The sequence below is a fragment of the Callorhinchus milii genome, unplaced genomic scaffold (genome assembly GCF_018977255.1).
Source record: "Callorhinchus milii isolate IMCB2004 unplaced genomic scaffold, IMCB_Cmil_1.0 Scaffold14, whole genome shotgun sequence".
NCBI lineage: Eukaryota > Metazoa > Chordata > Chondrichthyes > Chimaeriformes > Callorhinchidae > Callorhinchus > Callorhinchus milii.
In genome coordinates, this window is record NW_024704755.1 from 16,077,744 (window position 1) to 16,149,832 (window position 72,089).

Here is a 72,089-nt window from a genome sequence, read left to right on the forward strand (position 1 = left end):
TCTTTTGCCAATTATTTTGAATCTATGTCCCTGGTTACCATGTTGGGCAGCACCAGACAGGACCGGGTAAATGCTTTCAGTTACATGTTGAATGCAAAAGTTATCTTGTGTGGAACTGAGGAGCCGACAGCAGGATAAATAACTGCGTCTTGTCTGTGTCTATGTCTATGGCCTGGTCAGTTGTGAAACAAATCCTGCATTAATTACTTAACCAGAGTTAGGACAAGTAAGAGATGAAATATACACTTTCCGGAGTAGAAACAGCACTCCAGAGCCTCAGCAGCTAAAATTGTAAATGGGAACCAGCCAACTTCTGCTTCTTCATCTGAGTGACTTCACTGAGCGAGTAGTAAACATGGAATAGGCTCCCTATGGAGACAGACAATGGAAGCAGAAAATGTTTGTTTCAAGAACAAATTAGATAATTTCTGCTAGAAAATAATATCTTGGGATACAGTATATAGTTTGGGACACAACATTGTCTGCCAGGATGGTGGAAGGTAAACTAGATGGACCTTGATCTTCTTTCGTCTAGCAAATTCTTATGTTATGTACTAAAGGAGCCCGGGCAGTCGGTGTCAGTAGTTATACCAATTCTGTTATCCCAACATCAACACACGTATTCCATCAGTGACGTTTCTCAGCAGTGCTCAGAGTGGGAATCAGAGTTGATTTTCCCCCTCACAGTTGGTACTGAAGCCAATGAACCCACTGAAATAGAAACTTTGACATTTCTTTGACATAGAAACTGTTTGGTGTGAGTTACTACTCATACCCACTGGTGTGACTTCATCCACAGGACCATCAGAGGAACTTTGTGGCCGTTTCCACAACTATTACCAATATGATTGTCTAGATGTGACGCTGAAGGTGACTGTGATCTGTGTTTCAGGCTCCAGGCAGGGCTCTATACCTCCTATGGGTGAATATCTTGGGCCCTTGGTTTACAGCTGAGGCTCCCAACAATCAGGAAATGTCTGAAAAGAAACCGAGACGGCAAGAACGACGACAGATGAAGAGGCAGTAGCTGGAGCCGCGCTGGAATCCCCCCACCCCAAATACACACAATCAGCTGCCGCCCATTCAGATTCCCAGGCCCCCCCCACCTGCCACCATCGTTACTCCCATTTGTGCCGGGGAAAACATGTCCCTCAGTGCGTGCTTGTTTTTCCCAATAATCATTTCCTATCAGTTGAGCTTTGCCTTGAGTCAGAGCTGGTTGTGATAAGTGATTGTCATGTCTGCATGCAATGCTCCTGTCACTCTGCTCATGCCAAATGGAAGGAAACAGCTGGGTATTTTGATGTCAAGAGATCAGATGTTTGAGAAAATGATGTGGATTCAACTGTATCTGCATAATCCCTTCCCCAGTACGACCTATTTTAGTTTTTGTACTTGTGCTGTAGCTGAACTGGGAGTGCCAGATGCAAAGCTGTAGAGGGAGCTTTTTTTTTGTTCTGTGTTGTAAGTTTGGTTCTGTGTTTTGCCGGCACACCCTCTTTTTTTATCAGTGACTGAACGATAGACATGTTCCGAGCGCTGTCAGTGCTGTGCCATGGTTGTCTTTCTGTTAAGATGGCCCAGTTGTCTAACAGCACAGTGCAGCTCCAGTCTACACAGTCAGGTTCCATTCCTGGCCAGTGATAATCTCAGCCACGCAGCCTTATGTGCTGGAATTCACCTCAGTGTCATAGGTTCGGCAGGATAAAAGGAGTTCCCACTCCCCTGATCAAAATCCAGGAATTTGCACCTCCTCTTCCTCCACCCCCCCCCACCCCTCCCTTCCAACAACAATGGACCTATAACGTGTGGATGTTGGATGAGGACAGGATTGGGACTCAATCAACCACACAGTCCAAAACTGTGTTGACACTCACTGCCAAGGGTTATGGCACTAGTGGCCACTTGGGCAACACCGACGATGACCAGTTCCCATGAAACAATACCCAGGAGAAGAACAGAGGAGGTGACGGTAAATCCTCTCTAAATCATTTCCCCTTATGTCATTAAAGCCCCCCCAAAAAAATCTGTATCTCTTCCTAGTTTTAAGAGGTTAGGGCTCTTGTTGGTCTGTTCAATAGCTTCTGTGAGATTTACAAAGCAGCCCAGAGTGACTTGCCATCATTCTCTGTGCTTTGGCATCCTTGCTCCCAGCATGAGACTTGTTTTGACCCAGGTCCCGTTCCCCTTCCCCACCCCCTTTCTTGCCTCCAAAAATAATAAACCAGGGCTGGATTGGTACCTGTTAAATTAGCATCAGGACAAAAACCGGAGTAATGGAAAAGCCACAAGTCTCGTTGCTGTGCGTCATCTGCATGCTTCATATGCGAGAACAGAACCAGGTGGAGGACAGGCAAAGTGCATTGAACCCAAGGACTCAGTTTCTGACACAGTCTTAATCCGTCGCCTGCGAAGATGTAAACGGCTCACACGGGTCAGGGGTCGCTGGGTGGGTCAGAGATCATGCCCCAAGCACCTGCAGTCTGTTCCGTTGACTTTATCACATCATCGATGCATTGATTGTATTTAAGATTGTTTTATTAAATAAAAAGAAATCAAACTTTTTTTAAATTTGCACAAAATGTAATGGATATTGAATGAATTCTTCACTTTTTTCCTCTCCTGGAGGAAGTGACTTACATGGGGTGCAACAGCCAGGCAGAAATTCTTCTCACAGAGAGTAATAATAATCCATGTATGTGCTTCAGCACCTTATGTCAGGAGGACATCTCAAAGCGCAACACAAGGATTTACTGTGAAATGGAGTGATTGTATTTGTAAGCACATGTGGTAGCATAATTATGCACGGCAGTGTCCCACAACAGCCATGAAACGCGTGACCAATTTTATTTGGGGAATTGTTGGCCAGGACACTGGAAGAGAGAAACTCTCTCCTTTTTGAATAGTACCGTGGGATCTTTGACATCCACCTGAATATGCAGACGGGAGATGGAATGTACAACCCTGGAAAGTTATAGGTGATTAAGAGAGAGATACTTGGGGATTGAAAGAATTAAGTGATAGAGCAGGGAGGTAGGATTGGAGGAATACATGAGTCATGGAATGGTGTGTGGCAGAACAGGCTCAATGGATCAAATGGCCTCCAAATTATTACGTTCCAAATATCACACCCAAGTGCACTTATATGTGAGCATGGATAATGAATGTTAACAGGCTTTGTGACTATCCTGGACAGGGTGATGAGAGAGATCCCACAGCTTGTCCTCATCCAATGTTTACATATCCATCTTCCAGTAAGTCACTAGAAAGGAATTGGGAGTGGAAACCTTGGCTGATTTTTAACCCTCTGGCTGAGGTTAGCTAACTCATCAAAAACTGGGGATTCAACCTGGGATTGTTCTGGTCTGTGTACCAAATCACACTTTATTTACTCACTGTTGGTGGGGTTGAATAGAACTTTATTCTCATGATTTGGGATTCATAATCTGCATTAATTTAGACATAATCAGAGCCTTGGGACATCCTCCCGGCGTGAAAGAGGCTATACAAATGTAATCTTCTTGTTAATAACCTTACATTTGGAAAAGCATCCTTTAAGAGAATATCCGTGCTTCACAGGATTACACTGTAAAGAGTAATGATTAAATGGATGACAACACTAGTGTTCTTAATGCAGTCGTAGCATCGAAGACAGCCCTTTGGAGAATACATGTCTCAATTGCCCAAATACTATCACCTCTGAATCAGAAAAACATTGATTCAAATCCTGTATTTGGGAAATATAAGCTTGTGGTCCAGGCTGACATTCCAGTCCATGGTTGGGAGCGCTGCATTATTGGAGGTGCTGTCCTTCAGCTGAGACTTTAAACCAAGATTCTGTTTTTTCATGGTAGACATTGTCATAGAATCATAGAATTATACAGCACAGAAGGAGGCCATTCAGCCAATCATGTCTGTGCCGGCTCTTTGAAAAAACTATCCAAATTAATCCCACTCCTCCGCTCTCTCCCCATAGCCCTGCAAACTTGTTCTCTCCAAATAATTATCTACGCTCTTAAACGTTGTTTTCGAATCGGCTTCCCCCACCTTTCAGGCAATGCATTCCAGATCCCAACAACTCTCTGTGAGAAAAACATTTCTCCTCCCCTCCCCTCTTTCTTTTAACAACTATTCTAAATCGGTGTCCTCGGGTTACCGACCCACCCGCCAGTGGGAATAGTTTCTCCTTGTTCACCTTATTGAATCCCCTCATAATTTTGAAAACTTCTATTAAATCTCCTCTTAACCTTCTCTGCTCCAAGGAAAATAATCCCGGCTTCTATAGCCTCTCCTGATAACTGATAAATTAAATAAACAATTACACTATTCAAAGCAAGAAGTGAGTTTCTCCCAGTGTCCTGACAAACAATCCTCCAATTAAATTAGTTATTCACCTCATTAATGTTTGTGGGACATTGCTGTGCACAAATTGACTGCTGTATTTTATTACAGATACACAGTCACTACACTTCACAGTAACTACTGTGAAGCACTTTGAGACTTTCAATGTGATAAGGTGCTATATCAAAACCAAAGATTATTCCTATAAACAGGAGTATGCACTGGAACCCCCTAGAGATGCAGGTGGGTGGCTATCGCTATTTGTAAAGACATAGGCAAGGGTCAGGTCAGGGGTTAGGACCCTGCATTGTTAACATCTGGTTTCCAGCTGGAAGTGGAGGAACTTCCTGTTGCACTCTCCGAAGTGGGAGTAAACATACAAAATGGTGGCCAGAGTGACATCTAAAACATTTCCTTTGAGACAGTTTTTTTCATCCCGATTCCAAGATGCATTCGAACTTTATCAACTCTTCCTCCCTATCTTTCTAAGGTATCACATAACAGCTGGAGCATGACCCGTAGGCTGCGACTGTTCTGGGGTCAGCCCACAATGTGATACGAGTATAAAGCTTTGCTTGCCAGTATAATATTGTGGTGTGATCAGATATCATTGGGTAGATTTGTTAACAAGTCTTTGCCACGTCAACCCAGCGTTGGAACTCCCTGATGTAGCAACAAGCTATGTGAAAGAGGCTTTTTGAATGTAATTTATTGTTGTTATTGATGAAGAACAGGAGGATCCATGTTAAATTGCCTAATCTCAATAATGAATGATCAATAGCATTACTCCTCTCAATTTTGAATAACAACTGGTTCCTACTTACTGCTGGGAAAACAGAGGCGTGTGGAGTTAGGAAACATTTCTAAGGTTTCGCCCTGCCTCGGAATCGAACCCGGGTCCTCTCGCTTGCGAGGCGAGTGCTCTAACCAATACTCTACAAGACTCTGAATAATGGTTGTGGGAGATTGCAATTGATCTCAGTGAACCAAGAGAAGTATGTTGATTTCATCCTGATTTCAGTGCCACAAGACAAAATTGTTCAGAAACATATTCTCGACAACTGGTTTCTAAACTTTAATCAAAAATCAATACATACACAACACATACGCTTCAATATGTACGCACCTACATACACATTTTCAGTCATTCACCTAAAGGTGCTTTTGCCAATGTTGCCTGTTTTCCAAAGTCCCATTTATTTTTTATTAGTCCCACTTTCCTGCTCTTCCCAATTCACATGGTTCAGCTGCGTGTTGGGTGAACTCACTGAACCATCAGGGAAAGCTTCTCTTCTGCGCTTTGATCTGATGCCAAGGGGTTGCAAATACTCCAGAACAAGTTAAAAATAGATGCTGAAGAGATGAGTTTTATTCTCTGATCAAACCAGCTTGGTATGCAACATCTAACATTTTATATATATGACCCTTGTCTGGTTTCGAAATAATTGCCTGTTGCAGTCTTTTCTTGTTAAATTTCCAAAGTCAAATAATAGTTGTAACAAATTGCTGTGGATGAATGTTGGATTTTTCTGACCACAAGCTTCCTGAGTGTTTCAGTCAGACCTTCTGTTCCTGGGATGTGTACCAGACTGAGTGTCCCTGTTGTATTAAGTGATTTGTAATTAAAGTCTCACCACCCCCGTTCTTGAATAAATCACTTCCAAAGAAGAGGTTTTGCAACCCTTCCTCTAGCATTACTAATCCCACTCAATAATATTTATACTTCTCAATTGGAAGTGAAAGAGACACGCCAGTGTTACTCAGGTATGGTACAACAAAAGTGCAAGTTTACTGCTATCTTTTGAATTGGCTGACAATGTGCCTCTGCCACCTCCCTGGGCAGCTCATTTCATACAATCACCATTATCTGCGGAAACCAATTAAATCAAAACCATCTGTCAACCAACCTCTTTCTGAGCTTTTGTCTTTTTTATTTCTACCGACTGGATTTCCGAGCATGGGGTGGGGGGGCAGGAGAGGGCAACATCTTTGGGGAGGAATTTTAATAATGGTAATAATAATCCTTGCATTTGATACAGCGCCCTATCACATTGTTGATGCATCTCAAAATGCTTCAGAATATATTGTAAAGTGAATTGACTGTATTTTGTGGGTGAAATGAGGCAGCTGATTGCCCACCAAGGTGTCCTACAAACAGTTGCGGATTGAGTGACCACATTTTTTTGGGAGAGATTATTAACCCCAAAAAGCAACTTGCCAATCGACTAACAATCAGGTTCCTACTTACTACTAAGTAGGCAAATGGAATAAGGAAAGATTCTCCCAGTATCCTGGCCAACAATTGCCCAGATAAAATTAGTTATTCACTTCATGGCTGTTCGTAGGATATTGCTGTGAGCAAATTGACTGAGGTATTCACCTACAAAATACACATTCACTTCACAATACATCATGTGAGGCACTTAGAGACACAATACAAAATTACATTTGTATCGTGCCTGTCACATCAGGAGGACACCCCAAGGCACTCCTCCCAACTTGGAATAATAATAATATAATAATCCTTGCATTTGATATAGCGCTTTTCACCTCTTCTCAACATCTCAAAGCGCTTCACTGTAAAGTGAATTGACCATATATTTGTGGGCGAAATGCAGCAGCCAATTGCGCACAGCAATGTCCCAAAAACAGTCGTGGATTGAAAATGACCAATTTATTATTGTTTTGGAGGGATTATTCTTAGGTGTGTGGAGTAAGGAAACTTGCTCAAGGTTTCGCCCTCTCTGCCTGGAATTGAACTCAGTTGCCTCGCTTGCAAAGCGAGTGCTCTAACCACTGAGCTACAGGACTCCACTTTAAGGCACTTTATCAAATGCAAGGATTATTATTTACATAGAGGGTGTGCTGGACATATTTGGAATTGCAGCAATAGGAAGGGTTTCCATTCTGAATAGATGAAATCCAATGTGTTAAAGGGCCTTCATCTTTGGACGTGCGTGGGTGTGCATAGTTTGCCAAGAGCCAAGGCCTGGGGACCCCAGAGTGTGCGTTGGGGGAAACTGCTGGAGTCTAACCAGCTAAAATTGCATAGCTTGCCATTGAGAGCGCTGCCTGACAAGATTTCCCACTGCTGTCCAGCTTGGACCACCCCACCCGTTCGGGTTAACAGGAGCTTTGTGTTCGCCAACAAAATACACCATCAATTCACTTTATAGTAAATCCTGTGAGAAGCGCTTTGAGGTGTCTCGGCATTGTGATAGAGTGCTATATTAAATGCAAGGAGTATTATTATTATTATTATTTGATGAGGGCGCTTGCTGTACCAATGCTCGGGGACTGATATTATTTTTGTTGCTGCTGTATTATGGCCATTGCTCCCTCTGGTGTACGGGCAAAACAGTATGAATGAAAGTGTAAACGAATGGAATGAATGAAGCCCTTCGCTCGGGAGATGAATGAGAGGCCACGCCCTCCGTCGGCTACCTGACGCACGGTGACGCGTGAGCGTGCGCACGCACGCACGCGCGTGCGTACATAGTCGGCGGCCGGGGACCGGGGAAAGCGGCGCGAGGAGGCGGAGGGTAGAGAGCGCATGCGCGCTGAGCTGGACACACAGACACAGAGGGAGAGCGAGCGAGCGCGCGCGCGAGGGGCCTGCACCCCGCCCAACCGTCAACCGCCCGCCCGCCCGCCCGCGCCTGAGGCGCCAACCGACAACCGCCCGCCCGCCCGAAACTGAGCAACGAGCCGCCGCCTCACAGACCCAACCTCAGTCACCGCCTCACCCACCCACCCACCCACCGCCGCTCCCCCGCCAGCCCCGGGGGAATATGAGCCCCCCTCGGCCCGTCCATGTGGATTTCCCGGTCGCTGCCCAGGGGAGCGTTACTCGCCGAGGAAGCTAATCAGCGGCTGCCCAGGCCCGAGCTGGCCCAGGGGCGCCTCTACCCCCGCTGTTACCAGCGCCCTCACCCCGCCATGGCCGCCGCTTTCTGCGGCCAGGAGCAGCAGCAGAAGGCGCCGCCGCAGTCCAAGCCCAGGCAGGAGCAGCACCAGCAGCCGCCGCCGGCCCGGCCTCCCAGCCGGCAGCAGGAGACGCTGTCGTGCGGCCTGTGCTGCGCCCGCGGGCCGCCGGCTGCCGTCTCGGGGTCGCGGTCCCGGGCCAGCCCGGCTCTCCAGGCTGACGAGGTGCGGCTGCTGCCCTGCAGGCACTCGCTGTGCCAGCCTTGCTTGGACTCGCACGGCCGGCGCCGTATCGGCGGCGGCGGTAACCGGAGCCGGGCCGGCGCTTCCCCCGAGGCCTCGCCGGGTCCCTCGGACCTCGGCTGCCCCATCTGCGAGCGCCGGGTTCCGGCCGCCTCCCCGGCGGGCGACAGTGAGGCCCTGCCGGCCGAGCTGCTGCTGCTCAACAACCTGCTGGATGTGGTGTCGGGGGCGGACGAGGAGCTGGACGGCGGCGGCGGTGGAGGCGGCGGCGGGGTGAGCGGCCGGGGCGGCCGGGGCAAGGGCTCGCAGTCGGGCTGCAGCTCCTGCGACGAGGGAGCGCCCGTGACCTCCCGCTGCATGGACTGCGCCGAGTACCTGTGCGACCACTGCGTGAGGGCGCACCAGCGGGTCCGCCTGACCAAGGAGCATGTCATCCACCGCTTCAGGCAGCAACACTACAACCAGCAGCCCTTCCCCGGCCTGACGCTGCCCCACGAGCGGGTCAGCTACTGCCAGCAGCACGAGAACGAAGTGAGCCCCTCTTTTACTGCCCTTTCCTGGGTCCTCTCTAACCCGTCTTGTAACCGACTGCTGCGGATCCGTTAAGAGGTGACTTCCATCCGCGCGTGGAATGGGGGTTGTGCGCGGATTACGCTTTTTTTTCCCCCACTCCCCTTCCCTCCTCCGCAGGAACGGTAATTTGACAATTAAATGTAAAATTGCTCATTACTTTGCTCCAGTAGAATTTCGACCGTTTTGAAGTCTCTCTCTCTCTCCCCGTTACGTTTGTCGTTTAGTATTTCACCTTTTAATACGTTTCTTATCCTCTTTAATTCTGACCGAAAGGCCCTTTTTTTAAATAAGTGTATGGTCTTCATTAGTTCTGGTTTGGGATGTACGAAGTGGATCGAGAACTAAATTCGTAAACGTCAGTCGCACGACGCGATGCAACTTGTTCGAGGCTTTTTTTTTCACATAAAATGTTATGCTTCGTTTGTTAAGCTGCAGTTTTAATTGTCGCCCTCCGACATTCGTGAAGACGAGTGCCGTTTCGGGCATTTCCTACCGTTCGTGTGCTTTATTTGACGATCATTTTCAACTTGCGGCTTCTTCACTCAACGAGATGCAAAAGTGCACATGTTTAGAAAGTTTCCAGTCTCATCTTAATTTTCCGTTGTTATCTCCTGGAAAGGGTTTGGGAAATTGTTTCTTTATTTGTTCTATTACACGGACTCATTGGCAAATACTGACCCGATTTTCCGTCGGGTTGTAGTGAGAATCCATGTGTATAATTAACTAAAACGAGGTAATTTATGAACTCTTCGAGTTGCCTTCGCAACTGCTTTTTATTTGTATCGATCATGTTTGTTTTTCGCGTGGTCTTAGCTTTCTGAGATCATGTCGGCATCCTCTTCGTCGATGAGTCTAATAGAGTTCAGTGAAGGCTGTAAATCCCAAATTTCCAATATCTTCATCTAAGACCGATATTTCGAGAAATATGTCTGTATGTTTTTAATTGGAGAATTTTCCACTCTTCCAAAAGTCATTATTGTAAAGGATATGTTTTTTTCACATGTGAAAACAAATTTGTGGTATAAATGATAACGCCCTGTACGTCTTAATTTTATTTTAATTTGTGTTGTGCATCAAATGGCAAAGGATTTTATTGATTTATAGTGATGTTTGTCCTTGTAAGGCGGTACATACGACGATCAAAACATCTTTCATGGTTGCAATGCCACAGTGCATTCTGCCACCTTGAGACAATGTCCCCCCAGAACGGGAATGTGGTATCAACGAGTTTTAAAACATCAAAGAAATGAATTAAGATCACAGCGCTTCGTGTTTCCGATGGCTGAGCGCGGAGTCGTTAATGAGGTGTACTTTCATGTTCCGCAAAGCGTGCAGAGCCTCGCGTATTAGCGATTTATCGATTAATCTTGGGAAGTGTTATAGGTTATGGTAATACATGAATAACTTGACTTGTATTTTACCGTTTAAGACGGTGACTGGTCGTGTGAATTTCGTGTGTTGCTTGTATATACAAAATGCGTTATCCTGTGCCCCCCCCCCCCTCTCCCCACCCCCCCTCATAGTGCTGGCTTGCTTTTTCCAAACAAAATGGTGTCTGCAGTTGGGCGGGCTGTTACAGCGTGCGCTTTACTCTAAAGAGATTAGGTCCATTCATGTTTTGCATGCTGTAGGCAACGGGCTTTGTCCCCTCACCCCCGCGCTGGTGCCTCCAGTAACAAAACGTGAAGAGGGCAGCAGCATAGACTAAGGAGTAGCTTGCAGTAAGCACCAGCGTGAGCATTCATTCAATTTTATCTCCTTCTTTCGTATTGGATACAGTGTTCACAATATCATCTTTACCATCTAAACCTCTAAACGAATTCAGATTTACTGCTGTTAATGCACAGTATCTATCATTAGATCCATCAATGAACATGGACTAGCCCTAACATAACTTGGCCTGTGATATGTTGTGATGGGGAAATGAAGAGGAATGCATTATGTTCCAAGTATTTTAATGGAGAGGATAGCCAAGAAGTGTCAGCATTTGAAGTGCAAGTTAAATAGAAGTGGAACACACTAGTCAGTATCTTCTGATGTAGAAGCAGGGATGAGATCTGCCTATTGCAGTTAAAATGGAGCATTGTTCATGTTGTGGTCAGAAAGCTAGCTATCATTCATTGCACAACATCAAAAAGGCTTCAATAAATGATGTTGTAAAGGCATTTTTAAAGCATGTGATGTTTCAGATTGGTCGCATTTGTAAGTATATTTCCAGTGAAGGATTACTGGATGAAATTGGTGATTTATTGGACTGGATGGTTCAAGAATGCTCAAGCGATCAATCGGGCTGATATAACTGTGGCTGCAGCCTCTGCATTTGTGCTGCCTCCTCCATGTTTGAAGACAAGATAGGACTGTTTTCCACCAAAGTTGAGTAAACTTACTGAATGTTTAATAATAATAGTATTAAATTGTGCTGATGGCAAACAGTAGTTAAGTTATAATAATTTTCCTTGCATTTCATATAGTGTCATTAAAAATGCTTCTCATGATTTTGCTGTGAAGTGTAGTACCTTGTGTATTTTGTAGACTAGTGAGGCAGCCAATTTGCACATAGCAATGGTTCGCAAGCAACCATAAAATGATTAACCAATTTTTTTTATTTGGTGAATTGTTGACCAGGATGTTGAGACAGATTCCCTTCTCTTTTCAAATACTGCATGGGATCTGAACAGGGACCTCGGTTTAATATATAATCAGAAGTACAGGACCTCCAACAATGCATCGTGCCTCCACTATTGTCAGTCTTGACCATGTTCAAAGCCTTGATGTGGGGCTTGAGCCCACAACCTCTGACTTTGAGATGAGAGCCAGGCTGACACTTATGAATGGTCTACTTTAAATCAATCCAAATAAGTGGGGAAATATGTGAGAGAATTGGGAAATTTAGCTTTTCTGAGTTACTGGGGTTCAAGCATATGCGGGGGGGGGGAGAGAGTAGTTTTGAATGCTGTTCAATCACATCACTCTCCACTGGAAAATATTTGTATGCATTACAAGGAATACAAATGTAGCTGTGTTCTTTGGTAAAATTGTTGTCCTGTCTTACTTGTGAAGAATGGCTATTTAAACCTAAGTACTGGAAAGAGCTGCTAGTGCAGTGTTTTTGTAGCTGTATAGAGCATTGAGTCTCCATTTTCTAGAGAAGACAAAGTGGTATTGAAAATATTGAAATGGAAGCTTGTCTCCCATATGGTGTCTAATTGGCATGCTGTGTCAAATGATGGGGTACAATATTTGAAAGATGGTACAACTATAATCTTGAATTTTGTTACATGAGATAGCAGCATTTTTAGTATGTAGTAATCCATGTGTTCTTATGTTATAAAGATCACCATGCTGACTTGAGTGCTTTTGAATGCTGGGTGGAAATGTCTTTGCTTTGACATTTTTTTTCTGGTTTTCTCCCCAGTTTTCGCCGGCTCCTATGGGCCTTGATTTATTTTTTTAAAGAATGGAGTTGAGGTTCAGTGGGTGTTGGTTGCCTTCTGAACTTGTACAACTGGCCTTTATTCATCTCTATGTGCTGAGAGAAGAGAGACTGCAGGCGAGCCTGACATCAATGCACATTCCTGCGTCTGGGAAGTCTGGTTTGCGACTTCTGGCCCATCTCCACCTAACTTCAATCTAGAATCATGTTGGTGGCACTCAACTTAGCTCCCACTTTTCTCTCTACTGTCTGCTTAGGCCCCTCCAGTTTGGCTTTTGTCCTGCAATAGCATAGATGTAGCTATCGTCAAATTCATCAATGACTTATGCTTTCTCTTTTTCTTACTAGGGGCCCCTCTGCTTCCTTGTTAGTTTGTAGATGACACAAAAATAAGGAGTGTAACTAACTACGAAGAAGATTGTAAGTAACTTCAGGGAGATGTAGACAGATTAGGTGATTGGGCAGAGAAATGGCAAACAATTTATTGTGGATAAATGTGACATTGCCTTGAGAGGAAGAATAGGGGAGCGAGTATATGTTGGGTGGTTTTTTTAAAAAATATGAAAAGGAGTGGAAGAGCAAAGGGCCTTGGGGATTAATGTACATAAATCCTTAAAGGTGGGAAGGCTATCAAAATAGCTAATTAAATCCTAGGTTTTATAAATCTATACTAATAAAGACAAAATGTCTGTTTGTGTGTCCGCCAAGCATGCAATAACCGATTGATGTAGAGACATGATTTATACCTAATCGGAAAGCTCTTGCGGGGTGGGGGTGAGCATCGTGGGCATATGTTTTTGGGAACTCCTATCGTTGATGAGCTACGTTTATAAAATGCTTTAATTAAGCCTCAAAAGGTGTGCTTGGTATTCTGCAACAAGGCAGCGCTGGCAGTCACATGGCCTTCCAGAGAGATGCACCTTCTATTCTAATAAAGGCAACATTTCTGTCTAACCAATTGGGAACGTCTGGTATGGGGGATGTCATGGGCATATTTTTTCGGTGATCTCCTATCGTGACCTAAACAAGCTCACCACACATGTATGGACTCCCAACAGGGTGTCCTCCCAACAGAGAATGTGTGCACATATGCTAACAAGTTCAATAGCACATTTTCTTAATCTTAAGAAGCGAAGATCAAGCCTTTCAAGGACAAATAAAAGTGCCAGGTGAAAGAGAGAAGACTGATTAAATGAAACTGGTTGCAAGCAAAGTTGCAACAGTTACAGCTAATATAAAAGCAGAGGTAATGCTGAACTTGTATAAATCTTTAGACCGCAGTTAAAATACTACATACAGTATTGGTCACCCCAATTTAGGAAAGCGGTCATGGCGATATGAGGATATTTACAAGGATGATTCCAGGGATGAGTTATTTGTCCTATGAACAGAGAACTGGGATGTTCTGCTGGAGCAGTGTTGAGTGGTGAACTGATGGAAGTCTAAAATTATGAGGGGGTTTGGTGGAGTCAATGGGGTGAAATTATTTCCACTAGTTGGTGATCGCTAATTAGTGGGCATCAATTTAAGATGGGTAAATGAGCAAATGGCGAGAGTGGTTAGGGGAATTTTTTTCTCGCACAGAATAGGTAGAGGTATGGTTAGGAATAAATCATATCTACCTATCGGAAACTGTGGTTGAGACTAAATCCATATTGGCTCTTTAAGAGGGAACTAGACAAATAGAAAGAGTTGGCTACTGGGTTATGTGGAAAGGGCAATGAATGGGACTGTAAGGATTACTTTTGAGGGAGCTGGAACATTTACAGTGGGCCAAGTGGCCTTCTGTGCTGTACGTTTTTATAGTTCCTTGACCTCTGTAGTTTTTGGCACCGTCATCCAACCACTCCATCCTCGATTGCCTTTCTTCCCTTATTCACCTCTGTGAGACTGCAGTGTGCTTGTTCCATTCCTACCTCACTCTTTGTCTGCTTCTCTGATGATTTCTCCTCACACACTCACCTGCAAATACCTCCGGGCTCTACACATTGTTCCTCATCTACATCCCCTCTCTGGGCAATGTCAACGTCAAATATAGAGTAAATTTTCTGCAGATGAGATACAAATTTGGTTTTACATTTGCATTTCATTTCCTGTTCACTGATGCTTTGTCTGCTTGCCTGTCAAATTCTTTAACACCTTTGGTCACCTTTGCTTCACATCTGACCCAGTCATTGGAAGCACTCCCAATGTAACCTGCATGTAAACCCATACACTGCAAATTGTCCTGAGGTCATCACAACAATGTCTCATTCTTCAGAGGAAACATTAAACTGAGGTCCTGTCTGCCTGTTCGGGGCACATTACAATCCCATGGCACTATTCCAAAGGGAAGAGAGTCTCTCTCTCCCGGTGTCCTGATCAACATTCCCCCAAATAAAATTGGTCACTCACTCCATGGCTGTTTGTGGCCATTGCTGTACACAATTGCCGATCCTGACCCTCAGCTCTGGTCCGTAACTCTCTGTCCAGCGCCTTGGTACGTCCTCCCGACGTGAAAGGCGCTATACAAATGTAATTTTGTTGTTACATGTGGCTACAAATACAGTCACTCCATTTCACAATAATTTCTGTAAAGAGCTTTGAGACATCCTGTTGACGAGATAAGGTGCTATACCAAATGTAAGGATTATTATTGTTCAGTACCATTGGTATTGGGTTGTATTCTCCACACATGGGGCATGACCATAAGCCCTTCTCTATTTTTTCCCTCTTTTTCAGCATGGGAATGCTGAAATCAATTGCTAGATCCTTGCTTAACAGACTCTAATCTGGTTTGTAATGTATGAATTGATATTTTTCATTTAGGAAAGGGGGATGAGAGGATTTTTTTTAAACAAACTAGCCACCCGAGCATTCCTGCATGTTGACTTGATTTCCTCCATTCCTTTAACTCTGAACTCAGGCCTCCTCTATGTCCCTTGCTTCTTCCAACCCACCAATAGCTTCTGAGCTTTTAACCACTATCCTTCCCAAATTCTCCCTGCCTTGCTTTATCTCTCCCAGGTTAAAAGACCATCTAAAATATCTATTTTAAAGTGCATCCAGTCACTTGCCCCATCCTCCTCCTTCCCACGTTGCTCTGTGTCCCAGTTGGTCTCTTTACGAGATGCGACGTAGTGTGGATGGTGCATAAGTTGCTGTTGTTGATCTTGAATACCTTGAGGTATTTTCCTATACAATAATTTGAGGGCAAGTTTCACTTTTGCAAAAATCTGTACAAGAACTTGGAATTAGTAATCAAGACTTAACTTGTATTACATTAAACCATTCAATCCAAATCATAATCTTTTTGCCTAAACTGTTAATCTGTCCTCCAAGTGAACTACATTATAATGTATAATTTGCTGATACGATTACATTTCTTCAGCTCAAACTATTACAAAGTAGTCGGTATTAAGTGCATAAAATTGCGGTGTAATCAACCAGTCTAGATAACCAATGTTCAAACCCCACCGTATTAATGCTTGTGCTGTTGTTCATGATCTTTGAAATTGCCTGATCCCACAGTTTAAAACTTGAGACAATTCTGAGATACCTTTGTTTGGTGGTTTAAGTTTTCTGTTAATTCCTAGTAAGCATCTGTTTCATGTGACCTTTCTTCACAGAATGCTGCACAGCTGTGTAGTTTTATTGATCACATAGTAGAGGGAGTTGGTGGTGCCAATCTAAATTTAATGTTGTCCTGAAGGCGTTTGCTTGAAATCTATATATAGGTTTATTTCTGTGAATGGGATAAAAATGCACCCTGATTCATAATTCTCTTTTTCTTCTTTCTCTCTCTCTTCCTCTCCCCGGTACATTAAGTGACCCCATGTGACAGCTATGTTACACCAAGAGACTAGTACAGTGGGACGGGTCCTGTGACTTATCGCTGTTCTGGCCTGAGGATGTCAGACTGAATTAGTTTACTTTGTATTTTAACAAACTGCTGTAGAAATTGAGTATGTTGCAAGTGTATTCCTGTATGTCTGGGGCTTAAGTCTCACCTCAGAATTTTGAGATAATGTGGGGAGGGGGTGGCAGAAAGCATAATTCTTCTATTGCGTAATTCTATTATGGGACCATCCAACCCAGGCCACACCTGACCTCCAGAGGCTGAGATTTTATTTGATTGATGGAGAGATTTAAAGAACTGAACTTTGTTTTTTCTGAAATTGGGTGTTCAACTTTTTTTAACCTCCTGGCTGAATTTTTTTTAATATAAAGGCACACTTACCCAAAGGTCCAAACATCACGAAAGAAAGAAAATGAAGGAACTTGATGTAGAAAGGGGGCTGCCAATTGTTACATTCAACATAGTTTGTGGCTTTTCTGGTCAGTAGATGTTCCCCCGATTTTGCTGAGTAATCGTCTTGGGACAGGGAAGGGAAAATAGTGGCAAGGAAGTGCTTTTTACTTTATTGTCCTCAAGAGATCTATAGAAAGTATTGGCTGCATTTCTACTATGTAAATAAAACAAGCTGAAGGCAGTTTTAAAGTGTTGCTATACATTTTTATCAAATTATCCTTGTAACAGAGCTTGGGACATATTGAATCTGAAGCCTGTCTTTAAACTTGGTAGTTTGGGCGCAACTGTGTTTTACAGAAGGAATGATGTGCCTACCCATCTCATTCCAGTACTTTGCTTTTGAAAAAAATTAACTGGAGCTAGTGAGAGGATTTAAATTGTAATAAATATGCAGTTTATTAGCAAGGACTCGGGTTACTAGAACAAGAGAAGTTGTATGTGCGTACACACGCGAGCACAGGCTTCAAAGTTCACTTCTGATTCCAATTGTTGCAGAGACTGAATGGCTAAGTAGTGGTTACAGCAGCAGCTGCCGTTAGAGCATTAACAATGAATGGCAAAAAGGCATGGCAGTCTTTTAAGTCACTGGTGACCTTCTATCCCCAGGGATGTGACTCCAGATACCTTATTTTGAATTGATGTGCTTAGGGCAAGACTCCAGGCATCTAAGAGAAAATAGGATCCTGCACACAAACACTCCTGTGTAAGTTGCTGCAGTTCCATTATCCTGCTTCCAGTGAATTTAAACCAGCCTTGTCTTCTGTTTTTCAATCTTGCTTCTTTGTGGCTATAAACACTATATGTATGTATGTGTGTGTGTGTGTGTGTGTATATATATATATATATGCATGCATTTATATACATGACTGTAAACTACAACATGTAGTCCAGTTGTGTGGAGTTGCCACCATGTGGCATGTGCCTACCCATCTACTGCTGGGTTTTATTTTCTGGTCTGTTGCATGTTCGTTCTCTGCTTTATTTCTCCATCCTGTGGAGATGTGTGGGAGCAGCCTGCTTATCGTAGTAGGTGATGTTGAGGAGGGAAGGAGTGATGACAGAAGTATGACATGATTATAAAATGTGATGACTTGTTACCCAAATACTCCATTAATCCTTTAGCTTTCTTGCTGAATCTTCATTTAGTGTATTTTTTTCTGTCTTCCTATTCCATCCACTTTTTTTTAGCCTTAGTGAAATATCACGACAGCATTTTCCCTTCACATTAACTGCTTTCCACAATCTATTAATGGGTCATCAGATTGATTCCTTATTTAACCAATTTTTAAATGGAGTTTTATACTTTGTGGGTCTGATGACTAAACATTCCCATTCATCTTGCAATCATGGTGCGAATGTGGTAGCCACAGATGATACCAGTTGAGTGCCTTTTCCCTCGTCTGCATGCTACAGTAACAGCAACTTGCATTTATACAGCTCTCTTCACACAAGATAGTATCTCGGACACTTAATGTAAGGGAGGGTGGGCAGCAAATGACTATAGGCATTATATAAACCTAGCATTAACATTTCTTCCTCTGCTTTCCACCCTCTTGACTGTATGGATGGCATTTTTGGGGCCTATTTCGGTGATGATTATGCCTAGCCTTTTCTCTGCTACCGATTGACCTGTGAATTTCTTACATGGGGTTATCAGACTTGTAACATCTGATTTTTTTTTAGTGCTTGTTCTCATCTTCCAATGTCACTAATGTCCTATTGTAGTCTTAGATCAGATAAATATCCAATCTGTAGGTATATCTACAAGAAGGCTACATTCCTGGGCAGATGTCTTGCAGTGAATCAGATCACTCAACATTGGTGTTATCTATGTCCCAGCAACAGAATGCAAACTTGGTTTGGCATTATAGAGGCATCATACTCTGGTACAGGTTAAAGACAAATGGAAGCTGATGCATGAAACAGAGCACATATAACTTTGGCATAGTCTCTTGGGAGTCTGGTTCCTTGCCCTTGTGTTAGGTGGTTTGGAAGGGAAGCGTACAATAATTAAAAGTGCAGCAGGAATATTAGGATACCATCTATTAAATGCACATTGGTATTTGTGGCCCTTCTCATACAATTTGTTTGTTTATTTGCATTAACTAAGCTGCTCTTGAAATCGCCTTTTCTCTTCTGCCTCATCCCAGCAGATATCATTGGGTACTGACAGAGAAAGGTGAAATTACCTGAAACTGCTACTGTTAGCACTTGGATGAAAATTGTATTCTGGCATATGGCCAGGGCAGTTGAAGCTGGCACATGTCCAGATATTGAGGTATCAACAACTGAGAAACTAAATGATTATGTAATTGTACTGCCTGTAGGCAAGGGTTCAAGGAAAGGTTTGCTGAAGAGTCATGCATCTGTATTGTGCCTATAATGAGAGAAAGATCAGCATGGATAAAGATAACATGGGCTAATCTTGCACATCATTGGCAATGAACATACTGGACATCACTTTTTTGGAAGGGTCTTTTTTCAAATCTGTGGACCATGTATTTCAAAGGCACTTTGGAGAATTCTGCTCTTTGGTACAGATTGAATGAAGTCCATTGTAAGCCAGGTACGTACCAGCAGCCACAACTCTAAAGTAACTTACTTTTAAAATTTGGTGGGATAAGAACAGGCTTTCATTTGATTGAAGAGAGTGAAATTTACTCAAGTATTCTCTCTGTGGTTTGTACCTTTTGATCATTCTTCATTTCCATATTAAGCATGTGGTGTGGTAATTTGCATGTGCAAAAATCATCCATTGAATGCATCTGACAGAGCATCCTGCAGGTGATGAAGAGCACCTGCCTCCTGTTTCAATACGTGCTATTTGTACTTCATGAAATTAATATGTTGAAAGGTTATTCATTATGACTGGGTATCTTGTTGCTTTAAAGCAGGGGATTCATTTAACATAGTCACTTGGTGGGCCACATCGTATGCTGCTTCATAAATGCAACCGTAGCACTGCATCTAGAACTATGTTTTGGCAACTTATTTTAAATTTAATACAACGTAAAATAAATGGTTTCAATAAAATTTTGCTTCACTGTACCCCTCAATGCTAGGTGTGTCCCATTACATTGACTGCGCCATCTAATTGGCTATCTTTTCTAACTCTTGAGATGTCATTGGCTTAATGGGAGTATTATTTATACAATGCAGAATATAGAAAGTATGTCTTGTATTAAAAAGAGGCGGGTTGGTTCAATAAATTCCAGTACAGTCCAGTAAACTTATATACTTTCACAAACTATTCTTAAACCTGTAATTTGTAAAATGTTTGTTTTCCAATGGACTTCATTCAATCTGTACCAACGAGCAGAATTCTCCAAATACATAGTGGATGAGAAATGTGGCATTTGCAAAATTGGAAATTGCTATTCAAATTACACCGGCTTTGTGAGTGAAATTCTGCAGTTTGCTACCAAATTCAAATGCAGATTTTCTTTGAAGACAGGAGATGCTGAAATCCAGCAAAGCCCATTTCCTTCCTGGCATTGGACATTTTGATTTTAGTCAAAAAAGGATTCGCAAGCCAGTATGTTGCACTTTACTGCATTCTAGACTTTTCAACCCCATTGTAGCTAACAGATATTCAGGATATTGCAGACTTTCTAATTGTACAGCTTGTGCTCATTAGTTAACTTATAATTAGTATCTATCTTTCTTCCTTCCCCCTCTCCCCCCTCCTTCCGAAAAACATATGTGTGCACCAAATATATGATTTCAAACACTGGTTTAATTGCAGAATTCACAATTTTGTGTGATATGTGAATTTTGTTTTAAGAAGTTCAACCTTCATGGTTGGCTCGAAATTCCTCCTGACACGGTTTCAGCTACTACATAATTTGAGGAAAATATAATTGCAACACAATTGTGGGGATTTGCAGTTTCAGGGTTTTACCAACTTGACAATTTTAATTAAAACCAGATAGTATCGGCTTCTTTTAGGATTGACATTTTAAATGTCTTAAGTGGGTGGAATGAGCTGTGACCCAGGAAGTTCTGCTCTTAAAAGCTGAGGTGAAATGTTATAATTGCAGAATTTAAACCATGCACATTATAACAGCTATGGTTGTCTGAAATGGTTTCCTATATGGTTGGGCTTTAAAATGTGATGGAATAACAAGTTTGATTGGGCTAAATGGAAACTAGAACCATTCACTCATGCTGCCAGTGACTCATGCTGTAATCACTTGATTACAGCTCTTTCATTCAATATTGTTTCCGATCTTGATCCTCAAGTACTTTATATAGTGAATCGTTTCAAGTGACTATTAGACCAAAATTGTTTTTGTTACATATGCCCTTCATAAAGACAAAGTGCTGATATCTTGTGCATTTTAAGAGTTTTTATTGCTTTAGTGATTTATTGGCAAATATTCATTTGGAAAGGTCTGACTGCTCAACATTGGCTTTGTATTGGAATCATTAATACTGAAACTTACCAATAGAAATTTCCCAAAGTGTGTAAATATGGGATATTTTTTAAATATCGTGCAGGTCATCTTGTATTTGACAGTTTGTTGGGATAAAGCCTTTTGCTTTTTTTAATAAACGTTTTGAAAGGTTAGGGATCGCTTCTGGTGAAGTGGAAAATGTGCTGATTATTGGCTTAAGCTTGTATCTCTTCCCTTCCACAAAAGTTTGACCTACTGCTAACTCTCATTACATCTGATAAATCTGTGTGACAATTATTTTGAATTGTATAGCTACAGAAGTACTCCTAATCACAAATCTGGATCTAAATGAAAATGTTTGAAATGTCCATATATAAGCATGGACCCTTGTGATATCATTAGGGAGCTGGTTAAGACATCCTCTCTTCAGTTGTGTTGCCCACAAGTGTTTGGCTCATTTTAAGGCAGGTGGGAACTGCTCAAAAATGAGCAGTTGCTCATTTGATCATGATTCGTTTAGTGTTAGTGTTGCTTTTCATGCTTGCCAATATGCTGATTCAAAAGGAATTAGTATAGTACAGTTGCCGCATTCAGCATGCTGCCAGTGGAAGTCTAAGCTGGCAGTTGTCCAAGTGAGTTACTTCAGTGCTATTACATTTACTGTATTCACACAGTTGGAGGAGAGTCTTGCTTTTACTCTTGTACACCATGACTGCATTCAAAACATAGCATAGTATTGATTCTTTCTTGACTCCCTCCCTGGCATCTTCCTTAGTCCAGGTTATATAAGGCCAAATATAGTGACTTAGTTTGATCCACACATACAATTCTGATCTTTGACTTACAGCTGCCTGCAGGTAGCTATTTTATTTGGTGGTTTATTATTGAGCCCCTTAACTTTGCTTCTGGGGCAACTGTTCCAGTATTTCCTAATGTAATTTCATCATCTGAGCACAATCTTAAGGCAGGTGGATTCCTTCTCTTCCTCTCCCCACCTTGTGCTGTCACCCTCCTTGACCAAATGTTGTGTGGACATAACAATGGGAGAAACGCATGTATGTTTTCCAGTGAGTGCACCTACTTTCACTAGAAGGTAATCTGAGAATTTGTTTTGTTCTACAATTAAGGCACTGAATAAATCTCCAATTGGCAGAGCTGTTCTTCCTATTTTCTTTCCTTTGACATCAGTTATTTTGACTTGTGCTCATCAGTAACCTGTGTTTAGTCTTTCAGTTTTAGTGCTTTGAACTTTTTGTAGATTTAACCTAACCCCAAAAATTCAGGTATTATTTTTTTCATGAACAATAGAAAGACTCTTGTAGTGCTTTTTGTTTTCCAAGATATCCTCGAGAATTAACAGCATAAAATCTGTGAGCTAGAAATTGTTCATTTGACATTATGGCAAAGTGAATGCAACCAGTGATTTTGTTTACTACATTTTGGGCTCTGTTCTTCATTTTCCGGTGACCTGTCTTATTTTTCTTAGTAGTGGAGCCTTCCTAAATAAGATTCTATTGTAATTCATATGGCATAGTTGCGTTTTGAGGTTAATTGGCGTTTGCATTAACCTGTGAGGAAAATGTTATCAACTGAGTCATCAATTCCTATGTTTGCTTCTGCTGCTGGAATCCATGTCTCTCTCTGTACCCGCCCTGCAACTCTTGTTGATTTCTTCAATTCAGATATACCTTGGCTGTGGGAGAAAATCTTGTGTGATGCGTTCTGGGTTGTGCAATCCTGAACTGAAATAGACTTGGGGGGCCATTTTGCAACTGAATGAACAATTACAATGTTTTCACTTTGGAAACTGGTAGGTGATCATGTTTTTTCTAGAGCTGCTCTGTTCCTCAAAGAAGAGTGTAATCGAGGTTAGATTGAGGTGGAAGTGTGACTACATTTTGTGCTTGCTGTAATGTTCCATCCAACATCACCAAGCTAATTGGCTCACGACTAGTGATTCAGTATATGAAACGGGTCTGAAGTTGCAGTGTAAATAATTAGAAAAGCGGATGATTTTTCTTCTTTGTGCTTGGGGCAAAAAGTGTTAATCGAATCCACAGACGATCACCACAATGACTATTGATGGTACTTATCGTGAACAAGTATTGATTAGACAACATAAATCTCTTTAATTCCACCAATTGGTTATTCTAGCTGGCCAATTTTTCAGGGATTATGGTATTTTAAATACCATAACTAGAATATTGATGATCATTTTATGGTGTTAACTGTCTGACTGAGGTTGAACAGCTGATATTGGGATATAAATAAATGAATAACCTAAAGTATAAACTTATCAGAAAGCATCTTTGAAACTGAAACAATCCATCTCTTTCTGAGAAGTACTATTTTCCCAAGTTTGCACAAGACCAGAATTATCGATGGAGCAAATGTTTTGAGGGAGTGCAGTGCAATTCTTCTGTTATTTCTGCCACTTCCTGTTCTTTCCTGCTTCCTCAATAAGGATGTCAAAGGAAACTCAAACCGAAGCCCTGTTTCTTTTCACATCCTTATTGGGGAAGAGGCAAAGAACAAAACATGACCAATAAGAAGAGAATCGTATCATCTTGTTCCCGCCAAAAAGTATTTGCTCAGTACCATGAATAATATACAGATGTTGTCAACTTCTGAATTGAGCATCTTGGTTTTCAAAGGATACATATGAGTCGGTAAATAACTTAGTCCAACTTTATTTACTTTTTTTTAATAGTGTGTAGGATGGATATTCCAGTGAAATCTTTGTCTGAGGCAACATGGGTTCTGGATACAAGATGAGACCTTGCCAGTTCTCTTTTTGGGTGGGGCGGTCGGGGGAAACCTTGGACAATAAAAAGATGAATGTTTCATAATGTGCATTTTGCAACTGATTGCTAAGATTTTTTTGCCAATTGCTTTTACTTCCTCACTATCTCAAGGTTTTAAAAGTCCTCTTGTTCAGGGAGCAGTACTACAGCTCTGACAGTCAACACTGATAAAGATTGTGAATGATTGCTCAATGTTATGTGCTGAGACGGGCTTTAATTTGCAATGCCAGTTTAGTTCTATCAATAGCCTCTACATTCAGTTTTTGTGTCAACCAACAGCAACAAAATTACATTTAGATAGCAAGCCTTTCATGTCGGGAGGACATCCCAAGGTGCTGGACAGTCAGTCTCTACTATTGGAACCAGTTCCAATAATAGACTTCATTTGTGTGCTTGGAATTTTGTTTATGTTGTGCTTGTATAGTGTTACTTTAGTAAGATATTAGAATAGCTGTATTGTCAATTTATAATGTAACAATCCTTGAACTTGAAATAACACTGTCATGTCAAGACATCCCATTTATTTTTTTAGATATTTTGTTTATTTTGCAGCCAATTTGCACACAGCAATCACCAGCGATGAGTGAATGATCCAACCTCTTTATTTGTGTGGAATTCTTGACCCTTCCCCTCTCTTGAATAGTACCATAGGATTTTTAATGTCCACCTGAACAGGCACAGTTTAGTGTCTCATCCGAAGGACGGCACCTCTGACCATGAAAGTTTAACCTTATCGATGGGCTAAATGGTGCTAATTTTATTTTGGAGCAACACAAGGGTTCTTTTTGTTCCTGTGGCATGCTAAAGTTGTACTTAAATAGAGACTTGTTAAGTCTCTGAACATTGAATGTTACTGAGTTTTTTTTTTCTCTCTGTTCTCTTCCAGGTGATGCGTTTGTACTGTGATACCTGCGCAGTCCCAATTTGTCGAGAATGCACAATGAGCCGTCATGTTGGGCACAGTTTTGTCTACCTCCAGGATGCCGTACAGGACTCCAAAGAAATTACCCTTCAGTTGCTAGCAGACGCTCAGCAAGGTCGACAGGCTATTCAGGTTTGTTAGATTTATCAATTTCCCAAATGCAGGTCAATAATTAAGTGAGGATGCAGTAAAACCTATTGCAGTTAATTGCCCAGGAAGAAGAAATGCAAGATGCACAATAGGATTTAACTTAAGGAAGTGTACACAACAAATCATAAATTAGTGAAATTTGTTTGAAAAGAATGATTGCATGTAATATGTATAACAACACCACTTGATATGATGAGCAACAGTCTTTTGCAACCACTTTGGATACTGTTTTGCAGCAGTTCCCTTATTGTGGCATTGGTGTGCTCTGGACTTAATATGGCAGCAGTGGATTGGTGTAGGTGAGTGAATGGTATAGGTTTGATCGATCAGTCTGACTCATGAGGACTAAAGCTGACAGGATATCAGGTTTTATCTTTCGAATCATCTTTTCGACCGCGCCTTTGGTCACCTTCCTCCCCCTGGCTCGGTCCTGGGATCAGTTACTGTGAAGCATTTTGAGACACCGTCCGGCGCGGAGGGCGCTATATAAATCCATGTTTTTTTTAGTGATTCAAGAAGTTAACTAATACTGGCCCCAGTGGCTTTTTTTGTGGCTTATCTGAAATTTTGGGTGCTAATGCACTTAACCTTTTAAATCTTGCCGCAACTTGTCTAAATCTTGGAACTGTTTGGTGTGCAAGGTGCGAAGCTTATGCTTTAGATTTTATTGTATAAAAAGCTCAGGCTGTGTTTATTTTCTACTGTTTTCCTCCCTTAACTCTTAAAGTTATATAATAACATCTGTACACATGTGCATGCACATTCCTTGTACTGGTACCCACAACGATTTGCAACAGCCATCCACTAATGGAGAACTGATCGCTGTTTTAATGTTGACCTCTCAGCCTTTTGTTTGTATATTCTGAGCAGCAGGAGTCTTTCAGCAATTGAAGCTGCAGTTTTGAAACACCTAATATTTAATAGATGGGTCTCTTCAGGGATCTAGCTTTTTGCGTGAATTGATTTATCACTTCATCTACACTAAAAAGGAAATAATGACTGGATCATCTGGAACTAATACTTGCCTTGTGTTTGATGTATTTTTCTTCTGAAAGAACCTCTTTTTCCTCTTCCCCTCCCCCTCCACCAATGTTTCTGAATAATTCTCCGTCACTTTTTTAGAGATGGTCACATTCAGGACCTCACTAAAATAAATAAATGCCGCTTATAGCTATAAATTCAGTTAAGCGGTTACAGTTAGTCTTAAATAGTTAACTAACAATTGTCAGACAAAATCAAGCAGCACTACTTCCGTGGCATAGTTTAAGTCAGCCATGATGAGGCAATTGAGTGTGGGTGTAACAACAACAAACAACAAAATTACATTTGTATAGCGCCTTTCATGTTGAGAGGATGTCCTAAGTGCAGGGAGATGGGTTTTACTGTTGGTAAATGGAATGACGTGCTTTTGCCCCATGTGTCAGCAGGATTGCATGTTTGTTAATGGGGAGGGGTTGTTGAAAATTGAGACTTTACCATGTGATCAGAGTAGATAATATGGTTTTCTCCTGACCCTCCACCCAATTTCATGTTCAGGGATGAATAGCAGTGTCCAGTTTCCTTATTCCCGGGGAAAAAAGAGTCCATATTAAACAATGTGCACCACTTTTTAATTGGGAATGTGGATTATATTTATGGTTGGAAATCAGGTTTTATATTCTTTTTGACAGATAAAATTGGTGTTTATTTAATATTTTAAGCAAGCTAAGCCAGCCACCTCTCCTCTGAGAAACCGTTAGCTTAATTTTTTTGCTTGGCAATGGGATATCAGTACAATTAATCCTCTGAGGTGGTCTCAGTATTCTGGTTCTGGTTCCCGAGCCAGGCTGGCTTACATTGCAGGTTATCTCCTGTGAACCCTGCAAGCCAAAAAGGGTGGTCTTAGCTAGACAAGTAGCAGGAAGCTTGCCAAACGGCAACCTGTGCAGTTCAAGAGCTACCTCATTTACTATGCCTATGATTGCTTCTGATTCTCAGTGTACAATTGCCACTGAAGTGCTCCAACCATCCTGCACGTATGTAAATCCAAATTGTTTTTAGACGATTACAATAACCCAACACACACTCCGGGATTCCCAATCTTTGGCTCTTGCCAACCTGCATCTAATATTCCTCTAATTGGGTAAACAGGATGTGTCTCTCCAGGGAGAGAGTGCCCATTCCATTTCTGGACGCACAGAAACATCAATGTGTAAGTGGTCCACATATGTGTGACCATTTGGGTACTTTTAATCATGGTGGTCGGTTTCCTCATGATTCAGACACCTTACTAACCAGAACAAAAACAGCTGGACTGCAGGGGAAGGAGGCGTGTTGCATTCAAGACTGATACTATATTGTCTTCCAGCCTGTTCCTCTAGCAGGAGTGACTGAATAATGACGAGGAAAACCTGGCTATATATTTATTTACTTTTCCCTCCCTGGCTCACCTGAGTTGCTGAGAAACAATAGTTGTGTAACTCTTAATCACATTTCCCTGCTTACTCTCCATTATTCATTTCTCTTCAAATGCTTATGTAGCATAGAAGAAAGTTTAACTTTAGAGTGGGATTACTGTTAGAAAGTTTTTTCGTTTTCCCTGGGCAGTGCGTGCTTAACGTTTTACAAAGGTGCATGTGGGGTTAGAGTTGTTGTTCACCCAATTAGGCAATGCTACACAGTAAATGCCCTTCTGATAGATCAGTAACAACTATGCAGAATGTGGTCTGAAAAAACACCTACGCCTTGACTCTTATCTGAATATCAACTTTGGAAAATTGGCTCTGCCACACAAATTTTTTTACACTATTTACATTATTAGAGGTGAAACAATAATCTACATGTTTTAAAATATCACTGAAATGCTGTTGCTGCCTAAATCTGACCTAGTATGTTCAGCTGTCTTTGAAGGATAAGTGATGTTGGAATTTAAAGGCATGTGCCTGCAGTGTGTGTTTAACTATAGTGAGTCATGTTCAAATCTTTGTTCACATCAGTTAAAATGCTATCAATCTTGAGTACGGTTAATGTAAACTCCATTATCCCCTGAGCTATAGTTACTTTGCTGATGAGGCATGCAAAACACCTGCTTCAATGCCATTTACATTTTTGTGAGAGATGAATCCTTTCCACCTCCTTTGGGACTCTCAATTGGGACTGTAGGTCAAGCAACCCCTTGCCTCGGTTTCCTTCTTTATTTCTTCCTCCCCCTTTCCACCCACTCCCCCGATCCAATTTTCTCCCCTTTAAGCTGTTCGGGATTTCAGTTCTTTAGGTGCCAATCACCTTGTGTGAAGATGGCAGGCAATACAATTGTGGTGAGTGATCCCGACATATCTTGTCCTCTGAAATATAACATGCTGGAGAATTCCCCTTGCTCAGGGAATCTTGACAGCAGACTCTCCCGCTTAGCGTGGATCTGCTTCTTGTCCCCTGCTTCACCATTGGTACATTGATGGATGAGCTTTCATAGAAGTAGGCCATTCAGCCCCTCAAGCCTGTTTCACTATTCTACACCCATTTGGAAATCATCCCAGAGTTCTTCCTCCACCCTCTGTCTCTTTCTCCCTCTCCACTTCCCCTCCCCCCAACTGTCCACCACTTCTTCACTCACGGTCAACTCTGAGGCATCACCCCGACATGAAAGCTGCTGTATAAATAAAACAATTTTCTACTTGTACCTATTTTTTTCCAAACGTTAAAACTTGTGTATTTTGAAAATCTTCCTCTACACAAATGTTGGGTGAAATTTGTCTGTGAGAGAAATAACTCCTTGGGAGTACTGGGTACTGATCTCAATTGGGACTGTGGAGCATGCAACACAAAATAGCCGCTCTACAGTATATTCTGTGAAGCACTTTGAGACGTCTTCCTGATGTGAAAGGCGCTACATCAAAGATGCCTGGGGTATCTTGGCATCTAATGCTTTTTACTTGCTTGGGCAAGGCTTTTGGAATAGTGAATGAGGCTACTTATTACCCTTTGAACACCAGAGAATGTCTTTTCTGGAGCCGGGTGCATTCTGTTTCTGTTAAACGTTTGCAGTGGTGATCGTTGTTGAGGACAGCGGTGGAGTATTTTAGTGGGAGTCGCTACAATGAACCAAGTCAGTTTCACATGAAAGCTTAAGTTTTTATAAGAGGTTGAAATTAATGGATTGGGCAAGTCTTTATTATAAGCTTTTCTGGACCATAAATCGACTACATGGTGTGATACTCAGCCAAGCAGATGAGGAAAGTTCTGGGTTGGATTTCTTGATTATGATCAGGATAGCTGGGACTGTAAATTCTTATATTTGACGTAGATTTTACTGAAGTGGAGTGTAGTGATTGTTTGTAGTCAAAGCGCTTCACTGGATTTACTGTGGAGTGACAGTGTGTTTGTTTTTTTTAGACTGACCCTTTAAAGATGTGTGGGGGAATGTTTTTAGTAGGAATTGCAACAGTGCTTTTTCACACACTCAGCTTGAAGCACACAATAACCCTCAGTGTGGTCATTGAATAGTGATGGTGTGCAGGATCTCTGGTACAACCATAGAAATATACTTTAAAAGAGCAATACTTTCAGTCCCATTCACCTGCCTTTTATTGTATCATTGTAGTTCACTCATTTTTAGATATCTATTTATTTCCCTTTTAAAAGTTAGTATGGATTCTGCCTCAACCACAACTCCCAGCAGGGCATTCCTTATGCTAACAGCTCTGAGTGAAACCATTTCTCACAACCTCCATTTCCTTGTTTGACAGCCATTTTTAATATGTGCCCTCTAATCACTGACATGATGGGTGAAGTCTCAAATCTGAAACTGGAAATGAGGTAGATGCTCACCCGATGGGAGCACTCATGGCTGCTGTCTAAATGCAACAACAACAATATAGCGCCCTCCATGCTGGATGGCGTCGCAGACCGCTTTACAGTAACGGATCCCAGGACCGAGCCAGGGGTGGGGGGAGCGGTGGCAAAAGGCGCGGTCGAAAAGAGAGGTCTTCAGCAGAGACCTGAAAATGGGAGGGGAGGGAGTGAGGAAGGCAGTTCCAGAGTGTCGGGGCACAGTGGCTGAAGGCACGGTCGCCGAGGGTGGAGCAGAGGACTCGGGGGATGAGGAGAAGGCCAGACCCGGAGGAACAAAGGCAACAGTTACTGTTTTGAGGAGAGAGGAGGTCAGAGAGGTCGGGGGGTGCAGAGGAGTGCAGAAACTTGCATACAAGGGTGAGGATCTTGAAATCGATCCTCTCTGGGATAGGCAGCCAGTGCAGTCTGGCAAGGACTGGGGTGATCGGGGAGCGGAGTTTCATGTGGGTGAGAATGCGGGCGGCAGAGTTTTGAATGATTTGGATTTTATGGATGGTAGTGAATGGGAGACTGGAGAGGAGGACGTAGTAGTCCAGTCAAGAGGTGACAAAGGTATGGACCAGGGTTTCAGCGGCTTTTGGGGAGAGGTATTGGCGGAGATGGGTGATGTGTCGGAGGTGGAAGAAAGTGGTGCTGGTGAAGGACTGGATGTGGGGGAGGAAGGATAATTGGGGGTTGAACCTGACGCCTAGGTTGTGTACAGTGCCGTACAGTGAATTCTCATTTTTTGTTGAGTACTGGTAAGGTAGAGGCTGTTTGCTATGAATTTTGAAGGTATGGTGCTCTGGAATTTTCTGCTGTAGTTCATCCCTGCTTAGCCTGGGTAGATTAACTGGAAATTCCAGTTTGTTGCCCAAGGGTGGGAAGTAAGAAGTGATTGTCTGAAAATGTTTCCAGTAAATGGAAATTGGAAGTTTATCTATTGGTGGAGAGTGTTGGGGGTTGGTGTGAATCTTCTCAGTGTGTCTGTCTTTTTGTATTGCTTGTGCTTTGAGAAGATATCTTGATTCTGACCTAGGCTATTCCTGTGCCTGAGTTTCTCCTGTGGGCCAGCATTTTAAGGATGTGGTAGGATGACCCTAAAGGAGGCAATGGAGGGGGTGAGGTGAAGGGAGGGACACTGGGATGGAGTTCCTGAGGATGGGGGTGAAGCTGGAATTGAAACCGGTAGTTTTGATAATGTGGTGGCAGGCATGTTGCCTTGTGTAATTTTTACAGTGTTCTTCCTGCTATTGCAGGAAGATCTAAACCCAGCATTTATCTCCAGACACCTAGCATCTGGCATGACCGCCCTTCCTTGCATTTTCATCTTGCAGGAATATGATCTTGATGTGGTGTACTTCTCTAACTACTGAAGTTATACAGTCGAGTCTTCCGATCTATCTATGTGTCCTTTACCATTCGACTGGTATTTTAAATAGTCCCTGAATACCCCAGATCAAATCACAATAGTAAGCATTCTTGCCTCTGATATAAACTGTAAAGATTAAAAATAAACGTGCTTAATTTGCCTAGTGGTAAATTGAGATTATCAACCTGTTCTCTCTAATGCTTGTTGGCATTCAATGTTGGTGCTTTCTGGCTGACTTCATCCAAAGTTAATTTGATCCTTTTGGAATTTACTCAACTGTTCCATTTCAACACCCATGCAATTTTCACAGCTGGGTGTGATGTTAACTTGTCACACCAGTATGACTTGAATCTACTTTTTTCAGAGAGCACATTTTAAACTTCTTCCATGGGGGTTTGTGTGTATTGTACGTAGTGCATAATGATGCGGTAGATCTTTAAATGCTGTGGATGTGGTGGGCTGTTAATAAGTAGCTGTTGAGCCAACGTTGCTAGCAATAATTTGTTGGGCAGCATTGGATTGAATAATTTAGAACATGAGTTTTCAAACTGGGGCTTGTAGGAGAGCAACAAGGCTATTGAAGGGGTGTGTTAGGGTTGCCACCTGGTTGCTGGCTTTTTCCAATGCTGAGATGAGTGCGCACCAGTGGCGGAGAACCTAGATGAGTGCAGGAATGCAGTGGGGCTACAGTGTGCAGCACAAAGCCGGGAGAGAACCCAACAATGCGCAAATGAGGCTTTGTGGTGGAAGGGTCTTCAGATGGAATGTTTGAAATTCCCTTCCCTATGCCCCCTATTTAGTAATATGCATGCAGCACCTAAATATGGCCTCTTTAGGGGTTATTTCTTATTTTACGGGAAGTATTAGTACCTGTTATAAATATTAGTGTATCATTGTAAAAGTATGTTGGTACTGCAAGTATTTGTAACCTCTGCATTGAGAAAGACCGTAAGAGTCGGAGTGGGAGGAAAGTGTATTTATGTTACAGTGGTAAGTATTTTATTATACTGTTAGCTGCTTTTCTTGGTAAATGTGTTGTGAAAAAAAAGTTGACCTAGAGCTAGGGAACGGTATATGAAATGTACTTAAGTTTATTCAGTAGTAGAGTGGCAGTATGTTATTAGCTGAGAAAATAAAAATCTTCATTCTATGCAAAAATGTTTCTTGGGGGAGCATGAATCTCTGAAGGGGGGGTGGGCAGCAAAAATGCTTGGGAACTTCTGATTTAGAACATAATAATCCCTCCAAAACTAAAAACAATAATTAAATTGGTCATTTTCAATCTACGTCTGTTTGTGGGACATTGCTGTGCGCAATTGGCTGCCGCGTTCGCCCACAAATATACAGTCAATTCACTTTACAGTGTGTTCTGTGAAGGGCTTTGGGACGTCCTCCCGACGTGAAAAGCGCTATATCAAATGCAAGGATTATTATTATTATGCAGGAAAATGCATTTAGATTTTCCATTTAGAAGGAAAATGCAAGAACATGGGACTAAGCTACTGCAATTCTTTACCACCCATTCAAACGAGTTCTTACCCAAGCACATTGGAAACCGTTTGTTTTTTAAAAAAAATTCTGGTAGAATGGTCTCAAAGCTGAATTGGCTTCTTATGTACAAACAGAAATTATTGAAATGTAAAATTCATTGCATGTTGAGTGGCAGTAAAATTCAGCATAGCTGAATAATTGCATATTTGACCGTTTATGGTGCAACAAATGTGCACTCCTAACCCCTTGCACGGTTACTATGAAAATAAGAAATTGCAGTGTTTGTTAATGTTACAAAATTCTGTTCCTTTTTGTGGATGGACATTGAATGACTTTCAGGGTGGTTGTGTAAAGAAAAGCTGCAATTTCATGTTTAAGAAATGTTAATAATATTCAAATATTTCCGCAATGCAATTTGGAGTCTATTACTATTAATGAAACGGGGGCAGCTCAAAGATGCTTTTGACCATCCAGGCCTGATCCTAGTAATGCTTCCATTCTAAATATCCTGGACTCGCTGTTTTGTACGTTAACATCTGGGAGCTTTTTTTAAAAAAAGGCTGTTCTGAGGGTGGGGGTTTGGCTTTTGTCCAGATTAACGATTATTTCGGCCTCCCAGAGCCACACAAGCCACAGTTGAGGGCAGTAAAGCAGCTTCCTCTGCTTTTCTGAAAACATGTGGTGGGAGAAGATGAAGAATCCTTAGGCAATCCTCCCTGCTGACTTTCCTATTCCTCACTATCAAGTAGTTCCTGGTCTATGCTCAATGCCTCCTGCTTGGGTTATGAATGTGGCCCGGTGTTCCAGCACATCATGTCCAGTGGCTATAAGTCTCCAAACGACTAGTGTCTTGTTATTGAAATTCAAATTTGATACTTAATTCTGATTATTNAAAAAATTTAATTCATGATGGTCTGGTGTTTTTTCATCAAGACATCTTACTTGCCTTGTGTATAATTTATATTACTGCTTTGTCTTTATGGTCTGCTTTTATGGGATTCTCAATCTAGAATGCAACACTGCCCATTTATAATAAAATTAATAATCCTTGCATTTGATACAGCGCCTTATCAGATCGTTGCGACGTCTCAGAGCGCTTCACAGAATATACTGTAAAGTGATGGATTTTGTAGTGAAACGTGGCAGCTAACTTATGCAGTATAAAACTATTGCTTGTACTGCATATAGAATAATAACACAAAATTCCATTTGTTAGTGCCTTTCTTGCCTGGAGGACGTCCCAAGGTGCTGGTAATAATAATAGCTGCTGGGTGGTAATTCATTGCCAGATGTAAGACATAAAGTATTTGCATTTAGTCTTATCATGCACTCCAACCCAACAGTTGTGTAACAATTGAAGCTGGCCCTTGTTGGAAGTGGTTTGTGGTTATCAGGTGGGACAGGTTTTGTAAAGTAATAATAATCCTTGCATTTGATATAGCGCTTTTCACGTTGGGAAGACGTCCCAAAGCCCCTTACATAACACACTGTAAAGTGAATTGACTGTATATTTGTGGGCGAACACAGCAGCCAATTGCGCACAGCAATGTCCCACAAACAGTCGTAGATTGAAAATGACCAATTTATTATTGTTTTTGGTTTTGGAGGGATTATTATTAGGCTCTGTGTGGAGTAAGGAAACTTGCCCAAGGTTTCGCCCTCTGCCTGGAATTGAACCCAGGTCTCTCGCTTGCAAAGCGAGTGCTCTAACCACTGAGCTTCAGGACTCCACTGTATGGTAAAGTAGTGACTGTTTGGAAACAAGGCAGCCAAATTGCACACAGCAATTTCCTACAAAAAGCAAGAAAATCATTACCTTGAGAATTATTAACCATCTTTTTGAATAGCAACAAAGGACCTTTCATTTGCAATAGAACAAGAAAACAAGATTTTGGTTTCATGTCTTAACCAAATTTAAAGACCTTAACTGGGTTTGTCTGACCAAAACTACTTTGAAGGATCTTCATTTTCTTGTACACTGATCACTACAGCAGCAACCAACAAATTGCTTAATGTATGTTTTAACTGTAGTTCTGGAGTTACTTGAACTTAGAATTGAACTTTTGTTTACAGCTCAGTATAGAAAAAGTCAGGGCCATGGTGGAACAAGTCGAGATGAAAGCTCAAGTGATTCGATCCGAAGTCAAGGCAGTAACCTCGCGACATAAGAAGGCTCTCGAGGAACGCGAGTGTGACTTACTAAGAAAGGTACCTTCTACATTTCCTCCCCTCTCTCCTTCCCCTCCCCCCTCCTTCCAACACAACAACTTGGATTTATATAGCGCCCTCCACGTGCGGTGGAAAAGAAAGGTCTTCAGCGGAGAACTGAAAGTAGGAAGAGAAGGGGCGAGGTGAAGGGAGTGAGGAAGGGAGTTCCAGAGCCTCGGGGAATAGTGGCTGAAGGCCCGGCCGCTGATGGTGGTGCGGGGGACAAGGAGGAGACCAGGCCTGGTAGAGCGAAGGCAATGGGTATTGTGAGGAGAGAGGTAAGGTGGTGCAGAGGAGTGGAGGGATTTGTAAACAAGAGTGAGGATCTTGAAAGCTTTGGAGATGAGGACCATCCCGCCGACCGTTGGTTTGGACGGGGGGGGGGGGGCTTCAACTAGGGGCACAGGGTCATTGTGGGAGAGCCAGGTTTCTGTGAGCCCAAGAATGTCGAGGTGCTCCTCCAGGATGAGGTCCTGGATGGTGAGGGCTTTGTTTATGAGGGAATGGACATTTTGAAGGGAAATGCAGGTGGGTTTGCCGGTGGGAGTAAGAGGGAGGAGACAGGATACAGGGTGTACAGAAGAGATGGCTGTGGAGAGTTGGGAGGGTACATATGAGGGAGGAGGAAGTTGTGTTTGCCTTAGGAGGCGGTTTGTGCAGAGGTAGTGAATGATGCGACACTTGGGGTTGCTGCTCTGGGACAGCCAGTGCCTGGAGCCACGATGGGCCCAGCGGAGAATGCCCAGGCTGGAACAGAGGGAAGTGGTGATGGGGTCCAGGAGAGAGAGAAGGCGGTGGGAGAGAAGGACATAGTGGGAGTAGTGGATAGAGGGGGGTGGGAGGAGAGATATTTAGAGTGGAGGAGGAGTCTCCTCCCCCCCTTCCCTTCACCCTCCCTCTCTCCTTCCCCCCTCGCCCCACTCCCCCGTCTCTCCTTCGCCACCCCCCTCTCTTTCCCCTCCCTCATAAAATCATACAGCTCAGAAGGTGGCCATTCTAATTGTTTTCATGTCACAGGTGGAGAAGATCCGGCAGATGAAGGCCAAGACGCTACACCTCCAGGTGGAAGCGCTGCGTGAGAATTTAACAAAGCTGGAGAACACTATAGACTGTGTTCAGAAAGCACTGTTGGATGGGCGGGATGTGGATGTCCTGCTAGCAAAGGAACAAATGTTTGTCCAAATCCAGGACTTGAAAAAGCTGAGAAATCTCCTTCAGCCCCATGACGATGACACGCTTTCCTTCGTTCCGCCCGATGGTGTGCTCTGTAAAGCCATAAAGTCGCTAGGGATCATCTGCAGCAGTGCATACGCGCCAGTCTCAACAGCTGCTGGTGAGGGGTTGAAACGGGCATTGCGTGGGAAAATGAGCAGCTTCACTGTGTTGACCAAAGATCACACTGGTGAAGGACGGTCATCTGGTGGCGATTTGGTTGTAGTAGTTGTCATGGGACCTGATGGCTGCCTCTTTCGCGCTGATGTATTAGATCACCATGATGGCACCTACACAGTCAGCTATTCGCCACACCTCGAAGGCGAGCACATCATCTCAGTCACCATTCGTGGCCAGCACATTGAGAACAGCCCCTTTCGAGTCATGGTCAAAGCAGGTCGCAGCTACGCTGGTATTGGGCTTCCCATTTGTTCGTTTGGTGGGGAAGGGGATGAAGATGGACAGCTCTGCAGACCTTGGGGCGTTTGCGTCAACAAAGATGGCTACATCATCATTGCCGATCGAAGCAACAACCGCATCCAAGTGTTCACGCCAAGTGGGACCTTCCACCACAAGTTTGGGTCAGCGGGCGCCCGTTCCGGCCAGTTTGACCGCCCTGCTGGAGTCGCCTGCGATCAGAGTTGTCGAATTGTCGTGGCTGACAAGGACAACCATCGTATTCAGGTTTTCACCTTTGAGGGACAGTTTATTCTAAAGTTTGGGGAAAAAGGAAGCAAGAATGGGCAATTCAATTATCCCTGGGATGTTGCAGTCAATTCTGAAGGAAGAATCCTTGTGTCCGACACACGTAATCACCGAGTTCAGCTGTTCGGTCCAGATGGAAACTTCGTAAGTAAATATGGCTTTGAGGGAGCATTGTGGAAGCACTTCGATTCTCCCCGTGGGGTGGCTTTTAATCATGAAGGACACCTTGTGGTCACCGATTTCAACAACCACCGGTTGCTTGTGATCCATCCTGACTTCCAGTCGGCACGTTTCCTTGGCTCCGAAGGCACAAGCAACGGGCAGTTCCTCCGACCTCAGGGTGTGGCCATTGACCAAGAAGGGCGTATCATCGTGGCTGACTCCAGGAACCACCGCATCCAAATATTCGAACCAAACGGTAACTTCCTGTGCAAGTTTGGGACCCAAGGCAGCGGCTTTGGCCAGATGGATCGTCCGTCCGGAATTGCTCTCATGCCAGATGGACTGATAGTAGTTGTCGACTTTGGCAACAATCGTATCCTCTTGTTTTAAAAAAAGATGCTGTGTGCTTGTATTTCTATATTGTGGATTTGTTGCTCAGGGACAATGTCTTAATTGTTTTCCCTAGAGAAGACAGGTTTTTGTTTTCTGTGCTGCAGTCATCTACCTCATTTCGGTAAAGTGTGAACTGTGTGACTACTTCAAAACTACATAAATTTATAGCAGACCTACCTCACTGCCTGCAGATGTTGGGCTGACTAATATTTGGAGATTTCCATGGAACTGTGCAAATGTATCCAGGCAATTGGTGCCTTTATCACCTGAATCCAAAGACTTGTTTCTTAGTATTAAAAATTGTCCTGTAGCTTTATTTAAAAAACACTCAGGTAGGATGATGATTGTGGGCCACTTCTATAGCCTAAAATGGCCATTTGTGGGTGACTGGTCAAGGCTTTGGCTGCCTACCTGCATACATTTTGTTTTCAGGGATTATTTGATGTTGAATATCTTGTATGTTTAGCCCTACACTCTTTCTGAATGTAGCCCTACACTCCATCTGAATGTAAACAAAATACCTCTTCCTTTTTTATATATAAATATATATAGGGTGTAATGTTCTTTGGCCTGATGCACATAATGGTGAACATAGAAGTTGTTGAGGGTTCTTCTGAGTGTTTATTGGGGTTTGTGTAAAGGAAGACTTATATTGTCAGTTGATAACCCTGAAGATTGCAAAAAGTATATTGAGGCATCTGGGATAATCAAATATATTACCTCAAGTTAACTGCTATCTCAGGTACCTGCTGGACCTGCATAAAATCAATTTCCTACTATGTTGGTAGGCTGAATTTGGTCTTGGAGGCAGTATTACTTTATGAAGTGTGAATAGTTTGATTTTTTTTGTTAAAATGACTATCGCTTTTCCTTGGGTCTCATTTAAGCCGCAAGGAAGAATTCAGGATAGGCGGAAGTCCACTGATCAGTGCTTGCTGTGCTACTGCCTCATAGTTGTACAGTTGGCATATGCTTACAGGAAGTGAGCACCAGACTTATCTAGCCCCTCTTTAAGTAAGAAACCTCTTCCATTCTCTTCCTCTTCCAGAAGAGCTCAATTGATGGATTGTGGATTTGCGTGTGAGGGGTTAACATTTCTGTTGTATTTTAGGCAGAGCTGGTCTGTCCTTAACTGATGGAGTGGGAAGTATTTTGGCATAGAATGTTTTTTTCACATGCCCAATCCTGCATCTCGAACAGGTCAGCTCTTCACGTTTCTGCATTATTTGCCTCCTGTACGCTGCACCTAATAGTGGCAATGCTTGTGGAATGGCGATGGTTGCAGATAGGGGTGCCCATGAGTATTCCAATGAATTCAGGAGAAAAATTCTGAATGTACACGGTATAGCTTTGTGAGTAGAAACTTGGGTAGAATCTATACTTTCCAGCTCTACATCTTTCACTAGGNTTTTTTTGTTCACCCTTCGTCCAAAAATTACCAATTAGGTGACTATTAAGGCCATTTTAAACAAATATGCAAAAATCACAGCCTTCTCCTAAATGCAGATTTTTAGAACTAAATTAAACTATCACAGTATTTTTGACGAGTGAAAAACGGCAGCATAAAAATCATTTACAGAAATTACACTGAATATTTATGTGAAACTGAAATGGTGAAAACATTCTTTAATCCTTTTCAACTCCAATAGCCAATTCTCACCTTATGTACTAAAAGACTCCTTGGGTGGAGTGGGTGGGTGGAGAGAAAGGTGCCTGACATCCCATTCCAGTTTTACTTAATTTCAAAGTATTCACTCACCACTGTTTAAAAATTTGTGTCCAGCCGCACTGTATAAAATAACATTTCATCCTTGTTATAATTAGCAAGCACTTGCATTGCAGTAAGGAAGTAGGCTTTAAATGTGATTTTTAAAAAAATTTAAAAAATAAAGCCCAAAGCTGTTGCAAATTAGGTCTATGAATAACCGATCGAAAGGGTGTGACAAATCGACTCAGGAGGCCCATTTTGGGTGCATTTGCTGAATGTCAACCCATTGGAGTAACCTCCTGAATTGGTTGAATTTTTCTGAGAAAGTATCAGTGTTGCTAAGCAGCCTGACTCTGAAATGAGCTTACCGGGCATTATAACCTCTGCACAGGGTTGAAACCATCAACTATGAATGCTCCAAGTACTAACATTGCTCAAACTTCCTCCGATTTGTTTGTTTTTACCAGTTGCTTGGTTGTAAAATCTCAATTTGGTGGTGATGATGGGGGGTGTGGGGGACCCAAGCGTAATGAGGAATATCTTGGAGAATTTGAGATTAAGGACCTGATCACGAAGCAGAGCAGCAGATAACTTGGTGATTGTTGGAGGCGTCTGCAGAAGACGGGGCAGAAAAGAATTGGAAGAAGCTAATGTCTAAATTTCTTGCTGCTTTTTAAAAAAAAAAAAAAATTTTAATGTGATGATGAGATTGGAAAATCTCTCTTTTTAACATTGACTAGTCTTTATTTCAAGGCTTGGCATCCTGTCTGACTGGTGGGTGGGTTGTCTAATGGGTCTGCAAAGCTTTCTTGATGGAAGCTCGTTAATGTACTGCTTTGGGTTGCTCACAACCGTTTGTTCTGACTTGGTTAGATTGTTGTAGTATAGAATGGCTTTTGATTTACACATTGTGAATTGAGCAGTGGTTAATGATTGCCGAGATTAAAATAACCTTACACTAAGGAATCCCCGTCTTTTTGCCCCACCTTTTTGCATTGTAATGTTTCTTTAGAATAACAGTTTAAAAAAAATCTTATGAAGTTTAGTTCCTATAACTTGAATGCTGTATCCTTTTTGACTTTAAAGTTTATGTGATTTCAGCTCTGGATGGGCTGCCTCAAGGGGATGTTGTCTCTTGAAGCTATTATTTTTCTTAACACAACTTTATAAAACAAGGCAAGCACACACTTTGACTATCAAGTTATTTTCTTGGCAGTCCCACTTGGGGTGTGTTTTAAAAAAACACTGAAGTCAAATGCAGAACATAGTTTCAACATTAAGCCTTATGTTTTTTTACAAAACTATATAATTCTTCAAAAGAAATGTTTGTTTACAGACCAAATGGAAGTCCATTTTGGCAGAGAGAAGGTTATAATTAAGTTTCAGATCAAAATCCTGTGGAATGGATACTTCAAAACATTGACAAAGGGGTGAGCCCCTGATTAAAACCAAAGTGTTCAGAGTGGTTTCCTAGATGCCAGTGGTTAAGATCTGTTGATGTGATTCATTATAGCTAGCCAGAACAGTTGCAGTTAAGACCTCTGATCCAGTAATGTGCTTTGGATTGATTGTGTGGCAAACTTTTCATATTGAATTGCTAATGTGAAGCACGATGTGTCCTTCATCCTCTACAGCAGGGTGGTCCAACTGGCAGCCCAAGGGCCAATTTAATCTGGCTCTTCCCCCCCTCATTTCATCTGGCCCATCCGCGCCCTCTATAACCTGTAAATCTTATGCTTCTGGAAGGGAAATGCAAAAATGTAGATGTTTCTCAATTAGGGCATCTGGCCCTCAGCAGCCAAGAGGTTGGACCAACCTGCTCTAGAGTGATCAGTCCGAACATCCTGTTCAGTGAAATACTTCATCTTGTAGCAAGGAGCATAATGTAGTGTTTGGAATGATGCTTTTGAACCTGTTGGTTTTAATGAGTTATAAGTTATTGATCTGAAAAGTTGTGGTGGCCTTCTTAAAATTGAAAGGTGATTATGGAACACTTATTTTCAAGTTCCTTTGTTGATTGTGTTGTTCAATTCAAATGGTTGCCACAACCTGCATAACTTTTTGTATTTAATTTGAGGTATGAAATGTAGTTTTGTAATTGGAACCCCCCCACCCCCACCATATTTGTTTATCTTGAGAATTCCCAGAAAACCATTTAATCCAGCCCCACATGCAGGTACAAGATAGTTTTCTAGAAGTGCTTAATGGATTATGTTCGCAATTCTTAGTTTAAAATCAGCCATAGTACCTTACCTCAAATAAACCTGAACCGATCGCAGATCACCTTGCAGAACCCATGAAGCCAATATTTCAGAGACTGGGATCTAAATGATACATAAATCTCAGGGAAGTGATCCCCTGTCTCTGAAGGTAAGGGGATGCAAGGAGTAGTTCTGGTGCCTTGGCTGGTAATGACTTTTGTCTACCTCGGTGCTTCTGTCCGCAGCAGCTTAAAACTACCTCATGTTGGAGCCCAAACTGCTTTTAAGGCCTTTGGGTGAACAGCTTGTACCAGGGCTAATTGTGCAGGTTTTTTTGTGTTTCAGTATCTCAATGCAATTCATAAATCATCTAGCTAAAGGGCACTAAACAAAGTAGTATATTAATGCTGATTGGTGTGATCTGCTCCACCCACCCTTAACTTTCGTTTTTAGTAATGTAATCTGAACTACTGTAGAATAAAACACTTACATTTAACTTGTAAACTCTTAATCGTGATCTCGGAAATACCTCCCCCTTTCCATCACGGAGGCTTTCTTAGTTAAATTCTGTTTATGAAAGATTGTCCTGGCCATTCTGTATTGATTCCTCTTGAGTAGTGACTGATAGATACCATTTGAGGGAGAAATTCCAAGAATAATTTTTCTCTTCTCTTCCCCTGCCCCACCAGCAACATATTCTGGAATATATTTCAACCTTTCTTTCGTCTCCCCCTTCCACTCTGCATGTTTGTACCCTTTTGAGTTGTCGCTCTGGTTTGAATGACCATTATTGAGTCTTTCAGTCAGAACTTCACTCGCATGCAGATGCACAACAAACTTGCCAAATTAATTTCATCAGATTAATTTTTCTCCACTACTGAGTTACAATGCGTATTGCCATTTTGGGGCAATTGGGTAAGATGTGGTTGCGTGATTGGAGTTTCCCTTTAAGGCGTATTAAGATTTATGTATGGAATCCTCTCCTTGCCTGTGGAGTTAAAATTTCAATTGACCTGTAAAATGTGCAGAAAATGGAACTGTTACTTTTAAGCTGTGTTGAGAATGAGTTGCTTTCATGTATCTGGGGGATGGGAGGAAGTTACACGTGGTAAAGTCAGTTTGGGATAGTAAATGAGAACAGTTGGTCCTACAGATAATTGAATTGTCAATGTGAAGCCCCATTAATCCATCTGGAAAGAGACATTTGGTGACTGAGGGTATTTGAAGTTTATGGTTTTTAAGTTTGCTGGTCTTTTTTGCCCTAGTGAACCCTTTCCTCAGAACAGAATGATGCTGAGAAATGTGGTGACCCGTTTCACACACTGGTTAGACATTGCTGAATGTGGACAAAGGATCTGGCTTTTTCATTGACAAAAAATGTAACCCCAATTGACAGTGAATCATCCCCAAAGTGCTGTTTAACATTTTGTTTGAATTTGTGAACTGATTTTATGAAGTGCTTAATTTTTTTTATATTGTGAAACTGGGTTTCAAACCACTAGTGAAGCAGACTTTATTCAAAATTTATTCTTGAGAATTTAAGTGTCTGGTCCAAGATCCAGAAATTCTGGTTGAGAAGACTTAATATATAGCTAAAAGTCTTTGCTGTTTTCTAAAAGCAGTGAAACTAAGTTCCAGGCTCAGATTATTTTACATGGAGGCAACGATACAATAAAACCCAGTTCTATTGAGTCCTGGAAGAAATGTTTTTTGCTTACTGCCTCTGCCTGTGTTTTTTCTTTTGCTGATTTTAACTTTGTAGTCTAACTGTTCTAGATTAAGGGGTTAGCATTAACATGTCTGGTGCAAGTGGTCAAAGGCCCTTTCTTAAACTTAGACAAGTGCCTCAAAACGATGGAGCCTCTTCCTGTATTTAAAGATTCCGACCAGTATTGTTTAAGTTACTGTTGTGCAACAACCCAGCGTTTAATGTTTGGCAGTGGTTACCACTGCTAGAGGGGGAGCAAAAATTGGGGTCATAGACTACCAGAAAAGTTTGTTTTTAAAATAAAAAAAAATCCCCCGGGGGTTTTCTTTACTATAAGGTGACGGGTAATGTTTTTTTCATGTATAATTACCTCTGAATTGTAAGACTCAGCCTCTGCACCAAAGAATGAGGTTTACTGACCTGGAACACTTCTTACTCCTGTGTGTTTGAAAGCCTAAATTGATGTTTGTGCAATTTTATCTGGATGAAAGTTCAATAAAATTTGTTTACAATTAAAGCGTTCTGGTTGGTGTGATTTTTCTTTGCATTAATGTATAGAATTGTGATCCTGGAAGTTTGCAGACGTCAAATGGTTTATCCGTAGTGGTTCCAGAACCATAAGGCACAAGAAAGTGATTTGTGGGCAACATCTGAGATGCTTGAACTTAAATTATTGTGCTATCAAATTTCTTAATGCTTGTATGGTCAGAAACCATGTGGTTAAAAGTTAAGGTAGTGACATTTGAAGATAATGCATCATCATAATTGATGTGAGGATATAACACAGAAAATTATTACAAGGAAATAATGTCGTTTGAGTGTCTTTAAACTCTGGCAACAAACCACTTTAATTGCTGCCTGCTCAACCTCAACTTACTTCAACTGGCACAAGCCCTCCACAATGGCCATTGATACCATGCCAGCCTCTGGCTTGACATTTTGCATCAAGTGACAGACTACTTGGTGACCACACTTGTATGTTGAGAAGGGGTGTGATGTTATGCAACGGAGAAATAAGATCTGGTGTTTAACATCTCATTTAAAGGGATACATCATGGACAATGCGTTACTCAATTCAGTACCACATTTGAGTCTTCCCTCTAGACAGCCTTCTGTCCCAGGATACAATCATCCTTGCATTAGATATTGCGCCTTATGTCGTTGAGACATCTTTAAAAGCACTTCACGATGGACTATATTTGTGGGTGAAAGGTGGCAGCCAGTTTGCGCATAGCAGGATCCCACAAAACAATGGAGTGAGTGATTAATGTTATTGGTAGGTGGGAGGGATTGTTGGCCAGGACACCAGGAGAAACTCCTTTCTCTTTTCAAATCGTGCCATGGTCTCTTAATGTCCACCTGAACAGGCAGACAGGACCTTCTTTTACATCTCATCCGAAGAACAGCAACTCCCAACAGTGCAACACGCTCAGACAATGTGATTCCAAGTTCTGTAATGGGTTTGAACCCATACCTTGAGTCAGAGGTGAGAGTGCTACCATTGAGCCAACAACAAAATTATATTTGTGTAGCGCCTTTCACGTCAGCAGGACCTCCCAAGAGCCAGGCTGATGCACATACTTTAAAGTGTAGTGACCTTGTATTTTGTAGACTAATATGTCTGCCACTTTGCACACAGCAATATCTTGCGTGAAGTGAACAGCCAATTTCATTTGGGGGACTGTTGACCAGGACACTAGGAGCAATTCCTTTCACCATTCAAATAGTCCCTTTATGTCGACCTGAATAGGCAGAGAATCTCGGTTTAAACGAAGGATGGTACCTCCCAACAATGCAACACACCACTAGCCCTGCAGTATCAACCTAGTTCAAAATCCTGACATAGGGCCTGAGCCCAAACACCCGAGTTGTAGGTGAGAGTCTACCAACTGAGTCAAGCTAACATTACTAAAAAAGATGTTTTGTCCAGAAAACTGGAGAGGCTAGGCTACTCAAAGGGCATTAAACTCCTTTACCACTAAATATTGTAGCCTATTGGTTTCATATTTGTTATTTTCACTGCTGCTATCCTGAGTGCTAATTTATCCATCCACCTTCCTGTGGCTATAACAGCAGCCTGTATATAACTGAGCTTGCTACCTCCCATCTTGCTCTCTTCAGAGATTGCAACTAGAGACCTGACATTCTGCCTTGCAGTGGTGCAGTTGACCAGAGCCCATGGTAACTGCACCATTATGGGGGCCCAACCCATTGGCAACTGGAAAATGTGTCCTCCCTCTCTCCCCATTTTGATACAGCCATCAGGCATATACTTTGCTGGGGTGGGGGAGAGAGAGCGTGAGTAGACGGAGATGGCAAAGGTAAACAACATTTTGGTATTAGGAAGGAGCCTTTCATCTCCACCTCCATTTTGTCTTAAAATTGCTTGAAATTCTGGAAAATTCTCAGTTGGAAGCCAGAGCATGTTTTGATTTTTGCAGTTCTTAAAAAGGAAATGTTCAAATTCAGCCTGAATTTTAAGAATTTTCCACAATTCTGTGCAATTACAAGTTAAGACTTGGTGCTATTTCAGACTTCTGGTTTCTGCTATTCCCATGAATTGGCCTCTTCTGAGCAGCACTTCTTTTCTTTTTCTATAGCGACCATTTTTAGAATCCAGACTCCAAAGCAGCATGTTGTGTATTTAGTGTAACAAAATCATTTGCCCCAAGAAAGACTCAGTCTTCACTTTGCATTAGATCCTGTGAAGTGCTTTGATACGTCCTCCCACAATGATATGCATGATACCAAGTATATGAGTTATATAACTAACACAACAGGAAGGTGTTGTTGGAAAAAATCGTTGGATAGAAATAATCTGCAACCCCCCCTAAAAAAGTAGATTGTTTTATGAATTTAACAAAAAAAATGGAATCCTCAAATTCATTCAGACACTTTAATATAAATTTTATACCAGTGTTATCTTTTAAACAATTTGTGTATGATCAAATGGATACTGACCTCCTAAAAGCATAGCTCTTGAAGTTTTTCCCCTAAAGATTCTGGCTACAGCTTCATGCTCATGAGCCAAATTGAGTAGCAGTGTTCGGGGGAGGGATCACTCTGAACAGTAATCAGGGGCTGATTGCTTTTTCCCTCTGACCCCAGCAGGGGTGCGGAGGCTAATTATAGCACTTGATGATAAGGGGTAGAATCCTTACATTTGGTACATGAAATAGCCCTTGCAATCGATATAATGCCTTATTGTGACATCAAAACATCTCAACTTCACACAGTTTACCAGGCAGAATAGTGATTATTTGTGGGCCAACATGGCAGCCAATGTCCCACAAACAGCCATGAAATGAATAATCATTTATTTGTTGGTCAGGACACGAGGAGGATCTGCTTCATAAAGAAGCTGCTTACATATGGGAAATGGGTTCTCCTTTGTTTGACAAACAACAAAAGACGCAAAGCCGCCTTATCTTTGATGTCCCCATTTACGTTTGATTCTGTCACTTTTAACCCACTCCCACCCAAAGAGACCGTGGTCAGTTTCCATTGATTCGAATGGGAATTCTTGGCATTTTCTGCCTCTGGAGAGGATTCCACCCTGGTCGTTCGAACAAAGGGAAAAGGCTTCCCCTTTGTTTTTCAATCTCTTTCTCCTCCCACAACAGCCCCCACCCCACCACACAAACACACACAAGTCCATGCAGTACAGTGCCTGAGATAACCCAAAGCTACTGCATTGTTGTTGGTGTAAAGAGGTTTTGTAATGAGAAATTCCGAATTCCAAACCTGGAATTCCATTTCCCAATAACAAAGTTTCTTTGAAAGAAAAGAGAGAGGGGGGAGTGGAGGAGGGAAGTCTTTGGTGCTCAAATCACACGTGTGACAGAACACATGGAGTCGAGGCCTTTGGAATCTTAACGCTTGTAATTCAAAGCGATTTGAGCTGCTTCAAAGGGGATGTGTGTGTGTGTGTGTGTGTGGGGAGGGGGGATGGGTGGGTGGGGAGAGAGAGTCACTGAATGACAGATGCCATTTGACCTGGAGTGTTTTTTTTCCTTAGTTTGTTTGTGACCAGTGTAAATCTTTCAGGCCGGGTCCAGTGAACTCTCCCCATCTATCACCCTGATGGGAAGCCAAGTGGCTGCGCTCTGGAATCCCACGTATTCACCAAAAATAAAAACCCTGATGCCATTCTAGCCATTTGGCTGCGTCAATTGCTGGGGGAAGGGAGAGAAGGAGGGGAGGGAGGGTTGTTGAGCCAATGTTAATTATTGATTGTTTCCTGACTAGTGACTGTTCCTATTTCTCATCCAATTTCACACTTTTAATCATCTCCCCCCCTCAAGTATTCTTTTGAAGCCTGTTACAGAGTAAACTGACACAGTGCCTTTAACGTCAAAGTGTTTCACGAGGAATTGCATTCCAGTTTGTATGTAGTGACTGTATTTTGCGCACAACAATGTAATCAGTTGTGGAGCAAACAGGGGACGGGCAAGTGTTTAGGTGTATGTGTGGTGCCTTTACCTCCCACTTACTCAGATACAATTGGTCATTCACTATTGCTGTGCACAAGTTGGTTGCTGTGGGTGCCTGTCAATTTCTTTGCGATGTATTGACCTTATAGAAGCTGTTTCAAATGCTTAATAATGATAATTTTTCATTAGATATACAATTGCAATACAGGTTACATTTATAAAGCACCTTTCACGTCAGGAGGACGTAAGGGGAAATATGATCAAAGTGTGATATAGTGCCATATCAAGTTGTCGAGCTGTTTTAAAGCACTTCATGGAATCTACCGTAAACTTAGTGACTGTTTTGGGGGGAAAATGCTCAGATTAGGTGCTATATCAAATGCAACGTTTATTATTATAATATCAGTGCACATTGCAGCCTGAAGCCTCTTTAGTTACTTCCTTCATTAAAACATTCAAAATAAGTTTGCTTTACGGTTTTTTTTCTTTCAATGCTCGGAATTCATATATCTTCCCAACAGTTAATCTTTCTTCTGCTGGGGGTTGGTTCCACAGCCTCTCTTCTCCCTGACACCCCCCCCCCCCCCCACCCACCACCACAACATCGACCACGCCACTGGACTACTTTGTCCAAGTGACTTTTAATTCTGGAGACACTGGAGGCAAAAACATATGGAACAAATAAAAAGCTTAAACAGGAGGTGGGAGGAAAAAGTACTTAACTCTTCAAAGGTTTCTCGAGTAAGTGCTGTGTGTTGTGTTTGTTGTGGATCTGAAACGATTTAGCACACGCTCATTTAGCCTCTGTTTGTAGTTTCACCTCCTTGACTCCTTGCAGGATATGCATCAGCTCCCTCAGCCCATTCACACCCCACCATCCAGCGTGGAAACACAGCTTGTTTGTTTGGGGTGGAGCGGACTTTAGCTGAGATGCCATTAGCACAGGAATTTCACTAGGCATGAGGAGTGCATGCCAGGATTTTACTCACAATAGTAATAATAATAGTCGTCCTTGCAGTTGATATCGTGCCTTATTATGTCTTCAAAGCGCTTCACAGAATGTTCTGTAAAGTGAATTGATTGTATATTCTGTGGGCAAAAAGCTGCAGCCAATTGCGCACAGCAGTGTCCCACAAACAGTCGTGGATTGAATGGCTGATTTATTATTTTATTATTATTACCCCCGGAAAGGGAATCTGCCAGTCGACTAAGAACCAGGTTCCTACTTACTGCTGAGGAAACAGAGGCATTGAAGTAAGGAAACTTGTCCAAAGTTTTGCACTGCTGGGTCCTCTCGCTTGTGAGGCGAGAGCTCTAACCACTGAGCTACAGGACTCCACAATGGCTCAGTTTACCAGACCCTCTACCTGTGTTGAGTGAATCTTATGATGCACTTCTAGAAAAATAACAATCCTTGTATCTCTTTCAATGGCTTGTTCTCCTAACCCCGCAGCGACCTTCTGCAGCTCGTGTCCTCTCCCGCACCAGGCTCCACAAGCCCATCAACCCCATCTTCACTCGGCTCTACTGGCTCCCTATCCCCCAGCGGATCAAATTCAAGATCCTCATCCTCACCTTCAAACCCTCCCCATGGCGCTGCCTGCTCCCTCCTCCCACTGAAAACTCTCCTCCTCCTGACCTACTTCCTGTCCTCTGCCCGGCGCTAGCGAGTTTTCAGCCAATTCGCACTCACTCTCTAGAAATTTAATCTACAAGTGCCACCCTCTCACTTTTGGTCAACTTCCACTCCCCCCTCAACTGAGCTCGGGCTTCCAGTCAGCTGTGTGAAGGGTCTTGAGACGTCCCCTCGATGTGAACAGCGTTATATGAGTGCAGAACGAACGCTGTTGTGGGGAGCCTCACCTGGTCAGCCAGAGTGTTCACAAAATCCTGCCCCCACCACCACCCCGTGTTTTTTTCTTACAATGAGTTTTTATTTTCTGTTGGAGGTGAGTCGTACGTAACAATGTCTGACACCAGGATCTTCCTCCTCACTGACTCCATCTGGAAGATGTGACACCGAGCACAGTGACAGATCTTTATCTGCCATGAAAATGATGGCGCTCTCACACACACACACATTCACACAGACAGACACACACAAAACAAGATTTCATTTATAGAGCGCCTTTCACGTCAGGAGGACGTCCCAAGGCGCTGGACAGTTGGGTCGGGACCCGAGCAGGGGGGAAATGGTCAGGGGGAGGGGAGGCAAGGGAGGGGGTAGAGAGTCGAGAGGGGAGCTGAAGGCACGGACACACAGACACTCACACACACAGACACACACACAGACATTCACACACACACAGACATTTACACACACACTTGCACACACACACACACACACTGATCCTCTGGACGTCTAAATACAGTTAAACACTTGTACTAAACACAATGAAGTACGTCTAAACACAATTATCATCATTCTTCCACATGTTACAGGGTGGGGGAGGTGGTAACAGGACTTTGTGAACACCTTATACATCGGAGATGAAATCCTATGCTCTTTCTACAAACAATCACAACACGAGGCAGATCCGTGGAGAGATAAGATCCAGTGGCTGAGAGCAAGGAGATCAGAGGCCGCGACATGTCACAGGAAGCTACACTGGCAGCATTGCTCCAGCAAAGGCTTCCCGTTAACAGCCCATAATGTCATTACCGGAACAGTTGAATATTTATTTATCTAGCATTTCCCCCACAAGCTCTCCTTTAAACGCACAAAAACAATCCCCCCCCCCCCCCGTGCAAGTTTGATGGAACACTGAAAGGAACTGACAATATATTTCTCATCAATGGTAGCGGACTCCCCGGTGGGTAGGTAGGTGGATGGACGGGGGTGGGGGGGGAGGGGGTTGTGTATCTAAAGACCTGAGGGCACATTTCGAAATATCTTTCCCCCCACCACCACCCCCCACCCCCTGTTGTCATTATAATTGTGTGGCATTCACTGCTGAGCTCAGTGGCTCTGTGATGTCCTTATTGTTTCCGGGCGATTTGTGATGGGAGATTCAAAGAAATCCGTCCCTCAATGGAGACCTCCAGAAAGCTTCTCCAGCTCGTTCACAACTCAGTGTGTGGGTGTGTGTGTGGAGGAGGGGCACTGCCCAGAGTGGTACTGAGCCCCATTACTTAGTCACTGAGGGCAAGGACTTTTCGAAAACGTTGGGCAAGTTTCCTTACTCCACAAGCCTCGGTTTACCAAGCAGGAAATAGGAACCCAGTTGTTTGGCGGATCACTTTTCTGGGGATAATAATCCCTTAAAAAATGTTTTTAAATTTTGGTCACTCAATCCACGACTCTTTGTGGGACACTGCTGTGCGCAATTGGCTGCTGCGTTTCACCCACAGGCAATTCACTTTACAGTAAATTCCGTGAAGCGCTTTGAGACGTCTCGAAGACGTGATAAGGCGCTATATCAAATGCAACGATCATCATCACAAGGACTCTTCCCACTCAGCTCCTGTTAACCCTCCAAACCAAAGCCCTAACAGGTAGAGTGGTCCTACCTAGCTGGACAAGCAGCCGGAAAGATTTCCAGATAGTATTATCACATCGTTGAGACATCTCAAAATGCTTGACATGAATTACTGTAAGTGCAGTGACTGTGTTTATGTAGGTGAATGCGGCAGCTGATTTGTGCACAGTGACGTCCCATGAACAGCATGTGACCAATTTTATTTGGGGGATTGTTGGCCAGGACAACAAGAGAAACCCCCTTCTCTTTTTGATGAGTGCAACGGGATCTTTAACGTGTGTCTGTAAGGGCCTTAGTTCAACAACTCATCCAAGGGACGGCATCTCCGACAATGCAAAACATTCTCAGCACTGCAATCGAGTGTCATCACAATTTTGGGGGAGGGGGATTTATTTCAGTTGCTTTATTAATTATTTTACAAATACTTTAATAAGCATGGGCCAGGCGAGGGACAATTTTAAATGATCTGAATAATTTTCTGTTATTGAGAGAATGACACTTGATGACCACGACATTCGCTCTTTCACGGAAACCCGGAATATTTCTCCCGGATTTTCCTGCCTTTTATTCTGTCTTCTCATCCGAAATTTATTCCCAAACTAAGATGAATTGGCTACTCATCTCACTGGTCTTCATAGGTTGGTAGGATTTTGATGATGTTACAATGCCATTTCTAATCAATTGTGCAGGCAGGGTGAGTCCTTACTCATAGAGTCGTTAATTATTAATTATTTTATTTTTTAAAAGACAACAGTGGTGGAGAGGGCGAAGCTATCACATTAGATGTCTTTCTTGGTGTTTGTGAAAGCTTAAGCCACTGAGTTGATATGTGTAAACATCTACATTCATGGCAGTTTGTACGCCTCACATGAGTCAAGCCTTTTGATCCACCCTGTATTTAGTGAAGTGGCTTTACAATTTGCTTCTACATGAAAGGTGCTACATTTCTGGGCTGAAACAAAAAGTGTAACTTGTTGGTGTTGTGAGGTTCGGTGATGCCAGTGTGCTGCGTTTCACTGGGAGGGTTTGAGAGGAGAGAGGGAAGGAGGGGATGTAATTTTATACCACACAGGAATGGGCTGAATCGTGCGTGCGCAACCCAGCCTCCTGCAACCACAATTAGGTCAAGGAAATCAGGAGTGATCCAGTGAGATTAAGCCACCGATCAGTGTGAGCTGATCATTCAGAAAACCCACATGGGGTCAGGGAGCCTCAGAGCCTCACTGAGCTGTGAGTTCTCACAATGTCCCAGGTTCAGCTCTCACTGCTGTTTGTGCTGAGGATTCTGATGGGAAGGTTTTAGGTATTGTACAGGGTTTCTTAATAATAATCACAATCCTTGCATTTGATATAATACCACCTCATCGCGTCATAAAGATGTCTCAAAGCGCTTCGCAGGATATATTGTAAAGTGAATTGACTGTATATTTTGTGGGCGAAAAGCGACACAAACGTCCCACAAACAGTCGTGGATTGAGTGACAAAATTTTTATTTTGGGAGGGATTGTTATCCTCGGAGAGTGATCCGTCAAATGACTTACAGCTGGGTTGCCACCTAAGGCTAGGTAAACAGAGGCGTTTGGTGTAAGGAAACTTGTCCTGAGGTTTCGTCCTGACCGGGAATCGAACCCAGGTCGTCTCGCTTGCGAGGCGAGTGCTCTAACCACCACACTGCAGGACTTCACTTTCTCACTCCATCACATGGAGCCGGTGCGGAACCTTTGTTCTCTCCTCTGGAACATCGCCCGTTTCCACCAATTCCTTTCTCTCTGGGGCTGCCCATCCAGACCCATCCTTTGGAACTCCATCCCACAGTCCCTTCGCCTCGCTCCCTCCCTTGCCTCCTTCAAGGCACGTCTCAAGACCCCCCACTCTTCGACCGCGCCTTCGGCCACACTCGCACCCTCCCTAATCCCTGTCCCCCAGCTTGGGTCCAAATCTTTGGGACGTTCTCCTGACGTGAAAGGTGCTGTACAGATGTCATTTTGTATTGTATTATCCCGATGCTCTGCTTTGCTGGATTCCCAACTGCTCCCCTGCACAAGCCACAGACCATCCAGAACTCCCCACCCCCACTCGCTGGGAAAGTGGATCAAATTCAGATTCCTCGTCCTTATGTTTAAAGCCTTCCATGGCCCCACTCCTGCTCTGTGACTCCTACTGTCTGACCGTTTCCTCCGCTGAGCAGACACCGACTTGTGTCACTTCCGCCGTCTGATCTGCCCCAACACCAGCAGGCGAGCTTTCTGTCGTTCTGCCCACTTACCCCCTCCTCCCCTTTTGTGGGCGAAACGCAGCAGCCAATTGCGCTCAGCAGTGTCCCGCAAACAGTCGAGGATTGAGTGACCAACTTATCATTATTTTATTTTAAAACAAAATTACTTCGAAGGATGATTGCCCCCGGTAAAGCAATCCACCAATCGACCAACATCCGGGTTCCTACTACTGCTGAGTAAGACAGAATGTGGAGTAAGGCAACTTGCCCAACATTTCGCACTGCCGGGAATCAAGTCGAAGGTCCTCTCGTTTTAAAAGGACAACCTTTTAAACTCACGACATTGCCGTGAGCAAAGGGGTCCTTTTTCTTTTCACCTACAATATACACAGTCACCGTACATTACAGTAAAGTCCTGTGAAGCGCTCTGAGGCGTCTCGATGGCGTGTAAGGCGGCATATCGCACGCAAGGGCTACGCTGAATAGCGCCGTAACAATCAGTCACGATAGCTTGACAGCGATTCCTCGAGAAGCACGTTGAGATCCGGGCGCTGTATCCATGGCAAGAATTGATCGTTATTTTTATTGCAGGGACCGATCAGCGAGTCACACCAGCGATCGCATTACATGCCTCCGTCAGACAACTGGAGCGCAGAGGAGTCATGAGAGGTGACTCAGCAAAACAGCATCAATTATTCAGGAGTGGGGGGGGCCCGGCTTATCACTATTTCATTAGTTAATTTACTCCGAGAGGTCAGGACGTCGACTGCAAAACTCTCCCATTTATTCAGAGCACCAAGAAACGCGGTTTCAATTCCATTAAAGCTGAACGCAGAGGGCGGGGGTGGGGTGTTCTGCGCGCGGGGGCCGTTTCAGTGGGAGAGACAACCTGCCGAGCACCCTCCCGATGCGAAATAAATAATAGATTTCCTTCTGGGGGTGCGTTTAATTAACTCTTGTCAAGCTGCCTCCTTGAAAGCGTGGGCAGCAGTGTTTGTGCGTTAATGTATGTATGGCCTCACAGCTGTCCTGTCGGGCTAATGCTGCGGGGGAGTGGGGGGGAAGGGGAGGGGGGAGGGGAGGCGTGCCTGTTAATTCTCTCTCTCTTTCTCTGTAATTGTGGTCTCTGGGTGTCCCAGATTCCTCCCTGCTGCAATGGGCTGGAATGAGCTCTTTTCTTTTGTCAACAGGAAACTGGTTTCAAGCTGATCTGCTGAGAAAAAACTGCCCAGTAAAATGGACACAGTGCGAGCGTGTTAACCCATTGAGGGCTGGGTTTGGGAGAATCACTCAATGCCCCCTCTGCCACCCCTTGCCCTCCCTGCCTGTAAGAAAATGCAATGTGGCAAAGAGCGCTTTCGTGTCAGAGGCTGGAAAACCCGAGCACTGAGCAGAGCGGCCTCTTAATTTACTTGTCTGCACTATTGGGTTCGCCTACAAAATACACAGTCACTATGGTTCTCAGTCATTCCGTGAAGCGCGATGACACATCTCTACGATGTGATGAGGTGTTACATTGAACACAAGCTCTTGTGTGTTTCTGTGTGTGTGCCTGGGGGAGCCCTATCGTTTGTGTTTGTGTAAAGTGCATCTGCGCATCCGTTTGGGTGTACATGTGTTAGTGTGGGTGCACATGTGTGCGTGTACATGTGGGTTTAGCTATGCATGCCTATCTTTTGGTGTATGTGTGTTTGCAATGTGCGCAGCATGGTTGCATGTGTGTGTATGCACTTGTGCATGCTTGCATATGTGTTTGTGTGTGTTTTAGTGTATATCTATGCGTGGCTGGTTGTGTGTTTGTGTGTGTATGTGTAGCTGTGTGTTTATGTGTGGTTGTGTGTGTATGTGTGGCTGTGTGTTTATATGTGTGGCTGTGTGTGTGTGGCTGTTTGTGTATGTGGCAGTGTGTGTATGTGTGGCAGTGGGTTTGGGGTAGATTGAGCGAAATATAACAGATCATTCAGGCAGTCGCTCTCGCCTCTGAGTCAGAAGGTTGTGGGTTAGGACTTTGAGCTCACAGTCTAAGATGGTTTCCAGCCCAGCGCTGGGGTGTGGGTGGTGGGTGGTGGGGGTTTAACCCAGGGAAGGGCTATTAAAGACTGACATTAGGAAAGAGAGGCGAGTTTCTCGCAGCATCCTGCCCGGCCGACAAACCCTGAGGTTAAATTAGTCATCACTTTGCGGCTGTTTGGGAGACAATATATCGTGTGTAAAGTCACTGATGCATTTGCCTAAAAATCTACCCTCGACTCTAATTACTGGGAAGACATTTTAACTTATTACGCACCAATGGAGCCGTGGAAACCTACAGCGCAGAAACAGACCATTCGGCCCATCGTATCTGCGCGGCTCCTTTAAGAGCGATGTGTTCACTCGGTCCCATTGACCTGCCTTTACCTTTCGCCTTTAAAAATTGTAAGTTCTTTTCTGCCTGTGTGTGAGCCGGTGTCAGAGGCAATAGGAGGGAGCAGGGTGGGGTGGGGTGGGGGTGGGTGTTTAATCTGCCTTTAAGTCAATGTGTGGTGCCTTTTCAAGCTTTTCTTTTAGCATAGCAGAAGCAATAGCATGTGAGCTGGTGATCTCTGGGGGTGGTTTAAACCTCCCCCCCACCCCCACCCCCCACCCCCCAATTGCAAAACCTGGTCCGTCACTGGAATGTGTGCGGGGGATTAGGGCTCAGCAGGTTTACAGCGTGTGCCCCAGGCTGTCCAGTCTTTGTGTATGTGTGTGTGTGAGCCTGGCACAGGTTATTTGCGGGATGAGTGGAGAGGGGGTGTGGACACCAGTCCCCACGCAGACCCCCATATGTCCAGTGGGGTTTGCTGGACCTTGAGGTGACTGCAAACCCTGTGGGGGTTCCTGCCTCTTGCTCTCTCCGCCCCTGCCCCCTACCCCTGCCCTCCACCTTTGACCCACAAATGGGTGTCAGCCTGGCGCAGTGGTAGCGCTCTTGCTCTCGTCTCTGAGTCAGAAGGTTGTGGGTTCAAGCCCCACTTCGGACCCCACATAGTCTAAGCTGACGCTCCCAGGCAGCGCTGATTGGGGGGGAGTGTTGCATTGTCGGAGGTGCCGTCCTTTCGGGTGGACGTTAAAGATTACATTATTCGAAAGAGAAGGGAGTTCCCTCTCCTGTTGTCCCGGTGAACAATCCCCCAGATAACATTGATCATTCGTTTCATGGCTGTTTGTGGAATATTGCTGCGTTCAACTGGCTGCCACGTTTTAGCCCCCAATACAGAGTCCCGGCCCCCTTGAATGGTCTTTTCTTTCCCGCCGTGACTTTAAGCCCTGGCTGCTTTTGCAACATGGCTTCAAAGCCCCGTGAAGCCCCTCTGTTGACTCTCCACCTGAAAGCCAAAGGCACCAGATAAGATTGCGCCTCTCTCCTCTCCTCAGCTGACCTGTCCTGGCCGGGGAGTGTTTGCATTACCTCAGTGACCCCTGACGGGTCAGTTCAGAGTCCTCGCCGCGCTGTGATCGGCCGGACACACCGAATGCCATCTTGTTTGAGGGGACAGAGAGGTCATCCAGTGCTGGTCAGAGTCGGCTCAGTGTGCCTGTCACTTAGCATAATAATCCCTGCAATAATCCCTGGTGTAGCCTCATCAGATCGGAAGGACACCTCAAAAGGCTCCACGGGATTTTCCGTGAAATGGAGTGACTGTCTTTTGTAGGCAACGCAACGTCTCACAGACAGCCAGGAATCATCTGTAGGCAGATCGCAACCAGGAGACGGCTATGATTCTGAACAGACTCAATGCGACTTCAATCCACGGCTGTTTGTGAGACGCTGCTGTGCGCAGTTGGCTACCGCATTTCACCCACAAAATACACAGTCAATTCACTTTACAGTATACTCTGTGAAGCACTTTCAGACTTCTTAAAGACGTGACCAGGTGCTGTATCAAATGGAAGGATTATTATTATTATTGTAACACTACAGTGACCAGTGTGGTTCACCTCCACAGTGAGTGAGGTGATGGCTCGCTGGGCGACCATAGCAACGACTTGCATTTACACAGCGCCCCTCACGAGGGGAAGCGTCCTGGAGCGCTTGACAGTGGCGGAGTCTGACCCCGAGCCAGGGGCGGAGGGGAGGGGGGGCGGTGACCGTAAGCACGATCAAAAAGGGAGGTCTTTAGGCGGCATTTGAAGGTGGTGAGGGAGGGAGGGAGGGAGCATAGCGGAGGGTTTGAAGGAGTTTCAGGGCCGAGTGGTGGGTGATGTCATGGGCTAGCGAGCTGATAGCCTTTTCCTGGGAAACCAGGTGCCGGGAAGGCCTGCCGGCCGCTCTTTCACGGAGCGATATTGAAGTCAAACCTGGAACAAAAGCTGAGATATGATCTCCAGAGCCGAGCATCTTCAAAGGCTGACACCGGCGCCCAGATTGTGTTACACAGAGCTGTGCTGGTGGCCTCGTTGGTGGCCCGAAGCCACTCTCCGCCTGCCTGAGCCCCCGCTCTGAGCACAGTGGGTTCCCCAACACCAACAACAGCACATTACATTTACACGGTGTCTTTCACGTCAGGAGGACATCCCAAGGTCAGGGATTTGGACCTGAGCTGGGGGTTTGGGATCAGGAGGGTGGAGGGCAGGGAGGATGGAGGGAGGGAGGGTGCCCGAAGACGCGGTCGAAGAAGGGGGTCTTGAAATGGGCTTTGAAGGAGGCGAGGGCGGGAGCAAGGCGAAGGGACTGTGAGATGGAGTTCCAGAGGGTGGGGGCAGAGAGGCTGAAGGTCCGATCGCCGATGGTGGGGGGGGGCTGGGAGGAGGACGTGCTGAGCGGATGGAGCAGGCAAGTTGATATGGGGTTAGCAACAAGGCCAAGCGTATAGTCTAAACTGGCATTGATTAAACTCTTGTGCGTGTCAGCCTGGCTCAGTGGGTTGCAACCTCGACTCTTGAGTCAGAACGTCAGGGGTTTAAGCCCCAGCCTCATCTGACGCTCCAGTGCAGCGCTGGGGGGAAACCTTACCTTACCAGAGTGCGCTGTGCTTCGGATAGAGGTTAAAGAGAGGTCCTATCTGTGCCTGTTCAGGTGGCGTTAAAGATTAATGTCTCCTGGTGTAACCAGTGACATCATCGAGCTCTGCAAATTTCTTTGATGTTTCAAAGCCTGAGAATTATTACCTAGAATGGCCAACAATAGGGAAAATACAGCAAATCATCAATCACCCCCACTTTGCTCCCTCACTCTCACTATCTCACTAACTCTGTGATTCACTGCTCTCTGGATAGATGAGGAGCTCCACCACACCCCCCCCACACACACACACATGCGCGCACACACACACACACACGTGCGCACACACACGCGCACACACCAGTCGGCTGAGGTGCTGCTTCCTGTACAATAATAATACCAATCCTTGCATTTGATTTAGCGCCTTCTCACATCTTCGAGACGTCTCACAGCGCTTCACAGAATGTACTGTAAAGTGAATTGACTGTATATTTTGTGAGCGAAACGCAGCAGCCAATTGCACACAGCAGCGTCCCACAAACAGTCGTGGATTGAGTGACCCAATTATTATTTTTAAAGAAANTTTTTTTGGAGATAAAAGTGATCCAGCAATCGACTAACAAGCGTGTTCCTATTTACTGCTATGCAAGGTGAACAGAGTCGTGTGGAGTAAGGAAACTTGCTCAACATTTCCCCTCCCCGGGAATCGAACCCAACTCCTCTCGCTTGCGAGGCGAGTGCTCTAACCACTGAGCTACAACTTGGGGACAAATTAGAAAGAAAACTTACTTTTAGAGCACCTTATTCCTCAAAATATCCAGGAGCACTTTACCCTGGGAGTGTTCATGGGCAAACAAAGCAACCGTTTACCCCACGGCAATGTCCCACAAACAGCCAGGAGGTGCCTGGCCAATATTATCTGGGGGATTGTCGGCCGGGACACCGGGAGAGAGAAACTCCCTTCTTTCGCCCACAAAACATACCGTCAATTCACTACATATCCTCTGTGTCCTCTGTGTCGTTCTTTGAGACGTCTCGAAGTTGTGATAAGGCGCTATATCAAATGCAAGGATTAATATTGTTATTCTCTTTTTGAGCAGCGCAATGGGATCTTTAACAAACACAGACGGGACCTTGGTTTAACGTCTCATCGGAAGGACAATGTCTCCAACAATGCAGCATTCCCTCCAATTCCTGCCCTGGAATCGGCTCCAAATTAAACACTAGATTCTAAGGATTTTCGTTGAATCTGCAGAATCATAACATTTTAAACAAAAAAAATGTCTGAGGTTAGCATTGCCTGAGTGCTCGCAAAGTCCTGTTACCAACCCCCCCACCCACACCCCATGTATTTTTTCTTACAATTAATTTTTATTTTCTGTTGCAGATGAGTTGAGTGTCTGACACCAGTAACTTCTCCCTCACTGACTCCATCTTACAGAAGGTCTTGCACTGAACGTGCCACATGGTGATGCATTATTATCTGCCATGAAATTGTTCTCACTCACCCACCCACCCACCCACTCACTCACTCACGCGCACACGCACGCTCTCATTCACGCACCCACACACACACACACACCCATCCTCTGGACGTCTAAATACAATTAAACACATAAGTGTTTAATAATTAACATAACTGAATCCAATGAAGTGCGTCTAAATACAATTATCATCATTCTTCCACATGTTTCAGCTGTCGGTCAGTACATTGTACAGTAAAACATGGGGGTAACAGGACTTTATGAACACCCTGTCTTTTATCTCTTAGGGAGAGGAAGCTCACAGGCAGACGGACAGACGGAGCTGTTGTCTGCAGTCTGGAGCACAAACCTCCCCGTTGGGAGAGCTGTAAATGGTCAGGGTGATCGTACAGCCTTCCCGGGCGGGACAGGACAAGACAAGACAAGACGGGACATTCCACAGTGGTGGGGGGGAGGGGAGTTTCAGGCATGTCTAGGAGTTGGAGCAAATTGCCAAACAACTCAGTTAACAAATAGACTTGTCTCTCGCAGTCATCGAACTATCCCAACTCCTTGCTCTTTCCTGATACATTAACAAATTTAACTTCAACACTATTTAAATGCAATGATTCTTGCATTTGATTAGTACTATCACGTTAAAACATCTCAAAATATTTCACAAGGTATTGCAATCAATTGAAGGGACCGTTTCTGGTTGTTTGTGGGACATTGCTGTGCGCACGATTATGTATAGATACACTGTGCAGCGCTCCGAGATGTTATCCAAATTGTTGTGGTTGGTTGAGCAATGATTCTTTGGATATTGAAGATGCTGCCATTCTACTTGAAAAGAGAAGGGAGTTTCTCTTTCTCTCTCTCTCGGTTTCCTGACCAACAATCCGCCAAAAACAAATTGGTCACTCGCGTCCGGACTGTTTATGGGACATTGGGGTCCACACAAATGTACAAATACTAATAATACTGATACTAATCCTTGCATTTGCTACAGCATGTTATCACGTTATCAAGAAGTCTCAAAGCACTTCCCAGGATTTTACTGTGAGGTGCAGTGACTGTGTTTTTGTAGGCGAATGCACCAGCTGAGTTTGCACACGGTAATTTCCCACAAACAGCCGTGGAGGGGGGGCAACCGATTTTACGTTGATCCGTGGGATCTTGAACAGACAGACAGGACCTTGGTTTAGCATCTCATCCGAAGGACGGCACCTCTGACAATGTAACCACACCCCCTCCCCCCCCACCACCCCACCACCACCACCAACGTTAAAGGGTCACCCCAGACTATATGAGCTTGAAGTTCCAACCCTGGCACTTGATCCCCACAACCTCCTGACTCAGAGGTGAGAGAGAGACCAACCGAGCCAGACTGATTGTGACGCTTTCAGCCCAGTGACGAGGTGAAGGAGCCAGTCAGTGGATTGGAGCGAAGGGGATATGAATGGAGAAATATTCACCGGGAAACCAGGAAAACCTTCTCCTCGTCTTGAAAAAAACACTGTCACCGGGACCCCTTAACGTCCAGCTGATGGGCCGGGTGGGGGCTGTGCACTGGGGGTCTCGTCTGAAAGACGAAGGGTGTCGCTCACAATTCAGCGCTCTCTCTCCTGCTTTTCCTAGTACTCCGGCCCCAGACTGGAGCTGTGCCAGGACACTTGGGTGAAGTTTTTCGGCTCCAGGGATCGGAGGCCGGGAATGAACCACAAGCCGCAGCCAGTGACGTCTGATAGTAACCACGAACAAGCATCATTCCTTCGTTTACTTGTCAAACGGGCAGAAGACCTTAAGTCATGTCTGAAGCATTTCCTTTGCACCAGGCAGGCGTATATCAGAGATTGCTATCTCAGGGCTGCACACTGTATTTTGTCCAGTCCAATTTTTTTTGCAGACAAAATAAAACAGCGATTCAATAAAGATCCCTGACTTCTCAGAGCTCAGAGGAATGGTGTCGTTTGCAGTCAATCGTAATTAAGGCTTTCACATCTGACACAGAACGGAGCTCTTAAAGGTTTCTTGTCTGCAGACAGGAATTCACGGCTGTAGATTCTATCACTGTTGATGTCAGCCTGTTTGCACCCCCCCCACTCCTCCCTCCCCCAGAAAACAGGTAATGGTGGGAAATGTGCGTTAACACCGGCCAATGCTCTCCGTGTTTATAATGGGTAAAACATTAAAAGACCCCATGACCCCATTTCCAACAGGAAAAGAGAAAAAATCTTTGACTGTCCAGTGCCTGGGGATGTCCTCCCGACGTGAAAGACGCTATAGAAATGTAATTTGTTGTCGTCATTGAGAAGAGAGTTCCTCTTGGCCAACAATCCCCCAAATAGAATTGGTCACTCCCTTCATGGCTGCCTGTGAGCCTTCACTGCGCTGGGTGCAAAATGGGTTGCTGCGAATGCACAGTCACTACACCACCACGCCAATTCCCTGAGAAGTGCTTTGAGAGATTTCTTTGTTGTCGCTGCTCACTCAATGTGAGGACCATTCAACAGATGTGATGGCCAGTAAATGTGGGGTTAACAGGAGTTTAATGCTGAGTCGCACTGACCTCTCGTGACCAATCTGAGCAAATGCAGCTACAAAACATTACCTGGGTGGCTCTATTACTAATATTATTTAATAACTCTTCTATCTGACACAGCGCCTTTTATCACATCGTCGAAACATCGCAAAGCAATTAAAAGGTGTATTTGCAGCCAACGGGAGCCAATTTGTACCCAGGAATGTCCCCCACACAACCACAAAGCGAGTGACCAATTTAATTATCTGGCCTTTTTTTCTACCATTGAATAAATAAGTCAACATTGTGAGGCAAACAGATGAGCTGCTCCTGATTGCTGTCCCCGTCGGCTGGCTAGGCTGTACTGACCTCCCCTCATCCTCCACCCCCCCACTCCCCGCCCCGACCCTGGTTGAAGTTCTCGGTGACTGACACTCACACTGCGCTGACGCAGGAAGACTGGCCCCTTCGATGAGGGAGAGCAGGCACCTGTGTAACTCAGCAGCGTTTAGAAGAGGAGCCGGGAAAATGGGAAAAAATGGAACAAAAATCTAATGGATTGCTTTTAAATACAGAAATGTACATTCTTTATTTGAATGATAGTCTTATCATTATTAAATAGATTGACTGTTTCTGCGAGCAGTAATTACTGGCAAGTGTAGTGACTGTATGTTCATAGGCAAACACGACTACTATTTTGCACCACAGCATCATCATGAAGTTACTGACATAGAAACATAAACATAGAAACAGGAGAAGACGATTCAGCCCCTTGAGCCTGTTCCGCCATTCTATCAGATCATGGCTGAATTTTAAGCTGACCAACTTTATTTGGAGGATTGTTGGCCAGGAGAAACTCCCTTCTCTTTTCTCTTCTCTCCCACAGAGCCATGGTATCTTTAACATCCATCTGAACAGGACCTTGTCTGATTAATATCTGATCCAAAGGATGGTACTGGATCTCCAACAAAGCAGCCCATTGAAGCCAATTCAGATACTATTTTTAGCCACCAGTTGGCACTATTGTGTCAAACTGTGTCTTTATTTCCAAATCTGCCTTAAAAATTCAATTGAATTTGACTTCTTGTCGCTCTCTGGTGTTTGTGGGTGCTTGTTGGCGCAATTGGCTGCCACGTTTCGCCCATTAAATATACATTCAATTCACTTTACAGTGTATCCTTTGAAGCACGTTGAGACGTCTCGAAGACGCAATAAGGCACTGTATCAAATGCAAAGATTTTTATTATTATTGATTGCTGCGTTTGCCTCCAAAACAGAATTCTACATTAAATACACGTTTGTTCATTGTTTTCAGATTTATGATTGAGTCTGATTCACCTTAATAAAATAATAATAATCCTTGCATTTGATTTAAGCCTGATCACATCATTGAGTCACTTTAAAGCACTTCACAGAACATATTGTAAAGTGGAGTGACTGTGTATTTGTAGGTGCATCAGTTGGATGTTAAGGACTTGAAGAAAAATGAGACACTGAGAGCTTTTCTCCCGGCTTCTCCTGATTTATTTTCTCTCCTCATCCTGAATTAAAATTCATTGGCTATTTCACCTCCGTGTTGTGTGCAGAATGTTGATGGTGCAAATTAACTGCGACGTTTGCCTCTGTAACACCTTTCATCTCCTTTGTAGTCAATCTCACTCCGTAGAGCACATTGGGGGAAAGGGACTCTTCCCACTCAGCTCCTGTTAACCCCGCAGCCAAAGCCCTAACGGTTAGGGTGGTCCTAGCTGGACAAGCAGCGGGAAAGCTCAGCAGACAGTGCTCTCAGTGGCAAGCTGTGTGGTTTTAGCTGGTGGGTTACCCCAACACACTTGGAGATGGGGTCTCCAAGCCTTGTTTCTTGCCAACCAGCGCCTAATACTTTTGAAATTAGGAAAGCAGGATGCATCCCTCCAGGGAGTGGAAGAGAGAACGTGCATTCCATTCCATAGTATCTCTAGGAATTTCCATATGTAGGTGGGATGTGTGGAACTCTGTTTGCGGTGCCACTCTGCCCCTCTGGAACTCCATCCCGCAGTCCCTCCGCTCGCCCCCCCCCCCCCCCCGCCCCCGCCTCCCTCAAGACCCGTCTCGAGACCCTCCTCTTCAACCGTCCGTGCTTCCAAAACTATCTCTGCCGGTCCAGCGCCTTGGGACGTAACCTTGTTGTTGTTGTTGTTGTTGTTGTTTGGTTTGGAGACTCTTACGCACGGTGACGGGTTTCCTGTGGGGAAGATTTGCTGCGTAAATGTAGGCGTGAGGACCAGGTCACCCCCCGGGGGAGGGGAGGGAGGGGGGGAGGGAGTGTGAGGGAGCCCACAGTCACCAGGACTGATGTGTGGCAGCCACAGCTGGGAGGGGCTGAGGGACCAGGGAGGTTCCCAGGCTTCACTCCTTTACCAATATGGCCGCCACCCCCCCCCACTTCGCATGCGCAGGACCTGCAGCGTCCCTGCTCCACTGTCTCCATGGCAACAACTCCAGCTCCCGACATGCACAGCGCCTGCCGGCTCACGTGACAGAGAGAGCCAGGAGAGAGGGAATGTGATAGAGAGTGAGAGAGAGAGAGTGACAGGGTCAGAGAGAGAGAGAGAGTGACAGGGTCAGAGAGAGAGAGAGAGTGACAGGGTCAGAGAGAGAGAGAGAGAGAGAGTGACAGGGTCAGAGAGAGAGAGAGAGAGAGAAGAGAGAGTGACAGGGTCAGAGAGAGACAGAGAGAGAGAGTGACAGGGTCAGAGAGAGAGAGTGACAGGGTCAGAGAGAGAGAGTGACAGGGTCAGAGAGAGAGCGAGAGAGAGTGACAGGGTCAGAGAGAGAGAGAGAGAGAGAGTGACAGGGTCAGAGAGAGAGAGAGTGACAGGGTCAGAGAGAGAGAGAGAGTGACAGGGTCAGAGAGAGAGAGTGACAGGGTCAGAGAGAGAGAGAGTGACAGGGTCAGAGAGAGAGAGAGACAGGGTCAGAGAGAGAGAGAGAGTGACAGGGTCAGAGAGAGACAGAGAGAGAGAGTGACAGGGTCAGAGAGAGAGAGTGACAGGGTCAGAGAGAGAGAGAGAGTGACAGGGTCAGAGAGAGAGAGAGAGAGAGAGTGATCAGTCAGAGAGAGAGAGAGAGTGATGGTCAGTCAGAGAGAGAGAGAGTGACAGGGTCAGAGAGAGAGAGAGTGACAGGGTCAGAGAGAGAGAGAGTGACAGGGTCAGAGAGAGAGAGAGAGTGACAGGGTCAGAGAGAGAGAGAGAGTGACAGGGTCAGAGAGAGAGAGAGTGACAGGGTCAGAGAGAGAGAGAGAGAGAGAGACAGGGTCAGAGAGAGAGAGAGACAGGGTCAGAGAGAGAGAGAGACAGGGTCAGAGAGAGAGAGAGAGAGTGACAGGGTCAGAGAGAGAGAGAGAGAGTGACAGGGTCAGAGAGAGAGAGAGAGAGAGTGACAGGGTCAGAGAGAGAGAGAGAGAGGAGAGTGACAGGGTCACAGAGAGAGAGAGAGAGTGACGGTCAGAGAGAGAGAGAGAGAGAGTGACAGGGTCAGAGAGAGAGAGAGAGTGAGAGTGACAGGGTCACAGAGAGAGAGAGAGAGTGACAGGGTCAGAGAGAGAGAGAGAGAGCTGTCCAGGTGAGTGGTGGGTGATGAGGAAGAGGATGCCAGGCTGGGGGGGGTGAGTCAGGGTCACACTGCACACACACACACAGTGCCTGGGACTGGACCCACTGGGACCGCGGAGGACGGAGAGGGGAGAAGGAAAGTTCAGCTGCGTTACAATGTGAGTGAGGAGTGAGGGTCACACATGTGAGAGAGCTGCCATTTACAGCCCTGTGGGGACCGGTCATGCTCTGCCTCACTCTAACCTGAGCAGGAAGGGCAGCAATCAAAGTGGCTCACATGTGAGGGGAAGATGGAAAGCCCATTGATGCCCGTGGAGGTAAGGGAATCCCACGCTCTTTATTCTGAGCTGTTAAAAGACTTGTTGAAGGTCTGTACAGTATTTACGTAGAGTTTCACGCAATCGCACAAGAACACAATGCAGTGGGACCTTTCCCGGCTGAGCTGCCCTACGCCCAGTGCTCGTACAGTAACTTATCCTACAATGGGAACTACTGTACTGTGCGTGTACTGCACTCTACTCTGCCTGTATCACATTGGCTCAGTTGCTTGCGCTTTCGTCTTTGGTTGAGTCAAGAAAGGTTGTGGGTTCAAGCCCCCACGTCGGGACTTTGAGCTCAGAGTTGAGGCTGCCACCCCAGTGTAGTGCTGGTGGTGGGGGAACTGATGACACACACTGTATTGTCGGTGGTGCAGTGCTTTGGATGAGACTTTCAATGCCTGTTCAGGCGGCCATTAAAAGGTACAGATACAGATTGACAATCCTCCAGATAAATCGCTCATCCGCCGCAAAGCTGTTTGCGCATACATGGCCTACAAAATACACGCTTTCTCCATTTGACGGAAAATCGCTCTGAGACGCTGCCCTGCGTGGAGGGCGCCATATAAGTGCAAGTTGTTGTTGTAAATCCTGTGAAGCACATTGAGACGTCCACTGGATGTGAAAAGCCCTTTTTGAAACGCATTATTATTATTATTATTTCATGAAACAGCAATTACTTTGAAGCTGTTTGAAATGCCATGACGCGGGAAGGAGCTATAAAATATGTTCTTTCTTTGATACAGTGATACGCGTTTTCCCTGTAAAAAGTCTTTGCTCTCCTGCGGCATCGCTTACAGTGTCAGGCACTCGGCAGTTCGCTGGTCACAGTGCACTAGACTCGAGGAGGCAGAAGCCTCTTTATCTTGTGCATTAATAACTTCCAGCCTTGCGTAGATACAACTTATGAAATGTTGCTGATGGCTTATAATGATACTGAAGGTAATGGATTTAAAGGGGGCCAATTTAGCATCTGTTTGGGTTTAGAAGCCTTTATCATCTCTTGCAAAATGCATAGTGTTGCATGAGGTTCGTTCTCTTTATCATTCCCCCTTTGAATCTCGTAGGGATTTAATATCTTCCTTTACTGTTCCAATATTGAAGGAATTTCTTGGGGTATATACTACATTTGCTTGTATGTCCCTTTCTGCTCCCTGCTCTCTGGACCCCATCCCCACCCCTCTCCTTAAATCCCAGCTCCATCTCCTTGCCCCACTACTCGCCGACCTCATCAACCTCTCCCTGTTATCTGGCACTGTTCCTTCCCCCCTAAAAACAGCCATCATTACCCCCACCTTGAAGAAACTTCCCTTGACCCATCACAGCTATCTAGCTACCGGCCTATCTCAAACCTCCCTTTCCTATCCAGGATCCTTGAGAGAGAGCCATTGCCTCCCAGCTTCGCTCTTTCCTCCCAATCCCTCCATGAGTCCCTCCAATTAGGTTACCGTCCCCACAGCACGGAAACTGCTCTGGTCAAGGTCACAAATGACATCCTGACCATGTGTGACCAGGGCTCCCTCTGCCTCCTCATCCACCTCAACTTCTCCGCTGCCTTTGACACCGTGGACCACTCAATCCTCCTCCACCGCCTCTCCCACCTCAACCTTCAAGGTTCTGTCCTTGACTGGTTCAGGTCCTACCTTTCACTTTGTTGCAGCACACGATCCTCCTCCAGTTCCTGCACTATCTCGTGCGGAGTTCCTCAGGGCTCTGTCCTCGGTCCTCTCCTCTTCATGCTCCCCCTTGGTGACATCATTTGCAGACATGGGGTAAAATGGGTAAAATTTGTGTGTATGCGGATGACACACAACTCTACCTTTCTGATTCCATCCTGAACTCCAGGACTACTGGCGTCCTGACCGACTGCCTGTCCGACATCAAGTCCTGGACGAGGGACAACTTTCTCCAACTGAACGTCAGCAAGACCAGGGCCCTCCTGATTGGCTCACACCAGCACCTCCGCATCTCGGGCGCTGGCAGCATCAGCCTCCACGGCTGCACTCTCAACCTCACTAAGCCGGTCAGGAACCTGGGCGTCTTGTTTGACCCTGAACTGTCCTTTCTCCTCCACATCCGCTCCATGACGGGCACTGCCTACCACCACCACCGCAACATTGCCAGACTCCGCCACTGCCTCACCCCTCAGGCCCCCAAACCCTCACCCACACATTCGTCACATCAAGGATCGATTACGGGAACTCCCTCCTCATCGGCCTTCCCAACTCTTCCCTTCACAAACTGCAGATCATCCAAAACTCTGCAGCTCGTGTACTCTCACGCACCAGGCTCCGCGACCCCATCACTCCCACCCTCGCCCGACTCCACTGGCTCCCCATCCCCCAGAGGATCGAGTTCAAGATCCTCATCCTCACTTTCAATTGCCCCCTCCTACCTCTCTGACCTGCTAACTCCCTACCAACCTTCCCGCTCCCTCCGTTCAGCGGGCTCCAGCCTGCTCCATCACTCAGATTAACAATCTTAATCTAGATTGTTTCTCTTACCCCTGTACCCCCAAATCTAGCTTGGGTTAACAACAATTTTTAACCCAAAATGGAACTGGGGGAGGGGGGAGCAATTTCCCAGAATGACAGTGGGCAGCAGGAGATGTGGTGGGGGGGGGGATTGTTATTCGAGTGTTTTTAGTGGTACAGCAGAATGTTGGAGAGCGTCTCCATTGTAACATGTCCATGTTACCACCAGCCCAGTAATGGTAATGCTTCTGTCAACAGGTGATCAGGTACATACTGAGGTTCCTGTGCACATCAGATAGAAAGGAGGCATCACTTGTGAATAGGACCTGGTATGCTGCCTCCCTGGACCGGAATCTGCAGGTAACCTTTATGTTCAAAGTACATTAAATTCCCCCTTGCAAGCGAGAGGACCTAGGTTCAATTCTCGGGCAAGGTGAGACCTTAGACAAATTTCTTTACTCCACATGCCTCTGCATACCTAGCACTAACTAGAAACTCGGTTATTAGTTGATGCGGATCGCTTTGATATAGCTCCTTATCACGTCTCTGAGACATCCCAAAGTGCTTCACAGAATATTAGATTACAGCTTACATTTTATAGCGCCTTTCACGTCAGTAGGATGTCCCACGGCGCTGGACAGTGTATAGCATTTCAGACTCAAGCTGGGGTCAGGAGGAGAGAAGGGAGGGGCGGGGAAGGGGTGGTGGCCGATGGCATGGTCGAAGAGGAGGGTCTTGAGGCGGGACTTGAAGGAGGCTAAGGAGGGGGCAAGGCGGAGTGATTGGGGGATGGAATTCCAGAGGTTGGGGGCAGAGTGGCTGAAGGCTCTCCCGTCAATCGCGCACAGCAGTGTCCCACAAACAGTCGTGGATTGAAGTAAATAATTTTGTTTCAAGAAATGTCATTGGATAGTTGAATCGTGGTTTATTTCCCCCTCTCCCCTCCCTCCCCCACACACCCCACCAAAGGATTCTTTATTGCTCTCCACTGCTATCCTGGCTGAGATCAGCCAACCAACTGTGTTGGTGTATATGCCTCAGTTCATAGTTAACCAATCAGTCCCACTCCCCTGTGCTCTCCCCATCCACTTGCATAATTTTCCTCTTCAAGTAACTATCCAATTCCCTTTTGAAAGTTGTTATTGAATCTGTTTCCACCGACCGTTTCAGACCGTGCATTCTAGACTGTAATAACTCTTGTGTAACAAAGAAATCCTCTCATCCCCCCTCTGGTTCTTTTGACATATTACATTACAAGTTGTCTTGATATAACCTCAAACCTTGGTGACCAATATCATTTGTGGAATTTTTATACAGAAAAATGTCTCGTACAATATCCAGGGATGCTCTGCCTCTCTGGCGGCCATCGAAGGTTTAGGGAAGAGACGTTGCCCGTGTGTTGCCATCAGGAACCTCGACGAGTCCGCGGTTTCGAAGCGTGTTGTGCAGAGCGCTGCGCTCCACCTGGCCCCCCACCTGGGGAACCTCTGCTTACACAGCAGCAACATCAGCGAGGCCGCCTTCATGACCCTCATCCCTTGCTGCCTTAACCTGGCCAGGCTGGACATCAGCAGCTGCAACAGCCTGTTCATGCCCGGCACCTTACTCTCCAAAGAGGAGAGCAGGCTGCGGACCGTGGCAGCCCTGGTGGGACTCCAGCACTTGAATCTGTCCAACCTCCGCTTCCTATCTGATCTGACCTTCACCCGGCTCACTGACTGCACTCCCAGCCTCATGTCCATCTCGCTCAGTGGCTGTCACATCGCCTTCCGGTTTGACCCGTATCAGGGCACCAACGCCTGCAATTCGACCGCTATGCTCTCGCTGATCAGCATCCTCCGCTTCATCAGGAGACAAGCTCACACGTTGAGGGCTTTGAACTTCAGCCGGACGGGAATCGGCTGTGATGCAGTGCGGACCCTGGTCCAGGTGGAGGGGCTGTGCCTGGAGGAGCTAGTGCTGCAGAACTGCAAGGACCTGAGCGATGAAGCGGTGTCTGCAGTCTGTAGATGGCAGCCCGGCCTGACCACCCTGGACCTGACCGGCTGTACCGAGCTCACCGACAAGTCTGCCATCACCATCGCCTCAGGCTTGCTGAATCTCAGACATCTGTACCTGGGCAAGATCCGACGCCTGACAGACGTGGCGCTGAAAGACTTGCTGTCCATTCCGTCCCTTCAGACCTTTGACGTGTCCGAGTGCTACCAAATAACCGGCTCTGAGCTGGTCAAAGGGCTGAGCTCGCAGCAGCCGGTCACCGGCATTGTAACCCTCAACCTCAACTGCTGCGGTGCGATGAGGGTAAGGCCTGGGAATAACTTAACGCCGTATAAGAACAGCTTGTACTTATCCAGTGCCTCTCACACAGGGTTAATGTCTTGAGATCCCAAGGAATGGATGGCACCTACACCTTTACAGCCTGGCAGTGCTTCACAGTATTTACCAATCATTGACTTTGTGGAGTCCTGTAGTGTATCGGTTCGCGCACTCACTTCGCAAGCGAGAAGATCTGGGTTTGATTAATTATTTATTAATTAATTAAAGTAGTTCAAGATCTTTCATTTAATTAATCACTTTATTTAGTTTAAGTTCTCATCGGAAGGACTGCCTCTAACAATGCAGTGCATTCCCCAGGACTGCATTAGAGTGTTACCATGGTCGACATGAGTTCAAAGTCTCAACGTGGGGCTTGAACCCACCTTCTGACTCAGAGTTGAGCATAATACCAACTGAACCAGGCTGACACAAATATAAGTAGAACATGAAGGGCTTTAATAAGTAAAGCCCACAGCAAACAACAACAACAGAATTACATCTTTAAAGCGTCTTTCACATCGGGAGGACGTCCCAAGGTGCTGGACAGACAGAATTACGGAGCCGAGCTGGGGTTCGGGGTGAGGGAGGATGGAGGGCAGGGGGGGAAGCAGGGAGATCGAAAGCCTGGTCAAAGAGGAAGGTCTTAAGATGAGTCTTGAAGGTGGCGAGGGAGGGGGCGAGGTGGATGGACTGTGGGATGGAGTTCCAGAGGGTGGGTGCAGAGTGACGGAAGGCCTGCCGATAGTGGGGCGAGCGAGGCGGGGGACGTGAAGCAGACCGTAGCCCACTGAGCAGAGGGAGTGAACAGGTTGGTAGGGGGTTAGGAGGTCGCAGAGGTAGGGGGGAGCAAGACCGTGGAGGGCTTTGAAGGTGAGGACCAGGATCTTGAACTGTAATAGGCAGGCAGGCAGGTTAGTAGTGCAATCCCTCCCTGATAGATTCCAAAGCTATGTGATATTGAATAGTCAAGTGATTGTAGGTATCTTAAACCAGATCTTACCATCTGTGTTCAAGAGGAAAACATATACTGCCTTCCTTCGGTGGGGGTGGATTTCCATAGCAAGTGAGCAGATTCTAAGAACGATAACTGTTTTGAATAGAGAGGTGACTGACAGCTTGAAGTGATCAGAGGAGAACAAGGCACTAGGCTTGGATTGAGTGTTTAAGGAAATGGCTGATGTGAACAGCTTGGCATTTCACTGATGTTAATACGATTGCTTTTAATGGGTTAAATTCCGCAGGACGCCAGTGTGTTCTCTTTGGCA

General features: G+C 44.7%; 3 protein-coding genes across 3 annotated transcripts in view; all 3 read left to right on the forward strand.

Moving 5' to 3' along the window:
* The window catches only part of tmem208 (transmembrane protein 208), a gene marked incomplete at its 5' end in the record, with an annotated part of 7,689 nt that extends 5,113 nt beyond the window's left edge, over positions 1 to 2,576 (forward strand). Inside the window, 1 exon segment of the mRNA NM_001292989.1 lies at positions 893 to 2,576. Within this exon segment, the coding sequence (NP_001279918.1) occupies positions 893 to 1,027 (135 nt within the window).
* A 6,274-nt stretch (positions 2,577 to 8,850) lies between these two features.
* trim71 (tripartite motif containing 71, E3 ubiquitin protein ligase) lies at positions 8,851 to 43,564 on the forward strand. Its single transcript, XM_007905860.2, has 4 exons — positions 8,851 to 9,039; positions 24,893 to 25,060; positions 34,824 to 34,958; positions 35,976 to 43,564. Exons 1-4 carry the CDS (start codon positions 8,866 to 8,868, stop codon positions 37,425 to 37,427), a joined length of 1,929 nt encoding a protein of 642 aa, XP_007904051.2. The 5' UTR covers positions 8,851 to 8,865; the 3' UTR covers positions 37,428 to 43,564.
* Positions 43,565 to 65,757: 22,193 nt separating this feature from the next.
* The window catches only part of lrrc29 (leucine rich repeat containing 29), a gene marked incomplete at its 3' end in the record, with an annotated part of 8,195 nt that continues 1,863 nt past the window's right edge, over positions 65,758 to 72,089 (forward strand). The window contains 4 exon segments of the mRNA XM_042340393.1: positions 65,758 to 66,034; positions 68,767 to 68,868; positions 69,826 to 70,809; positions 72,066 to 72,089. The exon segment at positions 72,066 to 72,089 is cut by the window's right edge and continues 195 nt beyond it. Of these exon segments, the coding sequence (XP_042196327.1) occupies positions 66,008 to 66,034; positions 68,767 to 68,868; positions 69,826 to 70,809; positions 72,066 to 72,089 (1,137 nt within the window).

Excerpts from the sequence above, each read along its gene's own strand:
- trim71 (XM_007905860.2), top strand. The coding sequence starts at position 8,866 with ATGGACTGCGCCGAGTACCTGTGCGACCACTGCGTGAGGGCGCACCAG. Across the intron at positions 9,040-24,892 it reads GCCAGCAGCACGAGAACGAA|GTGATGCGTTTGTACTGTGA; the intron begins GTGAGCCCCTCT and ends GTTCTCTTCCAG. Across the intron at positions 25,061-34,823 it reads AAGGTCGACAGGCTATTCAG|CTCAGTATAGAAAAAGTCAG; the intron begins GTTTGTTAGATT and ends TTTTGTTTACAG.